The sequence below is a fragment of the Rana temporaria genome, chromosome 1, assembly GCF_905171775.1.
Source record: "Rana temporaria chromosome 1, aRanTem1.1, whole genome shotgun sequence".
Classification (NCBI taxonomy): domain Eukaryota; kingdom Metazoa; phylum Chordata; class Amphibia; order Anura; family Ranidae; genus Rana; species Rana temporaria.
Window position 1 is genome coordinate 641,409,618 of NC_053489.1, and position 72,089 is coordinate 641,481,706.

Here is a 72,089-nt window from a genome sequence, read left to right on the forward strand (position 1 = left end):
TCACGTGGTTAGTGACGATACGCGTTGGGAGGAGTGAGGTGGCGTCGCGGATAAGCTATGAGGAGTAATGGCCAGTCTTTATTTAGTTTGTGCCGGATCTTCCCATATACAAGTGTTTTTATTGTGGGTGTAATACTTAATTTTAATAAAATTCATTGGAGGTTTTACGTAATACACTATGGTAGTTTTTCTGTGATTATGAGCCCTGTCTAGAGAATACCACGGGGATATCCATGAGACTAATTGGACAAGAGAGGAGATAATGAATGCCGTTTGAGTGGTGACCATCCCTAAGAGAGTCTTTACATCTGACTACCCCGACATTGGGGAACAGGCGATTCTAGACCTATAATATAGATCTAGGGAATAGATACGGGACCCCTCTATTTTCACTAGCTGGTGGAGCCATAGAGAAGATACAGAAAGCACTTACAGCACTGGGATTTGGGTCTTAAAAACACAGTAGAGTTTTTTTTTTCTTATTAGAATATCACAGGTGAAGGCTTTGCTTTTTTCACACTTAAAAAGGAGACGCAGCGAGTGGATTATTTCACCGATTGAACACTGATAATACACGATTACCAAATAGTGTTTCTTGGACTTTTTAGGACTGGACAATTATTGTGTTTATTTAGGATCACTGGATAATATTGGATTTACCATGCTTAGGGGTATCAGTCTATTACTAACAAGTTTCACTTCTATTTACCTTTTTGATGTCTGTATAGTATTTATTCATTGTATACAATGGTATATACACTATCACAGCACTTTTCATTAATATTTGCCATTTTAGTGATTTCAGCAGCTTTTAGCTCAACACAGATTTACACTTTTTGTTTCCTCGCACTCTTTGGCAGCACACTGTTTTTTATTTTATACGATGTGTATTGATGTTGCTGCTATCAGAATACTTTTTACATTTTGGAATGGGACGCCTCAAAACTGTCCATAATTTTGGAGGTTGCCTTGAGATTGTCCATAATTTTGGAGGGTGCATTAACTTGAAAAAGGTTGAGAAACACTGCTTTAGACCTTCCAACCCAAGGATGCTGAGTGTGGGTGGCTCTATAATATATTCGTAAAAACTGTTATATATTGTTCATGTTTCTTCATGTAATGTAGAGTGCTTCTTTTACTTACCGTGCTCAGGTGCAGGTTCCAATTCTTTAACTATATTTCCCACAAACCCCTAAACCTCTGGATATGTCCTCTGTCTCACTATTTAGTGCTCAGAGAGATCGCACCTGATGAGACAAAAGTTACTGGGCGTGTGATCTGTCACCAGCTGTAGGGGCATCCATTGTTATTCCCATCATCCAGGCAGCTGGGTTGGAGAACAATAGCACACAGCTTAGAGAGAGGACCCAATCTAACTGTATCCAGAGTGCTGAGCCTGAAGTGGGGTGGTCCTGTGCCTTTCAGCCGTTCGCCTGTGTGTCCAGATTGTCTGCCACTTGCCTGTGGATCTGGTCCTGGGATCCCTCCAGCAGATCACCTAGACTGCAAGAGTCAGTCTGCCCCACTGCGAGAGACACCCTGTCATAAGGGAAGAGCAAGTATCCATTTGTGCTGTACTGCTTGTTTTATTATATTAGCCATCCCTCGCTGTATTCTGTATCTATTGGGTTTCTCATAGACTGTGATGTGCTGCCACCTAGTGACCAATTTAAGCATTGCTCCTAGTGGCTCCTGTGTTGTAACAGCTGCAATACTTGTTTCACACTGTTATGTAGATTATGCAAAGTACTTTGTAACAGAATTAGTGTGAAAAAAGAAAGTCATGCTTTGTGTTTATACATAAAGCTACATCATTTTATACAACTCTTACTGTACCTTATAATTTTTCACCCTACAAAACTCTCACCCAGATTATAAAACAAAATGACAGAACAGAAGAATACCTGAAAACCCATTTGGATGTCTGTTGGAGTGACAGACACAGACTATGGAGCCTTTTCTATACAAGATACATTGTTCATTGTAAGTAGAAGAAATAGAGGAAGGAGGTTTTTGTACGGCTCTGTATCACTGTGTGAGAGGCCAGTAGTTACCCTGCTGACAGGAATAAACTGCAATATCTTCTTCCTTTATGTCGCTGATTTTAAGAGTGAAATCTGTTTTATATCCAGATCCAGGTGAAGATCCACTGAACCTGGCTGGGACTCCAGAGTGAAGATTGCTTGTACCGTAGATAATCAGTGTTGGACGTTGTCCTGATTTCTGCTGGTACCAGTGTAACCTGTTGGTGTGGACACCAGAACTGCATTTACATGAGATGGTGACTGTCTGTCCTGGAGTTGCAGTGATCTCATTCGGAGTCTGTGTCAGTGTAATATCTGCCCAGGATCCTGAGGATGGGAAAGAAAATAATAATTCCTCTATACACAGCAAAATAATACGATTTTATCCACATTTCTATCATTTGTATTTTTATTGAAGTCTCACCCTGAATATAAAGCAGTATGAGAGGCAGCAGAACCCCCTGAGAAGCCATCTTGATGTCTCTGCACTGACACACACAGACTACTGAGATGTCACCTGTACAATGTCTCCTATATAACAGCTGCAATCATTAGGGGGGAACCCCCCGACATCACATATGGGGGACAGGAAACATGCAAATTATACAATGCAAATCATCTAGATTTCATATCTTACATCTCATGTGCCCACAGTGATGATACTGTATGTCTGTAATTCTATTCTCCGCGTCTGAATAATTTTGTTTATTTTTTTAATCGCCTTTATTACTTTTTATTAAAAAAAGAAAAAAGGTTAATTTATCTGACACAGGCTGAGCTGTAGCGAGTTGAGACCTCAGCCTTTATGCAGCATTAAAAATCAGGAGCTTTCCAAAGGATTATAATCAAGTAAATATGAATATTATATTTTGTTTAACCACTTCCAGACCGCTGTACGTCTTTATACGGCCTATCTTTAAAGATAGATATCTCTGTAACAGGAGCAGCTGCTGCCACAACCGAGGTATCTATCTTTAGTGTCAGCGGTCCGGTACACGATAACGGCGGTCTCCGCGGCGGATTCGCCGCGAGATCGCCGTTATCGGCGGCGGGAGAGGGCCCCCCCCTCCCGCCGCTCTCCCGCGCCCTCCGCCGCTTACCGGAGCCGTCGGTAGCGGCGGAGGAGATCGTGACCGTTCGGCAGCTGTGCGGGGACGAGACTGAAGGAAAAATCTCCTTCACCCGTCCCCATAGCTCTGCTGGGCGGAAGTGATGTCAAAACGTCAGTCCCGCCCAGCCTCTTAAAGAAACATTTTTTTTTTTGTCATTTGAAAAAATGACATTTTCAATTTTTTTTTTTTTTTTTTTGCATTTAAGCCTAAATATGAGATCTGAGGTCTTTTTGACCCCAGATCTCATATTTAAGAGGACCTGTCATGCTTTTTTCTATTACAAGGGATGTTTACATTCCTTGTAATAGGAAAAAAAATGATCATTTTATTTTTTATTTTTTTTCCAGTGTAAAAAATAATAAAATAAATAAAAATAAATAAGAAAAAAAATAAAAAAAATTTAAAGCGCCCCGTCCCGACGAGCTCGTGCGCAGAAGCGAACGCATACGCGAGTAGCGCCCGCATATGAAAACGGTGTTCAAACGACACAAGTGAGGTATCGCCGCGATCGTTAGAGTGAGAGCAATAATTATAGCCCTAGACCTACTCTGTAACTCAAAAAATGCAACCTATAAAAAAATTTTAAACATCGCCTTTCGAGATTTTTAAGGGTAAAAGTTTGACGCCATGCCACGAGGGGGCGCAATTTGTAAGCGTGACATGTTGGGTACCATTTTACTCGGCGTAACATTATCTTTCACAATATATAAAAAAATTGGGCCAAATTTATTGCTGTCTTATTTTTTAATTCAAAAAAGTGTTTTTTCTCCAAAAAAAAGTGCGCTTGTAGGACCGCTGCGCAAATATGGTGTGACAAAAAGTATTGCAATGATCGCCATTTTATTCTCTAGGGTATTAGAAAAAAATAAATATATAATGTTTGTGGGTTTTAAGTAATTTTCTAGCAAAAAAAACTGTTTTAGTCTTGTAAACACCGAATCTGAAAAACACCCAAAGTAGAGAAGTGGTTAAGTATATACAGTGTGAATATAACTTACTTATACATATACAAAAGAAATATACATTTTTCCCATTTACCACTTGCGGCCAGTAGGTGTCTTCCAACAAGCACAGACGCTTTTGTCTCATTGAACAGCTGCTGCTGTACAATAGACCTGAAAACTGTCTCCCAGAATGGACAAACATCCTCTCACTTTATGAAAATGAAAGTAGAATTATAGATTTTTTTTTTTAAATGTTTATCATTTAGCTTTTTTAGATACAGTGCTGAATTGTTAGAATCCCCTGCCAATTTCCTAGGTCCTTTTTCTAAAATGGTGCCCAAATCTGAGCCCATGATCTAGTAGTTGTCTTTCAAAGGAATTTGTTTAAAGGGATAAAACACAAGGAAATGTACACAAATCCCAGAGATTTATTAAAACAGAACTCCTGGAACAAAGCTTTGTTTTCAGTGTCTAGCTGTGTACAAATACATTATCTCTAAAGCCTCGTACACACCATCGGATTTCCATCAGACAAATCCGTGCGAAGGGCGTTGGCCGTGAACTTGTTCTGCATACAGACTGAAGAACTTTTTCAGTCAACATACACGAAACTACGTTGTTTTTCAGCTCTTTGCCGCCACCCTTTGGGCAACTTCTGCTAATGTTGTCTGATCGTTAGCATTGGTTCTGCGCATGCGTGTTTGTACTTTTGATTTTAGTCCGACGGACTTGTGTACACACAATGGGATAATCTGATGGAACACATTTGATGTCGGACAATTTAAGAGCATGGCCATCCAACATTTGTTGTCGGAAATTCCGACAACAATTGTCCGATGGAGCATACAGAGATGCTATTCTCATACAGTGAGGAGATCCTGTCATTTATCCTCTCTTTCCTCTCCCTTTGACCGCACAAAACCTCTTGTATTCTGTTTACTTAACATACTTAATGTTCATTATGCAAAGGAATCATCCCTTATTAAATGAGGTAAGAATTCACTTTGCAAAGAATATCTAATCATGTGCAAGGAAAATACATTAAAAAAACTGATATTTTATCCTGCACACATAACTGAAGGATTGAAATCAGCACGGCTCCACCTTATTCACTAAGCTAAGAGAAAATTCACTTTTTGCTAGGATAAGATTGGGTATTCAAAGTGGGGGAAGGGACAGACAGCGGCACTGCTCTGGTGTAGAATGTCAATGTATGGCTTTAAAACAATGTAAAAAGATCTTCTCACACAGGTAGATGTATCGGGAACCATTAAGGGCAAAGCTGTGTGCCGCTGTCAGTGCTCTGTCCCGAGCCACACAGGCAGCTGAAGAAGGTGAAAAGTTCCTTGAAGCGCATCCTGTTGTGACCGGGATCCTCTGGTGATGTCATTGGTGTGGTGGAACTTTTCGGCACTGGTGGTGGCTCAGCACCGAGGAAGAGCCGGCACACTCTCAGCGATCCGGATGCCAAGTTATGGACTGATCTCCTGTGTGGCTCGGGACAATGGTATATACACTATCACAGCACTTTTCATTCATATTTGCCATTTTATGTGAGGAACACACATCCAGTAATTGCAGCAGCTTTTAGCTCAACACAGATTTACACTTTTTGTTTCCTCGCACTCTTTGGCAGCACACTGTTTTTTATTTTATACGATGTGTATTGATGTTGCTACTACCAGAATAGATTTTACATTTTGGAATGGGACGCCTCAAGATTGTCCATAATTTGAAAGGGTGCATTAACTTGAATAAGGTTGAGAAACACTGCTTTAGACCAGCCAACCCAAGGATGCTGAGTGTGGGTTGCTCTATAATATATTCGTAAAAACTGTAATATATTGTTCATGTTTCTTCATGTAATGTAGAGTGCTTCTTTTAGTTACTGTGCTCAGGTGCAGGTTCCAATTCTTTAACTATTTTTCCCACAAACCCCTAAACCTCTGGATATTTCCTCTTTCTCACTATTTAGTGCTCAGAGAGATTGCACCTGATGAGACAAAAGTGACTGGGTGTGTGATCTGTCACCAGCTGTAGGGGCATCCATTGTAATTCCCATCATCCAGGCAGCTGGGTTGGAGAACAATAGCACACAGCTTAGAGAGAGGACCCAATCTAACTGTATCCAGAGTGCTGAGCCTGAAGTGGGGTGGTCCTGTGCCTTCAGCCGTTTGCCTGTGTGTCCAGATTGTCTGCCACTTGCCTGTGGATCTGGTCCTGGGAGCCCTCCAGCAGATCACCTAGACTGCAAGAGTCAGTCTGCCCCACTGCGAGAGAGACCCTGTCATAAGGGAAGAGCAAGTATTCATTTGTACTGTACTGCTTGTTTTATTATATTAGCCATCACTAGGTGGCAGCACATTACAGTCTATGTCGAAACCCAATAGATACAGAATACAGAATTCTGTATCTATTGGGTTTCTCATAGACTGTAATGTGCTGCCACCTAGTGACCAATTTAAGCATTGCTCCTAGTGGCTCCTGTGTTGTGACAGCTGCAATTCTTTTTCCGCACTGTTATGTAGATTATGCAAAGTACTTTGTAACAGAATGTTTCTATGTTCAATCATGCATGCTGTTACAGTGTAAAAAAAGAAAGTCATACTTAGTGTTCATACATAAAGCTACATCATTTTATACAACTCTTATGCCGCGTACACATGATCGTTTTTCGGCATGAAAAAAAACGACATTTTTCAGCATGTCAAAAAAAACGACGGTTTTCCTACTTCATCATTAAAAACGATGTTGCCCACACACCATCGATTTTGAAAAATGATGAACAAAGCGTGGTGACGGCACTCTGAAGGGGAAGTTCTATTCGCCTTTGGGCTGCTTTAGCTGATTCCGTGTTAGTAAAAGACGATTTGCGCTTTTTTGTCTGTTACAGCGTGATGAATGTGCTTTCATCCATTATGAATGGTAGTTTTACCAGAACGAGCGCTCCTGTCTCATAACTTGCTTCTGGGCATGCGCGGGTTTAAAACGTCGTTTTAGCCTACACACGATCATTTTTTACAACCTAAAAAATTACATTTTTTAAAACGACCTTAAAAAATTCAGCTCTTTTCGATTTTTTTTTTTACGTTTTCATAAGCCGAAAAACGATGTAAAGCCCACACACAATCATTTTAAATGACGTTTTTAAAAACGTCGTTTTTTTTTCATGCCGAAAAACGATCGTGTACCTTATACCCTATACCCTATAAAACTCTCACCCAAATTATAAAGCAAAATGACAGAACAGAAGAATACCTGAAAACCCATTTGGAAGTCTGTTGGAGTGACAGACACAGACTATGGAGCCTTTTCTATACAAGATACATTGTTCATTGTAAGTAGAAGAAAAAGAGGAAGGAGGTTTTTGTACGGCTCTGTATCACTGTGTGAGGAGGAATCATAACTCTGCTGACAGTAATAAACTGCAATATCTTCCTCCTTTATGTCGCTGATTTTAAGTGTATAATCTGTTCCAGATCCAGATCCACTGAACCTGGCTGGGACTCCAGACTGAAGATTGCTTGTACTATAGATAATCAGTGTTGGACGTTGTCCTGATTTCTGCTGGTACCAGTGTAAGTAGCTGGTGCTGACAACAGAACTGCATTTACATGAGATGGTGACTGTCTGTCCTGGAGTTGCAGTGATCTCATTCAGAGTCTGTGTCAGTGTAATCTGTGCCCAGGATCCTGAGAAAATAAGAACATGATTTTATATTTTATTCAGTTTTTTCCTGCAATGTTCTTCTCCCCCCCTTATCATTATATACATTACTATGAGAATCTCTCACCCTGAATATAAAGCAGTATGAGAGGCAGCAGAACCCCCTGAGAAGCCATCTTGATGTCTCTGCACTGACACACACAGACTACTGAGATGTCACCTGTACAATGTCTCCTATATAACAGCTGCAATCATTAGGGGGGAACCCCCCGACATCACATATGGGGGACAGGAAACATGCAAATTATACAATGCAAATCATCTAGATTTCCTGTCTTACACCTCATGTGCCCACAGTGATGATCACCAATGCATGAAAGAATGATGTTATGAGTGACTTTTGACTCTACTTCATGGTAGGTGTCATTGACCATTTGACATGCTTTATGCTCTGCTGAGCACCCCAAAAATAAGGAGGAAAACCTGAGAGCACAAGCAACCGAAAATGGTCAATGTTCTTCCCCAGGGTCTGGAGCCTTAGGGGTGTGTTTATAAAAAATATTGTGCATAGTAATTCATCCAATGAAAGTGCGTGTATTCTGTGGGCAAAAATAACAAATGTTATGACATGACACTATTTCTTGGGCTGGGTGGATGTTTTTCATTAACCAGTTCCTGACCACCCTATAGCAGATTTATTTCCACAGGGTGACCGTTCTGTGCAGAATCATGTGTATATATATGTGATTCTGCACTTCCACATAGGGGACATTTGCTCGCACTGTCAGCGCACCACTTTTGCTGTGATTAGTCACAGCAGAAGTAGATCAGCAAGTGCTGCCCAATGGATGCCCGCCGGCACCCGCTGATAGGCGAGGAGAGACACAGGAGAGAGCTCTGTGTATGTAAACAATGCAGAGCTCCATCCTGTCAGCGGGAATGTGGTGGATTTTGTTTGCCTGCAAAGCAGGAAATAAAATCCATCACATCTCTTAGTGAAAGCACCATACAACATACACACTGGTTAGGCACACATTTAACCCTGAATATGTAACCCCTTCCCAGCCAGTGTCATTAATGCAGTGACAGTGCATATTTTTAGCACTGATCACTGTCACTGGGTCACACAAAGTGCCAAAAGTGTCAGTTAGTGTCAGAATTCCACCGTAATATTACAATCCCACTATAAGTTGCTGATCACCACCATTACTAGTATAAAAAAAATCCAGCATATATTCCAAAGTTTGTAGACCCTTTGCTTTGCGCAAACCAATCAATAATTCACTTTACACTTATTGGGATTTTTTTTTACCAAAATATGTAGCAGAATACATTTTGACCTAAATTGATGTAAAAATTTGATTTAAAAAATATTTTTTTGTAATGTATGTTTTATAGCAGAAAGTAAAAAAATATTGTTTTTTTTTTTGTTTTATTTTGTTTTTTTTGCTAAATTGTCTGTCTTTTTTTGATTATAGCACAAATAAATAAAATATTTAGTGGTTATCAAATACCACTAAAAAAGAGCTCTATTTGTGGAAAAATATGACATAAATATAATTTATGTACAGCAATACATGACCGCGCAATTGTCAGTTAAAGTAACGCAGTTCTGTATAGCAAAAAAAGGTCTGGTCATGTAATGGGGAAAATCTTCTGGAGGTCAAGTGTTTCATTTTAAAATGGAAAATACTGCATTTGGCCACTAGATGGCCTTAAGTATCATATAAAAACGACTACAATTCTTAGTACCCTCTAGTGGCTAAATGTGGTACTTTCCATTTTAAATCAACAAAAAATGAATCTTTACACATCTGAGTTAATTTACCTCTTAATGACTCTCGGAAGTAGCTCTACAGTCTAATCAGTAGAACATTTCTGCAAAGGGCCATCTGATAATGTTTGTATTTCTCCCTACCACAATTTCACTGGCTATGTCCTGCTCTCTCTACCTTTAGGCAATAACTGAAACTCTGATGTAGGGAGGCCTACACCCCTCTGCCTAATAACTGAACTTTGACCTTCTCCATTAACTCATCCATACACAGTTATTACCTTTTCGTATCACTTCCCCCTCTCTTTTAGAGTGTAAGCTCCGACAAGCAAGGTTCCCTGATTCCTCTTGTATTACTATCATATTGTAATTGTACTGCCTGCCTTCCATTCTAATTGTACTGCCTGTCTTCCATTGTAATTGTACTGCATGCCTTCCATTGTAATTGTACTGCCTGCCTTCCATTGTAATTGTACTGCCTGCCTTCCATTGTAATTGTACTGCCTGCCTTCCATTGTAATTGTACTGCCTGCCTTCCATTGTAATTGTACTGCCTGCCTTCCATTGTAATTGTACTGCCTGCTTTCCATTGTAATTGTACTGCCTGCCTTCTATTTAGTAAAGTGCTGCACATACAGTATTGTTAATATGCATAATATTATTCATGCTCTCCTAACCCTCTTGTATTGTAACTGTACTGCCTCCCTTTATTTTGTTGGTTATATAAATAATACATAATAATGATAATAATTAACTCTTCTATCACTAACCTTGATCTTACTTCCGGCACCACAATTGTTCTGTTATTAACAGGATTTTCACTCTTACAATGTGACATAAATAAATCACCAATCAATACAATTATGTATTACACAATTAAAGATAAAGGGGGTTATTTACGAAAGGCAAATCCACTGAAAGTGCACTTGGAGGTGCAGTCACTGTAGATCTGAGGGGGTATTGCAAGAAAAATAAAACATTTAATTTTAGCTTGCACATGATTGGATAATAAAATCAGCAGAGCTTCCCCTCGGTTCAAATCTTCCCCTCAGATCTACAATGACTGCACTTCCAAGTGCACTTTCAGTGGATTTGCCTTTCGTAAATAACCCCCATTGTCCAAAACATCTTGTGTAAGCACCTTAATGTTATTGGTGTAGATTGAATAAAATCCAATAGAATTTTCCGTCGGAATTCCGATGAAGCTGACTTCCATCAGTCTTGCCTACACACTGTCAGACCAAATTCCGACCGTCCAAAACGCTGTGACGTAAAACACTACGACGAGCCGAGAAAAATGAAGTTCAATGCTGCCGAGCATGCTTCGACTTGATTCTGAGCATGCGTGGATTTTTCTCCAATGGAATTCCACACAGACGATCGGAATTTCCCATTGGATTTTTTTTACATTTAAAACATATTCCAATTTTTTTTCTCCGAAGGAAAAAAGTCAGATGGGGCCCACACACTATCAGAATTTCCGATGAAACAAGTCCATCGGATCCGATCATGTGTACGCGGCATTAGTTGGGGATCAGCAGCCGGGGAGAATATGTTGATATCAGTGAAGAACCTCGCAGCCATTGGACTGTTGGCGCATTGGTGAGTCTTCTTGCCTTTAGCTCTAATTTAGCCCAATTCCATTATCTCCATTCCCTGCGTCAATCTTCCATGAGCACAGGGCCATGTGATGTCTGAGCTCCCCCACTGCTCCATTCATCCACATAAGAGCAACAAAAGACAGATCAGTGAAAATTGCTCCAATCAGAGCTTACAAAAGGCTGAGCACTCCCTCCATGCACCCCAATTACTTATCACTAGGCAGCATTGCTGACATTTCCTCCGCTATACCTGGAGGTATCTGGAAATGTGTTTATTCCTGACCCTGACAGCTGAATGAACCTGTGGGGGGAAGCAAGGGAATACATGAGAAGGTGTTGTTACAGAGGAGGCATTACATTGAAGATGCTACTTTGCCCTGTGCAGGCAATCGTGGCTTTCACATCCACCCACTACTGTCTGCTGTCAATCAAAAGCAAGGTTGAGCTTATAAGGAACTATCTCTTGTCTGTCAGGCTCTATCCACCCAACAGGTGCTGCAGCCACGGGGACTAGTTCCCCATCAGGTCCACCTTCCCTGTGAGTTCATCATTTCCCCAAATATGGATAATGACATCACCACTATACCCGGCCCTTTGTTTTAATTCAGCATTGGCCCAGGAAATCTCCCGACTGACAACCGAACAGAGCCAGGGATAGAGTCCTGTGCGGGAAACTGTCATATTCATGGAGTCTTCCAGCACAGACACCCCCCACTCTGAGGACTGGCAAAGCTCTAAATTACCAGCAGCTTCCTAATCTACTAACTGGCAGTAATTGTTTAGGAATCTGTTCCAGCCATAGTGACAGGATCTTCAAGCGGCAGAACTACCTGCATTCGTCACACATGTCAGTAATATTACTAATTCTGGTGCAAATGTTTGTCTGAATATAAGGTGCAGTTATGTCTGAAGGGACCTTCTGCCAGAAAAGTGACATCATGCTTTATATAATCCCCAATCTGTGATCTCTATAATGAGGATGTTTGGGGATCTACAATCCAGTAATGTGACAGCTGAGGTAGATTGACCTCCTGCAGCACAGGGGGATCTCCAGAGGATCTTCATTTATGGAATTGCAAAGACAGCCAATAGCAGGACAGGGAATGAACTCTCCATCAGACGTGTGATATACTGCAGTCCCACTTCTTTTTAGATAAATGTATAAACTGTAAGGAGTGCATTAAACTGTTTGCCTTGGTTCACACTGGTGTGATTTGTCATGCGATTTGACAGTTCAAAGTCGCATGACAAGTCACACTCTTGGGTTTCAGGAGGCAGTACAGGAATCACTGCTTGTGGGCAGCAAGGTACCATGGGATATGTAGTCATAAGAAATTGAAAGTAAACAGGAGAAGAGAAGCTGCAAAGCATGCAGGGAATCCAGAATGGTCCTTGATGACGGCTTGTGGGAGAGTGAAATGCGCTGATGCAATTTCCGGTTTTGAGTCCAAACGACAATACTTCCGGTTGTCGGGGAGCACATGCTAGATACGGCGCTTCCTGTTGCATTCCCTTGCTAATCCAGTGAGGAAAACCGTGCAACATGTGCATGGAAGGTGCCGCCCCCTTGGACTTTACAGGCAGAGAATGAGAGTCATTTTGTAAAAAGCAACTATGCGCCAATTTTATTAGGTACAAAAGATTCCTTGGTAAAAGTGATAAACCGCACTAAATGCTACATACAACAAAGTATTGTATGAGACACTATAAAAACAATCGCTGGAAAAGTCCCCAGTGAAAAAGCGCTCGTGCTGTTGGAACAGTATTGAAGATCTCATACACAGTGCTGTGACTTGAAATATGGATGAAAGATTCTGTGCTCCTTAAGTGCTTACATAGGATGCCCCCCTAGTAGATGTGCACTCACCCTTGGGATTGGACCAACTATTGCTAGTTAGATCAGATGCGTGTGTGGGGCGACCCCTGTAGATATCCTCTGGACCGGTGGTTGGCTATAGTAGATAATCCTCATGTGGAAAGATATTATAGAAAAAGCCTCATTGTGCAGTACCATTTAAAAGACTTTATTCCAAAAGATTAAAAGAAAGTATGAGTGCCTGATATCCTGGAACAGCAGGTAAAAAGTCATCCGTGAAATCTGCCCAATCAGTACATGAAGCCGCTGGCGCGGTGAAGGCTTGATTTCCTGGTATTGGCGTCTGGGTGGAAGTGTGTCACGAGGTCGTGACTCAACCTCTATGCATTTTGGCCTATCAGATTGGCCGTCTTCAGGAAGTTGCATTTCCACCATTTTGGTTGAGGGCATAAATACCTTCAACCCAAATCACATGTTAAAACGTATCCAATAGCGTTGCTTTGCCTGCTATTTACTTGGGACTGCTCGCAATCTAATTACAAATGTGTTGGTTGGCAGTATAATATACGACAGGAAGATATAATTAAAAAATGGTAATAAAAAGTATAAAAATATTATAAAATGGTGAAAGAAATGATACAGGAACTCCCAGTGTAAGCAATGCATATATTTAAGCATTGTAAGAAAATGAGGAGCAATGATTGCAGCGGCACCTAGTGGTGAACATCTGAATCAATAATCCATCCATGCCAGCATGTTTAACAGCATGGAAGTCATCTGAGACATGAATAACATGCTCCCTATTTGGCAGTACATCATGTTGCCCCCTACTGGTCACACATTGTAACTATCCAAAACAGGCCGAAATGCATAGAGGTTGAGTCACGACGTCGTGACACACTTCCACCTAGACGTCCAAACCAGGAAATCGAGCCTTCACTGCGCCAGCGGCTTCATGTACTTATGCATAACACATTGTGACAGCATGCTTTTATGTTCGATCATACATCCCGTTACAGTGTGAAAATAGAAAGTCATGCTTAGTGTTCATACATAAATCTAGATCATGTTATACAACTTTTACTGTACCTTATACTTTCTCACCCTACAAAACTCTCACCCAGATTATAAAACAAAATGACAGAACAGAAGAATACCTGAAAACCCATTTGGATGTCTGTTGGAGTGACAGACACAGACTATGGAGCCTTTTCTATACAAGATACATTGTTCATTGTAAGTAGAAGAAATAGAGGAAGGAGGTTTTTGTACGGCTCTGTATCACTGTGTGAGAGGGAGGCTCTGAACCTGCTGACAGGAATAAACTGCAATATCTTCTTCCTTTATGTCACTGATTTTAAGAGTGAAATCTGTTCCAGATCCAGATCCACTGAACCTGGCTGGGACTCCAGAGTGAAGATTGCTTGTACCCCAGATAATCAGTGTTGGACTTTGTCCTGATTTCTGCTGGTACCAGTGTAAGTGGCTGGTGCTGATAGCAGCACTGCATTTACATGAGATGGTGACTGTCTGTCCTGGAGTTGCAGTGATCTCATTCGGAGTCTGTGTCAGTGTAATATCTGCCCAGGATCCTGAGAAAACAAGAACATGATTTTATATTTTATTCAGTTTTTTCCTGCAATGTTCTTCTTCCCCCTTATCATTATATACATTACTATGAGAATCTCACCCTGAATATAAAGCAGTATGAGAGGCAGCAGAACCCCCTGAGAAGCCATCTTGATGTCTCTGCACTGACACACACAGACTACTGAGATGTCACCTGTACAATGTCTCCTATATAACAGCTGCAATCATTAGGGGGGAACCCCCCGACATCACATATGGGGGACAGGAAACATGCAAATTATACAATGCAAATCATCTAGATTTCATGTCTTACATCTCATGTGCCCACAGTGATGATCACCAATGCATGAAAGAATGATGTTATGAGTGACTTTTGACTCTACTTCATGGTAGGTGTCATTGACCCAAAAGTAAGGGGGAAAAACTGAGAGCAGAAGCAACCGAAAATGGTCAATGTTCTTCCCCAGGGTCTGGAGCCTTAGGGGTGTGTTTATAAAAAATATTGTGTGTAGCGCCCCCTTACTTTCAGTATGGGCACTACGCTAAAGTTAGTGGGGAATTGGAGAGTTATTTTGCTCCCATTCGCAATTTGTTAAATTTGGGCTGCTGTCATTCCTGAACTGTCCTGTAGGTCAGTCTGCGCTCCTGGGGTGTCGATTCCACCCCTGGGCGACAGTTGGCGCTAGAGGGGTTCTGGCAGAGCCTCTTTTCCCCAGCAGCCAATTAGAGGAGTTTTCCCTCGCGGGACATGCTGGGGGAGAGTATATCTGTGGCAGACGCCATTTTCTGTGGTTCTTCTTTGCGGGTTCCAGGTGCGGCACCCACCTTTAGGGTGTGCGCATCCAACGAACCCTGGCGATATGCCTACCAGGCGGGGGTCGCACGCTACGCGGTGCTCCATGTTGCTGAAAGGGGCCCCAATGACTTTCTGGGTCCCCAGCTCTACTGAGGAGATCCCAGGCTGTATGCCGTTCAATGGGGGGTCGGCTTGAGGAGAACCCGGAGGCAGGTTGTCCAATAGGGCTTGAACAAACCATCGGTGATCTGGTGACCGGGACATTGACAGGTACAATTCAACTGTCACCCGGTGACCCTGACTTAATCTACTGGGAGGATTCGCTCAATTTGTTCAGCTTATCCAAGTATTAGACCTGTGGCAGAGGTCCCTAGAGCCAGGTCTGTGGCAGAGGCCTGTTCCTCCCAGCAACCTAAAGTGACGCTTCGGCTGCCAGGCTTGTGGCAGGAGTCTGTCCGGGGGCACTTCACCCACTCTGGCTGGAGTGGCCACAAACTGAAATTACTACTACTACTAAGAGAAGAATTGCTCGGTTCATATCCAGGCCTGATGATACTGCAGAGTTCTCTCTTCCTTCATCAACCTTATTGCTCTACCTCATGTTGATGTTGGCCATGTTGGGCCTGGAAATAAAGCATTTAAAAACCTTCATTTATTGACTGGACATTTGCGCACTACTCTACTCATCAACTGCACGATGTGCTTTGACCACGAAACGCGTCGGGAGGACTACACTGCCGCCCCATGTGTATACAAGCGCTTTTAATTCTCCAGCCAAATGTAAGTTTGATAGCTGCAAATAAATAATTTATATGTTTTAAAACGGGATCACGCAATGGGCCACTTTTCTTCTCTCATTTCTACATACCATTGACCTACTTTGAGACAACCAGCCTGGGGATCCTATTCTCAGTACAGCTCCCAGTTCCTTTCCATACACCAACCTTACAGAAGATATGATGATATGATGACCGGTTAATGTGCGATTGTGCCACGGATTGTGTATGACATCAAGTAATTTTTAAGCCTTATGTGACTTTCAGTGGCATATGTCATCTGAAGTCATCGTGCTCTGGTAAGCCTGCATTGCTTACGGTGGTGGGATTATCACGTATTGGAGAAGTCACGTATTTCATCCATTCACTTATTCACTTGTTTGACTGTTTGGGATGCATACAAACTTTTTCATTTTCAGCAGTTGATCATACTATCTTTGCCTTTTGTTATCAGCTAACAGGTGCAACAGAACACGTTGCATCGCGTGCTACCAGCACATCGCCTGTTCCTTTGGATAAGGGACTCATACATTATTTGATGCACATTTATTCACTATTGTTATGTGTTTTATGTTTTCACTTTTATTGGTATTTGATTTTTATAACTGATTGTCATTCAAGCGCTACACATTTATTTCTTTCATCAACTGCACCCCTAGACAACGGTAAGAGGTAACTTAAAATGCCGATCCCAAAACAAACCAGCGGCTCCTGAGGGGGTAGCGCTACATGTGCATAGTAATTCATCCAATTAAAGTGCATGCATTCTGTGGGCAAAAATAACAAATGTTATCACATGATACTATTTATTGGGCTGGAGGGATGTTTTTCATTAACCAGTTCCCGACCACCCTATAGCAGATTTATTTCCACAGGGTGACCGTTCTGTGCAGAATCATGTGTATATATATGTGATTCTGCACTTCCACATAGGGGACATTTGCTCGCACTGTCAGCGCACCACTTCTGCTGTGATTAGTCACAGCAGAAGTAAATCAGCAAGTGCTGCCCAATGGATGCCTGCCGGCACCCGCTGATTGGCTAGGAGAGACACAGGACAGAGCTCTGTGTATGTAAACAATGCAGAGCTCCATCCTGTCAGCGGGGATGTGGTGGATTTTGTTTCCCTGCAAAGCAGGAAATAAAATCCATCACATCTCTTAGTGAAAACACCATACTATGTACAACACTGGTTAGGCACACATTTAACCCTGAATATTTAACCCCTTCCCAGCCAGTGTTATTAATGCAGTGACAGTGCATATTTTTAGCACTGATCACTGTATTAGTGTCACTGGTTCCCACAAAGTGCCAAAAGTGTCAGTTAGTGTCAGAATCCCGCCGCAATATCACAGTCCCGCTATAAGTTTCTGATCACCACCATTACTAGTATAATAAAAATCCAGCATATATCCCATAGTTTGTAGACGCTTTGCTTTCTGCAAACCAATCAATAATTAAATTTACACTTATTGGGAGTTTTTTACCAAAATATGTAGCAGAATACATATTGACCTAAATTGATGTAAAAAGTTGATTTAAAAAATATTTTTATTGGATATGTTTTATAGCAGAAAGTAAAAAATATATACAGTACAGACCAAAAGTTTGGACACATCTTCTCATTCAAAGAGTTTTCTTTATTTTCATGACTATGAAAATTGTAGATTCACACTGAAGGCATCAAAGCTATGAATGAACACATGTGGAATTATACATAACAAAAAAGTGTGAAACAACTGAAAATATATTTCATATTCTAGGTTCTTCAAAGTAGCCACCTTTTGCTTTGATTACTGCTTGGCACACTCTTGGCATTCTCTTGATGAGCTTCAAGAGGTAGTCACCTGGCACAGCACCCCATCACTCTCCTTCTTGGTCAAATAGCCCTTACACAGCCTGGAGGTGTGTTTGGGGTCATTGTCCTGTTGAAAAATAATAAATGGTCCAACTAAACACAAACCGGATGGAATAGCATGCCACTGCAAGATGCTGTGGTAGCCATGCTGGTTCAGTATGCCTTCAATTTTGGATAAATCCCCAACAGTGTCACCAGCAAAGCACCCCCACACCATCACACCTCCTCCGCCATGCTTCACGGTGGGAACCAGGCATGTAGAGTCCATCCGTTCACCTTTTCTGCGTCGCACAAAGACACAGGGGTTGGAACCAAAGATCTCAAGTTTGGACTCATCAGACCAAAGCACAGATTTCCACTGGTCTAATGTCCATCCCTTGTGTTATTTACCCAAACAAGTCTCTTCTGCTTGTTGCCTTTCTTTAGCAGTGGTTTCCTAGCAGATATTCTACCATGAAGGCCTGATTCACACAGTCTCCTCTTACCAGTTCTAGAGATGTGTCTGCTGCAAAAGGTGGCTACTTTGAAGAACCTAGAATATGAAATATATTTTCAGTTGTTTCACACTTTTTTGTTATGTATAATTCCACATGTGTTCATTCATAGTTTTGATGCCTTCAGTGTGAATCTACAATTTTCATAGTCATGAAAATAAAGAAAACTCTTTGAATGAGAAGGTGTGTCCAAACTTTTGGTCTGTACTATATATATATATATATGTTTTATTGTTTTGTTTTGTGTTAAATTGTCTGTCTTTTTTTGATTATATAGCACAAATAAATAAAACATTTTGTGGTTATCAAATACCACCAAAAGAAAGCTCTATTTGTGGAAAAAAATTCATAAATGTAATTTATGTACAGTAATACATGACCACGCAATTGTCAGTTAAAGTAAAGCAGTGCTGTATAGCAAAAAAAGGTCTGGTCATGTAATGGGGAAAATCTTCTGGAGGTCAAGTGTTTCCTTTTAAGATGGAAAATACTGCATTTGGCCACTAGATGGCTTTAAGTACCATATCAAAATGACTACAAGTCTTAGCACCCTCTAGTGGCTAAATGTGGTACTTTCCATTTTAAATCAACAAAAAATGAATCTTTACACATCTGAGTTTATTTACCTCTTAATGACTCTCGGAAGTAGCTCTACAGTCTAATCAGTAGAACATTTCTGCAAAGGGCCATCTGATAATGTTTGTATTTCTCCCTTCCACAATCTCACTGCTATGTCCTGCTCTCTCTACCTTTAGGCAATAAATGAAACTCTGATGTAGGGAGGCCTACACCCCTCTGCCTAATAACTGAACTTTGACCTTCTCCATTAACTCATCCATACACAGTTATTACCTTTTCGTATCACTTCCCCCTCCTTTTTAGAGTGTAAGGTTCCCTGATTCCTCTTGTATTACTATCATTTTTCAATTGTACTGCCTGCCTTCTATTTAGTAAAGTGCTGACACATTTTCCACCTAGAAGACCAAACCAGGAAATCGAGCCCTCGCCGTGCCAGTGGCTTCATGTATTTATGCATAACATATTGTGACAGAATGCTTTTATGTTCGATCATACATCCTGTTACAGTGTTTAAAAATAAAGTCATGCTTAGTGTTCATAAATCTAGATCATGTTATACAACTCTTACTGTACCTTATACTTTCCAACACTACAAAACTCTCACCCAGATTATAAAGCAAAATGACAGAACAGAAGAATACCTGAAAACCCATTTGGATGTCTGTTGGAGTGACAGACACAGACTATGGAGCCTTTTCTATACAAGATACATTGTTCATTGTAAGTAGAAGAAATAGAGGAAGGAGGTTTTTGTACGGCTCTGTATCACTGTGTGAAAGGGAGGCTCTGAACCTGCTGACAGTAATAAACTGCAATATCTTCTTCCTTTATGTCGCTGATTTTAAGAGTGAAATCTGTTCCAGATCCAGATCCACTGAACCTGGTTGGGGCTCCAGACTGAAGATTGCTTGTACCATAGATAATCAGTGTTGGACGTTGTCCTGATTTCTGCTGGTACCAGTGTAACCTGCTGGTGTCAACACTAGAACTGCATTTACTTGAGATGGTGACTGTCTGTCCTGGAGTTGCAGTGATCTCATTCAGAGTCTGTGTCAGTATAATATCTGCCCAGGATCCTGAGAAAACAAAAACATGATTTTATATTTTATTCAGTTTTTTCCTGCAATGCTCTTCCCCCCTTATCATTATATACATCACTATGAGAATCTCACCCTGAATATAAAGCAGTATGAGAGGCAGCAGAACCCCCTGAGAAGCCATCTTGATGTCTCTGCACTGACACACACAGACTACTGAGATGTCACCTGTACAATGTCTCCTATATAACAGCTGCAATCATTAGGGGGGAACCCCCGACATCACATATGGGGGACAGGAAACATGCAAATTATACAATGCAAATCATCTAGATTTCATGTCTTACATCTCATGTGCCCACAGTGATGCTCACCAATGCATGAAAGAATGATGTTATGAGTGACTTTTGACTCTACCATACCTCCCAACATTTTGAGATGGGAATGAGGGACACCTACTAGCAAACGTATGTAGGCATAGAACACGCCTCCTGCCACACCCCCTTAAAGGAGAATTAGACCCCCAAAAAAAGGTTAATTAAATCCACAAGGGCTTTTTTTTACCACTACTATTCCTTTATTTGGCTTTTAAAATTTACAAATGCAGAAATTTAGAATTTGGATTAAAGATTTAGCACTGGGAAACACTTTTTGAAAGATAAAAAGTGCATTTTATATACAACTATATAGATCAGACCAAAATGAGGGACAAATGATGGGAAAGAGGGACATTGCTCCAAATCAGGGACAGTTGGGAGCTATGCTCTACATCATGGTAGGTGTCATTGATCGTTTTGAAATAAGGAGGAAAACCTGAGAGCACAAGCAACCGAAAATGGTCAATGTCCTTCCCCAGGGTCTGGAGCCTTATGGCCCGTACACACGATCCGAATATCGTACGACGGATCGTACAACTTTTTTCGCTTAATAGTCGCAAGTAAAATTAAATAGGTTATTAAAGTCACGAAAATTCTCGTACGACCGGAAAAAATAATCGGAAGTGATGTCATGTGTTGTAATGTATTTGTATTGTATTGTCGGACGACAACTTTACTGACTAAACGAAAATCGTACGATCTTACATCGTACGAGGAAAATTTTCGTGCATGTCCGATCGAAAAATATCGGATGAACAGTCGTGATCGGCTCTCGAAAGTAGTGTACACACGATCCGAAAACCGTACGATTCTTCATCGGACGATCGTTTTCGTCTGATATTCGGATCGTGTGTATGGGCCATTAGGGGTGTGTTTATAAAAAATATTGTGCATAGTAATTCATCCAATGAAAGTGCGTGTATTCTGTGGTCAAAAATAACAAATGTTATGACATGACACCATTTCTTCGGCTGGGTGGATGTTTTTCATTAACCAGTTCCCGACCACTCTATAGCAGATTTATTTCCACAGGGTGACCGTTCTGTGCAGAATCATGTGTATATATATGTGTGAATCTGCACTTCCACAAAGGGGACATTTGCTCGCACTGACAGCGCACCACTTCTGCTGTGATTAGTCACAGCAGAAGTAGATCAGCAAGTGCTGCCCAATGGATGCCCGCCGGCACCCTCTGATAGGCGAGGAGAGACACAGGACAGAGCTCTATGTATGTAAACAATGCAGAGCTCCATCCTGTCAGCGGGATGTGGTAGATTTTGTTTGCATGCAAAGCAGGAAATAAAATCCATCACATCTCTTAGTGAAAGCACCATACAACATACACACTGGTTAGGCACACATTTAACTCTGAATATTTAACCCCTTCCCAGCCAGTGTCATTAATGCAGTGACAGTGCATATTTTTAGCACTGATCACTGTATTAGTGTCACTGGTTCACACAAAGTGCCAAAGGTGTCAGTTAGTGTCAGAATCCCGCCACAGTATCACAGTCCCACTATAAGTTGCTGATCACCACCATAACTAGTAAAAAAAATCCAGCATATATCCCATAGTTTGTAGACACTTTGCTTTCCGCAAACCAATCAATAATTCAATTTACACTTATTGGGATTTTTTTTTTACCAAAATATGTAGCAGAATACATTTTGACCTAAATTGATGTAAACATTAGATTTAAAAAATATTTTTATTGGATATGTTTTATAGCAGAAAGTAAAAAATATATATTTTTTTGTTTTGTTTTGTTTTTTTGCTAAATTGTCTGTCTTTTTTTTATTTTAGCGCAAATAAATAAAAGATGTAGTGGTTATCAAATACCACCAAAAAAAAAGGTCTGGTCATGTAATAGGGAAAATCTTCTGGAGGTCAAGTGTTTCATTTTAAAATGGAAAATACTGCATTTGGCCACTAGATGGCATTAAGTATCATATAAAAACAACTACAATTCTTAGTACCCTCTAGTGGCTAAATGTGGTACTTTCCATTTTAAATCAACAAAAAATGAATATTTACACATCTGAGTTTATTTACCTCTTAATGACTCTCGAAAGTAGCTCTACAGTCTAATCATTAGAACATTTCTGCAAAGGGCCATCTGATGTTTGTTTGTATTTCTCCCTACCACAATTTCACTGGCTATGTCCGAGCAGGACAGTTAGGCAATAACTGAAACTCTGATGTATGGAGGCCTACATCCCTCTGCCTAATAACTGAACTTTGACCTTCTTGATTAATTCATCCATACACAGTTATTACCTTTTCGTATCACTTCCCCCTCCATTTTAGAGTGTAAGCTCCGACAAGCAAGGTTCCTTGATTCCTCTTGTATTACTATCATATTGTAATTGTACTGCCTGCCTTCCATTGTAATTGTACTGCCTGCCTTCCATTGTAATTGTACTGCCTCCCCTCTATTTAGTAAAGTGCTGCACATATTGTTAATATGCATAATATTATTCATGCTCTCCTAACCCTCCTGTATTGTAACTGTACTGCCTCTCTTTATATGGTTGGTTATATAAATAATACATAATGATGATAATAATTAACTCTTCTATCACTAACCTTGATCTTACTTCCGGCACCACAATTGTTCTGTTATTAACAGGATTTTCACTCTTACAATCAGACATAAATAAATCACCAATCAATACAATTATGTATTACACAATTAAAGATAAAGGGGGTTATTTACGAAAGGCAAATCCACTGAAAGTACACTTGGAAGTGCAGTCGCTGTAGATCTGAGTGGGACATGCAAGGAAAATAAAAAACATAATTTTAGCTTGCACATGATTGGATGATAAAATCAGCAGAGCTTCCCCTCATTTCAGATCTTCCCCTCAGATTTACAGCGACTGCTCTTCCAAGTGCACTCCCAGTGGATTTGCCTTTCGTAAATAACCCCCATTGTCCAAAACATCTGGTGTAAGCACCTTAATGTTATTGGTGTCTGCCTCCTGTAATCCCCTATACAAAATGACTTATGCCGCGTACGCACGATCGGAAATTCCGATTGAATAAAATCCGATGGAATTTTCCGTCGGAATTCCGATGAAGCTGACTTCCATCAGTCTTGCCTACACACTGTCAGACCAAATTCCGACCGACCAAAACGCTGTGACGTAAAACACTACGACGAGCCGAGCAAAATGAAGTTCAATGCTGCTGAGCATGCGTCGACTTGATTCTGAGCATGCGTGGATTTTGCTCCAATGGAATTCCACACAGACGATCAGAATTTCCCATTGGATTTTTTTTACATTTAAAACATATTCTATTTTTTTTACTCCGAAGGAAAAAAATAAGTCAGATGGGGCCCACACACTATCGGAATTTCCAATGAAACAAGTCCATCGGATCCGATCATGTGTACGCGGCATTAGTTGGGGATCAGCAGCCGGGGAGAATATGTTGATATCAGTAAAGAACCTCGCAGCCATTGGACTGTTGGCGCATTGGTGAGTCTTTTTGCCTATAGCTCTAATTTAGCCCAATTCCATTATCTCCATTCCCTGCATCAATCTTCCATGTTCACAGGGCCATGTGATGCCTGAGCTCCCCCACTGCTCCATTCATCCACATAAGAGCAACAAAAGACAGATCAGTGAAAATTGCTCCAATCAGAGCTTACAAAAGGCTGAGCACTCCCTCCATGCACCCCAATTACTTATCACTAGGCAGCATTGCTGACATTTCCTCCGCTATACCTGGAGGTATCTGGAATTGTGTTTATTCCTGACCCTGACAGCTGAATGAACCTGTGGGGGGAAGCAAGGGAATACATGAGAAGGTGTTGTTACAGAGGAGGCATTACATTGAAGATGCTACTTTGCCCTGTGCAGGCAATCGTGGCTTTCAGATCCACCCACTACTGTCTGCTGTCAATCAAAAGCAAGGTGGAGCTTATAAGGAACTATCTCTTGTCTGTCAGGCTCTATCCACCCAACAGGTGCTGCAGCCACGGGGACTAGTTCCCCATCAGGTCCACCTTCCCTGTGAGTTCATCATTTCCCCAAATATGGATAATGACATCACCACTATACCCAGCCCTTTGTTTTCATTCAGCATTGGCCCAGGAAATCTACCGACTGACAACCGAACAGAGCCAGGGATAGAGTCCTGTGCGGGAAACTGTCATATTCATGGAGTCTTCCAGCACAGACACCCCCCACTCTGAGGACTGGCAAAGCTCTAAATTACCAGCAGCTTCCTAATCTACTAACTGGCAGTAATTGTTTAGGAATCTGTTCCAGCCATAGTGACAGGATCTTCAAGTGGCAGAACTACCTGCATTCGTCACACATGTCAGTAATATTACTAATTCTGGTGCAAATGTTTGTCTGAATAAGGTGCAGTTATGTCTGAAGGGACCTTCTGCCAGAAAAGTGACATCATGCTTTATATAATCCCCAATCTGTGATCTCTATAATGAGGATGTTTGGGGATCTGCAATCCAGTAATGTGACAGCTGAGGTAGATTGACCACCTGCAGCACAGGGGGATCTCCAGAGGATCTTCATTTAAGGAATTGCAAAGACAGCCAATAGCAGGACAGGGAATGAACTCTCCATCAGACGTGTGATATACTGCAGTCCCACTTTTTAGACAAACGTATAAACTGTAAGGAGTGCATTAAACTGTTAGCCCTGGTTCACACTGGTGTGATTTGTCATGCGATTTGACAGTTCAAAGTCACATGACAAGTCACACTCTTGGGTTTCAGGAGGCGGAGTCAGTACAGGAATCACTGCTTGTGGGCAGCAAGGTACCATGGGATATGTAGTCATAAGAAATTTAAAGTAAACAGGAGAAGAGAAGCTGCAAAGCATGCAGAGAATCCAGGATGGTCCTTGATGACGCCTTGTGGGAGAGTGAAATGCGCTGATGCAATTTCCGGTTTTGAGTCCAAACCACAATACTTCCGGTTGTCGGGGAGCGCATTCTAGATACGGCGCTTCCTGTTGCATTTCCTTGCTAATCCGGTGAGGAAAACCGTGCAACATGTGCATGGAAGGTGCCGCCCCCTTGGACTTTACAGGCAGAGAATAAGAGTAATTTTGTAAAAAGCAACTATGCGCCAATTTTATTAGGTACAAAAGATTCCTTGGTAAAAGTGATGAACTGCGCTAAATGCTACATACAACAAAGTATTGTATGAGACACTATAAAAACAATCGCTGGAAAAGTCCCCAGTGAAAAAGCGCTCGTGCTGTTGGAACAGTATTGAAGATCTCATACACAGTGCTGTGACTTGAAATATGGATGAAAGATTCTGTGCTCCTTAAGTGCTTACATAGGGTGCCCCCCTAGTAGATGTGCACTCACCCTTGGGATTGGACCAACTATCGCTAGTTAGATCAAATGCGTGTGTGGGGCGACCCCTGTAGATATCCTCTGGACCGGTGGTTGGCTATAGTGGATGATCCTCATGTGGAAAGATATAATAGAAAAAGCCTCATTGCGCAGTACCGTTTAAAAGACTTAATTCCAAAAGATTAAAAGAAAGTATTCATGTGTATGAGTGCCTGATATCCTGGAACAGCAGGTAAAAAGTCATCTGTGAAATCTGCCCAATCAGTACATGAAGCCGCTGGCGCGGTGAAGGCTTGATTTCCTGGTATTGACGTCTAGGTGGAAGTGTGTCATGAGGTCGTGACTCAACCTCTATGCATTTCGGCCTATCAGATTGGCCGTCTTCAGGAAGTTGCATTTCCACCATTTTGGTTGAGGACATAAATACCTTCAACCTAAATCACATGTTAAAACGTATCCAATAGCGTTGCTTTGCCTGCTATTTACTTGAGACTGCCTACAATCTAATTACAAATGTGTTGGTTGGCAGTATAATATACGAAAGGAAGATATCATTAAAAAATGGTAATAAAAAGTATAAAAATATTATAAAATGGTGAAAGAAATTATTCAGGGAACTCCTGGTGTAAGCAATGCATATATTTAAACATGAAGAAAATGAGGAGCAATGATTGCAGCGGCACCTAGTGGTGAACATCTGAATCAATAATCCATCCATGCCAGCATGTTTAACAGCATGGAAGTCGTCTGAGACTTGAATAACATGCTCCCTATTTGGCAGTACATCATGTTGCCCCCTACTGGCCACACATTGTAACTATCCAAAATAGGCCGAAATGCATAGAGGTTGAGTCACGACCTCGTGACACACTTCCACCTAGACGTCCAAATCAGGAAATCAAGCCTTCACCGCGCCAGCGGCTTCATGTAATTATGCATAACACATTGTGACAGAATGCTTTTGCAGCACATGGGCAGCACAGTGGTGCAGTGAGTAGCACTTTCGCCTAGCAGCAAAAAGGTTCGCTGGTTCGAATCCCAACCACGACACCATCTGCCTGGAGTTTGCATGTTCTCCCTGTGTCTGCGTGGGTTTCCTCCGTGTACTCCGGTTTCCTCCCACACTCCAAAGACATGCTGGTAGGTAAATTGGATCTCATCCAAATTGGCCCAGTATATATATGTATATATGTGTGTATGACTGTGTGTCCCTAGTGTGTCATGATCCTACGGGGTAAAAATGACCGCACCAACCAAGCAGATACTGGCTGAAAAAAGTGCCCAGAGGCGATTCAGGTCGCATGCGTTGCGCTATACAAGTCATTCAATCATTCATTCATTCATTTTATGTTCGATCACACATCCCGTTACAGTGTGAAAATAGAAAGTCATGCTTAGTGTTCATGCATAAATCTAGATCATGTTATACAATGCTTACTGTACCTTATACTTTCTCACCCTATAAAACTCTCACCCACATTATAAAGCAAAATGACAGAACAGAAGAATACCTGAAAACCCATTTGGATGTCTGTTGGAGTGACAGACACAGACTATGGAGCCTTTTCTATACAAGATACATTGTTCATTGTAAGTAGAAGAAATAGAGGAAGGAGGTTTTTGTACGGCTCTGTATCACTGTGTGAGAGGCAAGTAGTGACTCTGCTGACAGTAATAAACTGCAATATCTTCTTCCTTTATGTCTCTGATTTTAAGAGTATAATCTGTTCCAGATCCAGATCCACTGAACCTGGCTGGGACTCCAGAGTGAAGATTACTTGTACCATAGATAATCAGTGTTGGACGTTGTCCTGATTTCTGCTGGTACCAGTGTAAGTTGCTGGTGCTGACACTAGAACTGCATTTACATGAGATGGTGACTGTCTGTCCTGGAGTTGCAGTGATCTCATTCGGAGTCTGTGTCAGTATAATATCTGCCCAGGAACCTGAGAAAATAAGAACATGATTTTATATTTTATTCAGTTTTTTTCCTGCAATGCTCCCCCCCCCCCCCCTTATCATTATATACATTACTATGAGAATCTCTCACCCTGAATATAAAGCAGTATGAGAGGCAGCAGAACCCCCTGAGAAGCCATCTTGATGTCTCTGCACTGACACACACAGACTACTGAGATGTCACCTGTACAATGTCTCCTATATAACAGCTGCAATCATTAGGGGGGAAACCCCCCGACATCACATATGGGGGACAGGAAACATGCAAATTATACAATGCAAATTCACTACATTTCCTGTTTTACATCTCATGTGCCCACAGTGATGATCACCAATGCATGAAAGAATGATGTTATGAGTGACTTTTGACTCTACTTCATGGTAGGTGTCATTGACCCAAAAATAAGGGGGAAAAACTGAGAGCACAAGCAACCGAAAATGGTCAATGTTCTTCCCCAGGGTCTGGAGCCTTAGGGGTGTGTTTATAAAAAATATTGTGTGTATCGCCCCCTTACTTTCAGTATGGGCACTACGCTAAAGTTAGTGAGGAATAGGAGAGGCTTATTTTACTCCCATTCGCAATTTGTTAAATTTGGGCTGCTGTCATTCCTGAACTGTCGGTCAGTCTGCGCTCCAGGGGTGTCGATTTCACCCCTGGGCGACAGGTGGCGCTAGAGGTGTTCTGGCAGAGCCACTTTTCCCCAGCAGCCAATTAGAGGAGTTTTCCCTTGCGGGGCATGCTGGGGGAGAGTATATCTGTGGCAGACGCCATTTTCTGTGGTTCTTCTTCGCAGGTTCCAGGTGCGGCACCCACCTTTAGGGTGTGCGCATCCAACGAACCCCGGCGATATGGCCTACCAGGCCGGGGTCACACGCTACGCGGTGCTCCATGTTGCTGAAAGGGGCCCCAGTGACTTACTGGGTCCCCAGCTCTACTGAGGAGATCCCAGGCTGGATGCCGTTCGATGGGGGGTCGGCTTGAGGAGAACCCGGAGGCAGGTTGTCCAATAGGGCTTGAACGAACCATCGGTGATCTGGTGACCGGGACATTGACAGGTACACTTCAACTGTCACCCGGTGACCCTGACTTAATCTACTGGGAGGATTCGCTCAATTTGTTCAGCTTATCCAAGTATTAGACCTGTGGCAGAGGTCCCTAGAGCCAGGTCTGTGGCAGAGGCCTGTTCCTCCCAGCAACCTAAAGTGACGCTTCGGCTGCCAGGCTTGTGGCAGGAGTCTGTCCGGGGGCACTTCACCCACTCTGGCTGGAGTGGCCACAAACTGAAATTACTACTACTAAAATCAGAATTGCTCGGTTCATATCCAGGCCTGATGATACTGCAGAGTTCTCTCTTCCTTCATCAACCTTATTGCTCTACCTCATGTTGATGTTGGCCATGTTGGGCCTGGAAATAAAGCATTTAAAAACCTTCATTTATTGACTGGACATTTGCGCACTACTCTACTCATCAACTGCACGATGTGCTTTGACCACGAAACGCGTCGGGAGGACTACACTGCCGCCCCATGTGTATACAAGCGCTTTTAATTCTCCAGCCAAATGTAAGTTTGATAGCTGCAAATAAATAATGTATATGTTTTAAAACAGGATCACGCTATGGGCTACTTTTCTTCTCTCATTTCTACATACCATTGACCTACTTTGAGACAACCAGCCTGGGGATCCTATTCTCAGTACAGCTCCCAGTTCCTTTCCATACACCAACCTTACAGAAGATATGATGATATGATGACCGGTTAATGTGCAATTGTGCCACAGATTGTGTATGACATCAAGTAATTTTTAAGCCTTATGTGACTTTGAGTGGCATATGTCATCTGAAGTCATCATGCTCTGGTAAGCCTGCATTGCTTACGGTGGTGGGATTATCACGTATTGGAGAAGTCACGTATTTCATCCATTCACTTATTCACTTGTTTGACTGTTTGGGATGCATACGAACTTTTTCATTTTCAGGAGTTGATCATACTAGCTTTGCCTTATCAGCTAACAGGTGCAACAGAACACGTTGCATCGCGTGCTACCAGCACATCACCTGTTCCTTTGGATAAGGGACTCATACATTATTTGATGCACATTTATTCACTATTGTTATGTGTTTTATGTTTTCACTTTTATTGGTATTTGATTTTCATAACTGATTGTCATTCAAGCGCTACACATTTATTTCTTTCATCAACTGCACCCCTAGACAACGGTAAGAGGTAACTTAAAATGCCGATCCCAAAACAAACCAGCGGCTCCTGAGGGGGTAGCGCTACATGTGCATAGTAATTCATCCAATGAAAGTGCGTGCATTCTGTGGGCAAAAATAACAAATGTTATGACATGACAATATATCTTCGGCTGGGTGGATGTTTTTCATTAACCAGTTCCCGACCACCCTATAGCAGATTTATTTCCACAGGGTGACCGTTCTGTGCAGAATCATGTGTATATATATATGTGATTCTGCACTTCCACATAGGGGACATTTGCTCGCACTGACAGCACACCACTTCTGCTTTGATTAGTCACAGCAGAAGTAGATCAGCAAGTGCTGCCCAATGGATGCCCGCCGGCACCCGCTGATAGGCGAGGAGAGACACAGGACAGAGCTCTGTATATGTAAACAATGCAGAGCTCCATCCTGACAGCGGGGATGTGGTGGATTTTGTTTCCCTGCAAAGCAGGAAATAAAATCCATCACATCTCTTAGTGAAAACACCATACTATGTACAACACTGGTTAGGCACACATTTAACCCTGAATATTTAACCCCTTCCCAGCCAGTGTCATTAATGCAGTGACAGTGCATATGTTTAGCACTGATCACTGTATTAGTGTCACTGGTTCCCACAAAGTGCCAAAAGTGTCAGTGTCAGAATCCCGCCGCAATATAGTACCACTATAAGTTGCTGATCACCACCATTACTAGTATAAAAAAAATCCAGCATATATCCCATAGTTTGTAGACGCTTTGCTTTCTGCAAACCAATCAATAATTCAATTTACACTTATTGGGATTATTTTACCAGAATATGTAGCAGAATACATATTGACCTAAATTGATGTAAACATTTGATTTAAAAAATATTTTATTGGATATTTTTCATAGCAGAATGTAAAAAATATATACAGTACAGACCAAAAGTTTGGACACATCTTCTCATTCAAATGCCGGGTACAGACGAGAGGATTGATCCGCGGATACGGTCCGCCGGACCGTATCTGCGGATAAATCCTCTCGAGGATTTCCGCGGATTTGGACCCGATGGAGTGTACTCACCATCGGATCGAAATCCGCGCCGAAATCCCATCGCGATGACGTGTCGCGCCGTCGCCGCGATGATGACGCGGCGACGTGCGCGACGCTGTCATATAAGGATACCCACGCATGCGTCGAATCATTACGACGTATGCGAGGGAGGGAATCGGACGGATCGATCCGGTGAGTCTGTACAGACCACCGGATCGATCCGCTGAAGCCGATTCCAGCGGATAGATTTCTTAGCATGCTAAGAATTTTTTTCTGCTGGAAATCGGTCGGCCCGAAAAAAATCCGCGGAAAAAGATCCGCTGGGATGTACACACCAGCGGATCTATCCGCTGGAACTGATCCGCAGATCAATTCCAGCGGATAGATCCTCTTGTGTGTACGGGGCCAAAGAGTTTTCTTTATTTTCATGACTATGAAAATTGTAGATTCACACTGAAGGCATCAAAACTATGAATTAACACATGTGGAATTATAAATAACAAAAAAGTGTGAAACAACTGAAAATATATTTCATATTCTAGGTTCTTCAAAGTATCCACCTTTTGCTTTGATTACTGCTTGGCACACTCTTGGCATTCTCTTGATGAGCTTCAAGAGGTAGTCACCTGGCGCAGCACCCCATCACTCTCCTTCTTGGTCAAATAGCCCTTACACAGCCTGGAGATGTGTTTGGGGTCATTGTCCTGTTGAAAAATAAATGATGGTCCAACTAAACGCAAACCGGATGGAATAGCATGCCGCTGCAAGATGCTGTGGTAGCCATGCTGGTTCAGTATGCCTTCAATTTTGATTAAATCCCCAACAGTGTCACCAGCAAAGCACCCCCACACCATCACACCTCCTCCTCCATGCTTCACGGTGGGAACCAGGCATGTAGAGTCCAGCCGTTCACCTTTTCTGCGTCGCACAAAGACACGGGGGTTGGAACCAAAGATCTCAAGTTTGGACTCATCAGACCAAAGCACAGATTTCCACTGGTCTAATGTCCATCCCTTGTGTTCTTTAGCCCAAACAAGTCTCTTCTGCTTGTTGCCTTTCTTTAGCAGTGGTTTCCTAGCAGATATTCTACCATGAAGGCCTGATTCACGCAGTCTCCTCTTACCAGTTCTAGAGATGTGTCTGCTGCAAAAGGTGGAAGAACCTAGAATATGAAATATATTTTCAGTTGTTTCACACTTTTTTGTTATGTATAATTCCACATGTGTTATTTCATAGATTTGATGCCTTCAGTGTGAATCTACAATTTTCATAGTCATGAAAATAAAGAAAACTCTATGAATTAGAAGGTGTGTCCAAACTTTTGGTCTGTACTATATATATATATATATATATATATATATATATATATATATATATATATATATATATATTTTTTATTGTTTTGTTTTTTGTTAAATTGTCTATCTTTTTTTGATTATAGCACAAATAAATAAAACATTTTGTGGTTATCAAATACCACCAAAAGAAAGCTCTATTTGTTGAAAAAAAATACTTAAATTGAATTTATGTACATCGATACATGACCACGCAATTGTCAGTTAAATTAACGCAGTGCTGTATAGCAAAAAAAGGTCTGGGGGAAATCTGGAGGTCAAGTGTTTCATTTTAAGATGGAAAATACTGCATTTGGCCACTAGATGGCCTTAAGTACCATATCAAAATGACTACAATTCTTAGCACCCTCTAGTGGCTAAATGTGGTACTTTCCATTTTAAATCAACAAAAAATGAATCTTTACACATCTGAGCTTATTTACCTCTAAATGACTCTCAGAAGTAGCTCTACAGTCTAATCAGTAGAACATTTCTGCAAAGGGCCATCTGATAATGTTTGTATTTCTCCCTACCACAATTTCACTGGCTATGTCCTCCTCTCTTCACCTTTAGGCAATGAATGAAACTCTGATGTAGGGAGGTCTACACCCCTCTGCCTAATAACTGAACTTGTACCTTCTCCATTAACTCATCCATACACAGTTATTACCTTTTTGTATCACTTCCCCCTCCCTTTTAGAGTGTAAGGTTCCCTGATTCCTCTTGTATTACTATCATATTTGAATTGTACTGCCTGCCTTCCATTGTAATTGTACTGCCTGCCTTCCATTGTAATTGCACTGCCTGTCTTCTATTTAGTAAAGTGCTGACACATTTTCCACCTAGAAGTCCAAACCAGGAAATCGAGCCCTCACCGCGCCAGTGGCTTCATGCATAACACATTGTGACAGAATGCTTTTATGTTCGATCATACATCCTGTTACAGTGTGAAAATAGAAAGTCATGCTTATTGTTCATGCATAAATCTAGATCATGTTATACAACTCTTACTGTACCTTATACAGGGCCGTCTTTAATATGGTTTGGGCCCTGGGCAAACATTTTTTTTGGGCCCCCCTCCAGCTTATTTTGGGCCTGGCTGGTTCACATGTATGTTTTGGCGGTCCTCATTTGTGTAGGTACAGCAGCCCATTGATTTGAATGGGCTGCCATGCCTTTGTTTCCTGCAGAAAAAAGGTACATTCAGCATTTTAAAAATACAGTTGCCTTGAAATCCATTCTGCTTTTGCACCATGCTACTTACCTGCAGTTCTTGCACACACAAACGCACTGTTTTTAAAAGCGTGACCTAAACGTCTAAAAATGCAGCAAGTTTGACAGTGCGGGAACTGCAGATAAGTCACAGCAGACAGCATAATGGACAGACAGTGCTGTATTTCAGTGCTTGATGGGCATAGGCGTGCCGTGTGCGCAGCCTATTACATGAGGCATGCGATTTTCTTTGCAGGAAATGCAGGCATGGCGGCCCATTCAAATGAATGGGCTGCTGTGCCTGCGCAAATGTGGGCCGCCAAAACACATACATGTGAACCAGCCAGGCCCAAAATAAGCCCATCAAGCTGTTAAATACAGACAGTAATGCCATGTGCTCTGAGGCCTTACTCAGCCTGGACTGCAGGTCTGGTCTGTGATTTAAAGAGTTCCTCTATTTTACACATGGCATGGCATGGGGTCCCATGGTGCTAAAGCAGAATGGACAGACGGTGCTGTGACTGCCATGCCATGTGTAAAATAGAGGAACTTTTTAAAACACTGACCAGACCTGCAGTGAATCATCAAATATTATAAAGACTTTGGGCACACTCTACAGAAAACTTCTATATACAGTAGGTGAACCCGATTTTGTGTCAATCTCGCTCTCTTTCTCGGCGAGATTGAGCACCTACGAGCCCCATCGCGGGAGCCAGCGCCGAGCTGGCTTGCCGCGATGGAGACAGAGCCGTCATAGAAGCGACGGGAGATCCGACTTGGATTCCCGCCAATTCTACACGTGTGCGGCGTTTGTTATGAATCCTGAGGGGGAAGTCCCCGCCGGATTTTAAATAAAAATCCGGCATGGGTCCCCCCTCAGGAGCATACCGGGCCCTTAGGTCTGTTATGGGTTGTAAGGAGAGCCCCCCTACGCCGAAAAAAACGGCGTAGGGGGTCCCCCTACAATCCATACCAGACCCGTATCCAAAGCACGCTACCCGGCCAGCCAGGAAGGGAGTGGGGACGAGCGAGCGCCCCCCCCTCCTGAGCCGTACCAGGCTGCATGCCCTCAACATGGGGGGGTTGGGTGCTCTGGGGCAGGGGGGCGCACTGCGGCCCCCCCACCTCAGAGCACCCTGTCCCCATGTTGATGAGGACAGGGCCCCTTCCCGACAACCCTGGCCGTTGGTTGTCGGGGTATGCGGGCGGGAGGCTTATCGGAATCTGGGAGCCCCCTTTAATAAGGGGGCCCCCAGATACCGGCCCCCCACCCTAAGTGAATGAGTATGGGGTACATCGTACCCCTACCCATTCACCTGCAAGAAAAGTGGTAAAAACACAAATAAACCACGCAGTGTATTAAAATATTTTATTTTTCTGCTCCGGAGGCCGCCCCCTGTCTTCTTTATTAGCTCTTTTACCAGGGGGGGCTTCTTCTTTGACGTCTTCGGGTGGGTGGGGGCCGCTGTCTGGTTCTCTTCCACCGCCGGGGGGGGGGGTGGCTTTTAAAAAAGCCCCCACCCCCCCGGCGGGTTTCCTCCGGCGTCTTCGGCGGGGCTCTTCTTCTTCCGCTATCCCGACGGGTCTTCTCAACTCTCCGGGGTTCTCCTTCTGTCTTCGCCGCTCTCCGTTGTTGACTCGTCGCACCCCGGTTCTTCGTCTCGCTGTCCGGTGTCTTCTTCCGTGCTGTACGTCTTCTTCTCCTTCCGTGCTGTCATGAGTTCTTCTTCCGCGCTGTGACGTCATGTTCTTCACGTCTCTCCTTCTCCCGATGTTGACACGCCGCTCCTTCTCGCTGAAATGACGGATGCGCGCCTTGCATCTGACCTATATAGGCCTCACAGTCCCATCATGCTCTGTACCTACCCATGTGATACCTACCCACGTGGGTAGGTATCACATGGGTAGGTACAGAGCATGATGGGATTGTGAGGCCTATATAGGTCCGATGCACCCGCGCACCCGTCATTGCAGAGAGGAAAGGCGACGTGTCAACATCGGGAGAAGGAGAGACGTGAAGAACATGACGTCACAGCGCGGAAGAAGAACTCATCACAGCACGGAAGGAGAAGAAGACGTACAGCACGGAAGAAGACACCGGACAGCGAGACGAAGAACCGGGGTGCGACGAGTCAACAACGGAGAGCGGCGAAGACAGAAGGAGAACCCCGGAGAGTTGAGAAGACCCGTCGGGATAGCGGAAGAAGAAGAGCCCCGCCGAAGACGCCGGAGGAAACCCGCCGGGGGGGTGGGGGCTTTTTTAAAAGCCACCCCCCCCCCCGGCGGTGGAAGAGAACCAGACGGCGGCCCCCACCCACCCGAAGACGTCAAAGAAGAAGCCCCCCCTGGTAAAAGAGCTAATAAAGAAGACAGGGGGCGGCCTCCGGAGCAGAAAAATAAAATATTTTAATACACTGTGTGGTTTATTTGGGTTTTTAACCCCTTTTCTTGCAGGTGAATGGGTAGGGGTACGATGTACCCCATACTCATTCACTTAGGGTGGGGGGCCGGTATCTGGGGGCCCCCTTATTAAAGGGGGCTCCCAGATTCCGATAAGCCTCCCGCCCGCATACCCCGACAACCAACGGCCAGGGTTGTCGGGAAGGGGCCCTGTCCTCATCAACATGGGGACAGGGTGCTCTGAGGTGGGGGGGCCGCAGTGCGCCCCCTGCCCCAGAGCACCCAACCCCCCCATGTTGAGGGCATGCAGCCTGGTACGGCTCAGGAGGGGGGGGGGTGCTCGCTCGTCCCCACTCCCTTCCTGGCTGGCCGGGTAGCGTGCTTTGGATACGGGTCTGGTATGGATTGTAGGGGGACCCCCTACATCGTTTTTTCGGCGTAGGGGGGGCTCTCCTTACAACCCATAACAGACCTAAGGGCCCGGTATGCTCCTGAGGGGGGACCCATGCCGGATTTTTATTTAAAATCCGGCGGGGACTTCCCCCTCAGGATCCATAACAAACGCCGCACACGTGTAGAATTGGCGGGAATCCAAGTCGGATCTCCCGTCGCTTCTATGACGCGCTTGCTGGGATGTGCTGTCACTATTCCAGTGAGTGCGAGGTGTCGGCGAGATCTCGGCACCATGTCGCCGAGTATCAGCGCGACGCTGTCGTGCTAAAAGCACAATATCACAAACACCTACTGTACAATATAGATTAGCAAACAGTGACATACCTTGAGGAGCAGGACATGAAGAAGTCAGCCTCGGGAAGAGCAAACTGGGGATGTTATAAAATCACATTCTAATTCACTTTTATATACAAGCAGCACCCAGTGGCAGGAAGGGAGAAGTGCACGTCTAAAGGGAAGCCAGGGGTGCTGTACATTTTAAAACACTGGGAAGGGAAGCAGTACTGTCACTGGCTGTGTGCCGCTGATGATTTTCAGCCTGATTTGTGGGCAGCACAGGGGCTTAACGGGCGGCAGGGATCAGGAATTATGGGGCCACTTACACAGCTTCAGGCATGGGCCCCCTGGAGCAGAGAACCTGGGGGGGTGTGCTGCCGCCTGAAATTGAGAAGCAGGGGGGGGGGGGGCTTGCCGCGAATTTAGAAGCGGGGGGCCTTTACAAATAAAGAAAGAAATAAAGAAAAATATATATAAAAAAAGGGGTGTAGCCATCCGGGGCCCTGGGGACCTCTGGGCCCTTTAATAAAAAGAAAAAAAATAAATAAAAAATATATATAAAAAATATATATATGTTTTTTTTTAAAAAAGGGGGTTGCCATCTGGGGCCCTGGGAACCTCTGGGTCCTTTAATATATATATTTTTTTATAAAAATAAATTACAAAAAAAAGGGGGTTGCCATCCGGGACCTCTGGGCCCTTTAATAAAAATAAAAAAAAAGAAACATTTATTAAAAAAAAGGGGGGTTGCCATCCAGGGCCCTGGGGACCTCTGGGCCCTTGAATAAAAAAAAAATAAAAAAAAAAAAAATAAACATTTATAAAAAATAAATAAAAAAGGGTGTTTGCCACATGGGGCCCTGGGGACCTCTGAGCCCTTTAATACAAATATATATATATATATATATATATATATATATATATATATATATATATATATATATATATGTGTATATGTATATGTGTGTGTGTGTGTGTGTATATATGTATATAAAAAGAAATAAAAAGAAAAAAAAAGAAATTAAAATAATATGAAAAAAAAAATTATAAAAAAGGGGGGTTGCCATCCAGGGCCCTGGGGACCTCTGAGTCCTTTAATAATAATAATAATAATAATAATAATAATAACAATAATAATAATAATTATTTATATATATATATATATATATATATATATATATATATATATATATATATATATATATATATATATATATATATATATATATAATAAAAGAAATAAAGAAATATATAAAAAAAGGGGGGTTGTCATCCGGGGCCCTGGGGAACTACGGGCCCCTGGGGACCCCCAGACCTCTAAAAAAAAATTGGCCCTTTAATAAAAAATAAAATAAAAATATATTAAAAAAAAAATTTTTTATTTAAAAATAAATAAAAAAAAGGGGGTTGCCATCTGGGGCCCTGGGGGCCTCCGAGCCCCTGGGGACCCCTTAAAAAATTGTCCCTTTAATAAAAAAACCTCTAAAAAAAATTGTCCCTTTAATAAAAAATAAAATAAAAATATATATTAAAAAAATATATATATATTTTTATTTAAAAATAAATTAAAAAAAGGGGTTGCCATCTGGGGCCCTGGGGGCCTCCTGGCCCCTGGGGACCTCCTCACCCCTAAAAAAAAAAAAAAAAAAAGAAGACAGACACAGACTATGGAGCCTTTTCTATACAAGATACATTGTTCATTGTAAGTAGAAGAAATAGAGGAAGGAGGTTTTTGTACGGCTCTGTATCACTGTGTGAGAGGGGAGCTCTGAACCTGCTGACAGGAATAAACTGCAATATCTTCTTCCTTTATGTCGCTGATTTTAAGAGTGAAATCTGTTGGTAATACAGATCCAGATGAAGATCCACTGAACCTGGCTGGGACTCCAGAGTGAAGATTGCTTGTACTATAGATAATCAGTGTTGGACGTTGTCCTGATTTCTGCTGGTACCAGTGTAAGTATCTGGTGCTGACACCAGAACTGCATTTACATGAGACAGTGACTGTCTGTCCTGGAGTGGCAGTGATCTCATTCGGAGTCTGTGTCAGTGTAATATCTGCCCAGGATCCTGAGAAAACAAGAACATGATTTTATATTTTATTCAGTTTTTTCCTGCAATGTTCTTCTTCCCCCCTTATCATTATATACATTACTATGAGAATCTCTCACCCTGAATATAAAGCAGTATGAGAGGCAGCAGAACCCCCTGAGAAGCCATCTTGATGTCTCTGCACTGACACACACAGACTACTGAGATGTCACCTGTACAATGTCTCCTATATAACAGCTGCAATCATTAGGGGGGAACCCCCCGACATCACATATGGGGGACAGGAAACATGCAAATTATACAATGCAAATCATCTAGATTTCCTGTTTTACATCTCATGTGCCCACAGTGATGCTCACCAATGCATGAAAAAATGATGTTATGAGTGACTTTTGACTCTACCATACCTCCCAACATTTTGAGATGGGAATGAGGGACACCTACTAGCAAATGTATGTAGGCATAGGACACGCCTCCTGCCACACCCCCTTAAAGGAGAATTAGAACCCAAAAAAAAGGTTAATTAAATCCACAAGGGCTTTTTTTACCACTACTATTCCTTTATTTGGCTTTTTAAATTTACAAATGCAGTAATTTAGAATTTGGATTAAAGATGTAGCACTGGGAAACACTTTTTGAAAGATAAAAAGTGTATTTTATATACAACTCTATAGATCAGATCAAAATGAGGGACAAATGAGGGGAAAGAGGGACAGAGGGACATTGCTCCAAATCAGGGACAGTTGGGAGCTATGCTCTACATCATGGTAGGTGTCATTGATCGTTTTGAAATAAGGAGGAAAACCTGATAGCACAAGCAACCGAAAATGGTCAATGTCCTTCCCCAGGTTATGGAGCCTTAGGGGTGTGTTTATAAAAAATATTGTGAATAGTAATTCGTCCAATGAAAGTGCGTGTATTCTGTGGTCAAAAATAACAAATATTATGACATGACAATATATCTTCGGCTGGGTGGATGTTTTTCATTAACCAGTTCCCGACCACCCTATAGCAGATTTATTTCCACAGGGTGACCGTTCTGTGCAGAATCATGTGTATATATTTGTGATTCTGCACTTCCACATAGGGGACATTTGCTCGCACTGTCAGCGCACCACTTCTGCTGTGATTAGTCACAGCAGAAGTAGATCAGCAAGTGCTGCCCAATAGATTGCCAGCCGGCACCCGCTGATAGGCGAGGAGAGACACAGGAGAGAGCTCTGTGTATGTAAACAATGCAGAGCTCCATCCTGTCAGCGGAGATGTGGTGGATTTTGTTTCCCTGCAAACAGTGAAAACACCATACAACATACACACTGGTTAGGCACACATTCAACCCTGAATATTTAACCCCTTCCCAGCCAGTGTCATTAATGCAGTGACAGTGCATATTTTTAGCACTAATCACTGTCACTGGGTCACACAAAGTGCCAAAAGTGTCAGTTAGTGTCAGAATTCCGCCGCAATATCTTCTTATCAGTTGCCAATAGGTGGTGCTAAGCTGACTGTCCCCGGTACCCTGTGGCAGGGGGAAAGGGATGGCAGTCGGCGGACGCTAAGCCTGTTGGCGTGGAGGTGGAAGCCTTCTGATCGGGACAGAGAGGCATGAGGTCGAAGCCAGGAGGCCGGGTCCCTGGCCGTTGGCCTGGATTTGGTGGTATCTGCCCCAGTCAGTTGTTCTGGAGGGAACCCTTGCTTCTCCTTTAACCGGGAAGGAGCGGGTAGTACTTCCAGAATGTGATTAGGTGGGAGAGATAGGGGTTGTGGGTAGAGTCTGCATCAGTAGGCTCTCCCCGACCTCTTCTCCCACCTTCCTGGCTGGGAAGGGTGCTGCCGGTCCGGACCGGGGGCTAGGGACCGTTGAAAAGCCCGTGGAGATTGTGCCCCTGGAGTGGCAGTCCAGGGGTGCCATACATTGCACGAGTGTTTGAGGGGCACTCATCGTGTGGCACCTTCAGGTCACTGATCTCCACACACACCTTTTTGACACCTGCCGCTAGGGCCCGGCCTTTTGGCTAGGACCAGTGGAATTTTTGTTTCCTGGCCGGAGGGCCGGCCAATGTATAGCACATTGGTCACTTTCCTCACTCTCCCATCTTCCTTCTCCCCACTTTCCTTTTTTTTTTTTCCCGTGTTTGTCTGTTTTGTCACTTTTTTGTTTGGTGCACTGCACTTTATGTGTGATGAGTAGGGTGCTGGTCCTCGGACCCGCTCTGAAAGTCTTGGGAGTTGGTGGACCCGGCCTTCTGGCTAGGTTCGCCGGCTCTCATGGGGTCTCCCTTCGGGGGAGCCTCACCGAGGAGGGCTCTGTTTCGGCAGTCCCTCTGAGGATGTTGGGTCCTTGTGGCTTCGGCTGCTTGGACCAAGATGGGTCCATATGGCTTCGGCTGTATGGACCACAGTTTACTCTTTTCCCTGCCAGGAGCCTAACGCCCCGGGGGATCAGAGCTGGGTCCTTTTCGGAGGACCACTTGACGATGCACCCGTCACAGTTTTTTGTTGCACCTCTTTATGTGTGTGCACATTTTTCCTGCACCGGGTGGAGTTTTTGGGTTGTGTTTTGCACGCCACAGGCTTTTCAACAGAAAAAATAATTCAATTTACACTTATTGGGATTGTTTTTACCAAAAATATGTAGCAGAATACATATTGACCTAAATTGATGTAAAAGTTCGATTTAACAACAAAAAAAATATTGGATATGTTTTATAGCAGAAAGTAAAAAATATATATATTTATTTATTTTTTTGTTTTTTTTGCTAAATTGTCTTTTTTTGATTATAGCACAAATAAATAAAAGATGTAGTGGTTATCAAATACCACCAAAAGAAAGCTCTATTTGTGGAAAAATTACATAAATGTAATTTATGTACAGTGATACATGTGACCGCGCAATTGTCAGTTAAAGTAACGCAGTGCTGTATAGCAAAAAAAGGTCTGGTCATGTAATGGGGAAAATCTTCTGGAGGTCAAGTGTTTCTTTTTAAAATGGAAAATACTGAATTTGGCCACTAGATGGCCTTAAGTATCATATAAAAGTGACTACAATTCGTAGCATCCTCTAGTGGCCAAATGTGGTACTTTCCATTTTAAATCAACAAAAAATGAATCTTTACACATCTGAGTTAATTTACCTCTTAATGACTCTTGGAAGTAGCTCTACAGTCTAATCAGTAGAACATTTCTGCAAAGGGCCATCTGATAATGTTTGTATTTCTCCCTACCACAATTTCACTGGCTATGTCCTGCTCTCTCCACCTTTAGGCAATAATTGAAACTCTGATGTAGGGAGGCCTACACCCCTCTGCCTAATAACTGAACTTTGACCTTCTCCATTAACTGATCCATACACAGTTATTACCTTTTTGTATCACTTCCCCCTCCCTTTTAGAGTGTAAGCTCCGACAAGCAAGGTTCCCTGATTCCTCTTGTATTACTATCATATTGTAATTGTACTGCCTGCCTTCCATTGTAATTGTACTGCCTGCCTTCCATTGTAATTGTACTGCCTGCCTTCCATTGCAATTGTACTGCCTCCCCTCTATTTAGTAAAGTGCTGCACATATTGTTAATATACATAATATTACTCATGCTCTCCTAACCCTCTTGTATTGTAACTGTACTGCCTCCCTTTATTTTGTTGGTTATATAAATAATATAAAATAATGATAATAATTAACTCTTCTATCACTAAAAACCAGTGACAACACACTGGACTAGATGTCAGAAGAAGCTCCACTCGGAACTCTTCAAAACCACGTTAAGGGAAAAAATAAAAACAATACAGCCGCATCAAACGGCCGAAGAAACACTGGATGCCATAAATGCAGCCCTATTACAGTCCGCTGACTTAATAGCGCCGAAATGTAAAACGTGCATCTGAAAAAATTCCTCCAGCTGGTTCAACAACCAACTGGCGTTACTGAAGCAAGAGCGCAGAAGGGCGGAAGCCGCCTGGAAAAGAAATACTTCAGAGGAAAACCTCTCCCTCTACAAAGCAATAACAAGAAAATACAACAAAGACATTTTCAAAGCCAAGAAAAATTCTTTTTCTAAGGCTATCAACAGCGCCCTCAACCGCCCCCGCAAACTCTTCAAGCTGGTCACTCAGACCATGAATCCGGGTTGTCTTGAAGTCCCCAATTCGGACACCCAAGAATTTTGCAATGATTTATCGGATTACTTCATTAATAAAATCGGGGAAATCCGTGAAAGCATTCAGCAAAACAATACCCCCCTCAACTCCCCCCGCAATTATTCACACTATACCCACAACAATCCACCACAATCAGGTAAGTTCATGCTGGAACCCATCTCTATCCATGCCACTAAGAACATCATCGGTGCCTTGCGTAACGGCACAGCACCGAATGATATCATCCCCACTAAACTGCTGAAGGAATGTGTCGACACCCTGGCACCTCCCATCACGCAGCTTATAAACCAATCTTTCAAGGAGGGCATAGTGCCCTCCCAGTTGAAAGAGGGCATAATCAAACCCATCTTGAAGAAACCCACACTAGACCCCAAGGACCCTCTCCACCGTCGTCCCATAACATGCCTAAATGTACTCTCAAAGATAATGGAAAAAGTAGTGGTACAACAGCTGCAACAGCATCTAGATACCCACAACCTACTTGATCCATTTCAATCAGGTTTCCGACCAGGACACGGGACGGAAACAGCATTGCTTAAAATATGGGACGACGCTCTCGAGGCCGCAGACGAAGGAGAATCTTGTCTTCTGGTTCTGTTGGACCTAAGCGCAGCTTTTGACACAGTAGACCACAAACTATTATTGTCACGGCTAACTGAAGTAGCCAGAGTTGCAGAAGGCGATTTATCTTGGTTCTCCTCTTTTTTGGAAAACCGATCTCAAACAGTGAAGTTAGGACCCTTCACTTCTGAGAAACGCACAGTATCATGCGGAGTCCCTCAAGGATCACCTCTGTCGCCGGTGTTATTCAACATCTCTTTTCGTCCTCTTTTTGAAATCATCAGCAGCCAAAAAATGCTTTATCACTCATATGCAGATGACACGCAACTGTTTTTCCGCATTTGCAATAGAAAGGATCACCACCTCAATCTAGAGACATGCCTCTCTTTGATAGAGAACTGGATGAGTAAGAGTTACCTTAAACTCAACAGAGCGAAAACAGAACTTCTCCTGTTTCACGCCAAACGGAGGAATCAACATGCAACACCATGGATACCCCTGCCCATTCTGGGCAAATTCATCTCCCCTAGCGCCAAAGTCAAAAGTCTCGAGGTCATCTTTGATTCCGACATGACAATGGACGCACAAATAGGGTCGGTAGTCAGCGGTTCTCACCATCTGCTGCGCCTACTACGCAGACTGACTCCTTTTATTCCCAATGAAGACATAGCGGTCGTTGTGGGATCAATTGTGAACTCCAGACTGGACTATGCAAATGCCCTTTACCTCGGACTCCCAAAGTACCAAATCGCTCGTCTGCAAGTCGTTCAAAATACGGCCGCCAGACTAGTGACTGGGAAAAAGCCCTGGGAATCAATCTCACCTTCACTGAGAACCCTTCACTGGTTACCAGTAAAAGACAGAATTGCTTTTAAAGCACTCTGTCTAACCCATAGATGTATTCATGGAAATGCTCCCCATTATCTATGCAAAAAAATAAAAGCCCATAATCCCAATCGCATTCTGCGATCCACCAATCAAAATCTTCTTCAGATACCGAAAGCCAACTACAAAACCAAAGGAGATAGAAGATTCGCGGTCCAAGGTCCCAGACTATGGAACGCTTTACCAACCAGCATTCGGTTGGAGGAGAACCACTTAGCCTTCAGGAAAAAGATCAAAACTCATCTCTTTTGATATCAAAAGAGTCTGGTACATCAAGCGCCCAGAGGCGATTAAGTTCGCATGTGTCGCGCTATATAAGTTTTCATTCATTCATTCACTAACCTTGATCTTACTTCCGGCACCACAATTGTTCTGTTATTACCAGGATTTTCACTCTTACAATCAGACATAAATAAATCACCAATCAATACAATTATGTATTACACAATTAAAGATAATGGGGGTTATTTTCGAAAGGCAAATCCACTTTGTCCTACAAGTGCACTTGGAAGTGCAGTCGCTGTAGATCTGAGGGGGACATGCAAAGAAAAAAAAAACATAATTTTAGCTTGCACATGATTGGATGATAAAATCAGCAGAGCTTCCCTTCATTTCAGATCTTCCCCTCAGATTTACAGTGACTGCACTTCCAAGTGCACTCTCAGTGGATTTGCCTTTCGTAAATAACCCCCATTGTCCAAAACATCTGGTGTAAGCACCTTAATGTTATTGGTGTCCGCCTCCTGTAATCCCATATACAAAATGACTTATGCCGCGTACACACGATCGGAAATTCCGATTGAATAAAATCCGATGGAATTTTCCGTCGGAATTCCGATGAAGCTGACTTCCATCAGTCTTGCCTACACACTGTCAGACCAAATTCCGACCGACAAAAAACGCTGTGACGTAAAACACTAGGACGAGCCGAGAAAAATTAAGTTCAATGCTGCCGAGCATGCGTCGACTTGATTCTGAGCATGCGTGGATTTTTCTCCAATGGAATTCCACACAGACAATCGGAATTTCCCATTGGATTTTTTTTACATTTAAAACATATTCTATTTTTTTTACTCCGAAGGAAAAAAGTCAGATGGGGCCCACACACAATCGGAATTTCCGATGAAACAAGTCCATCGGAGAATCCGATCATGTGTACGCGGCATTAGTTGGGGATCAGCAGCCGGGGAGAATATGTTGATATCAGTGAAGAACCTCGCAGTCATTGGACTGTTGAAGCATTGGTGAGTCTTCTTGCCTTTAGCTCTAATTTAGCCCAACTCCATCATCTCCATTCCCTGCGTCAATCTTCCATTAGCACAGGGCCATGTGATGCCTGAGCTCCCCCACTGCTCCATTCAGCCACATAAGAGCAACAAAAGACAGATCAGTGAAAATTGCTCCAATCAGAGATTACAAAAGGCTGAGCTCTCCCTCCATGCACCCCAATTACTTATCACTAGGCAGCATTGCTGACATTTCCTCCTCTATACGGGTATCTGGAATTGTGTTTATTCGTGACCCTGACAGCTGAATGAACCTGTGGGGGGAAGCAAGGGAACACATGAGAAGGTGTTGTTACAGAGGAGGCATTACATTGAAGATGCTACTTTGCCCTGTGCAGGCAATCTTGGCTTTCAGATCCACCCACTACTGTCTGCTGTCAATCAAAAGCAAGGCGGAGCTTATAAGGAACTATCTCTTGTCTGTCAGGCTCTATCCACCCAACAGGTGCTGCAGCCACGGGGACTAGTTCCCCATCAGGTCCACCTTCCCTGTGAGTTCATCATTTCCCCAAATATGGATAATGACATCACCACTATACCCGGCCCTTTGTTTTCATTCAGCATTGGCCCAGGAAATCTCCCGACTGACAACCGAACAGAGCCAGGGATAGAGTCCTGTGCGGGAAACTGTCATATTCATGGAGTCTTCCAGCACAGACACCCCCCACTCTGAGGACTGGCAAAGCTCTAAATTACCAGCAGATTCCTAATCTACAAACTGGCAGTAATTGTTTAGGAATCTGTTCCAGCCATAGTGACAGGATCTTCAAGTGGTAGAACTACCTGCATTCGTCACACATGTCAGTAATATTACTAATTCTGGTGCAAATGTTTGTCTGAATAAGGTGCAGTTATGTCTGAAGGGACCTTCTGCCAGAAAAGTGACATCATGCTTTATATAATTCTCAATAATTCTCACTTTCAAGGCACTCTGCCTAATGCATAAGTGTATTCAAGGCAACACCCCCCAATATCTATGCGAAAAAATAAAAGCCCATAACCCCAATCGCATTCTGCGATCCACCAATCAAAACCTCCTCCAGATACCCAAAGGTACAAGATACAAGTCCAAAGGAGATCGAAGATTTGTAGTCCAGGGACCTTGCCTGTGGAATGCACTACCAACCACCATCCAACTGGAGTCGGACCACTTGGCCTTCAGGAGAAAGATTAAAACCCATCTCTTCTGAGGTCAAGGGGTTCCTTACCCATGAAATGGATACAGCGCCCAGAGGCGATTCAGTTCACATGTGTTGCGCTTTACAAGTTTCTCACTCACACTCAATCTGTGATCTCTATAATGAGGATGTTTGGAGATCTACAATCCAGTAATGTGACAGCTGAGGTAGATTGACCTCCTGCAGCACAGGGGGATCTCCAGAGGATCTTCATTTAAAGAATGGCAAAGACAGCCAATAGCAGGACAGGGAATGAACTCTCCATCAGATTTTTAGATAAATGTATAAACTGTAAGGAGTGCATTAAACTGTTAGCCCTGGTTCACACTGGTGTGATTTGCCATGCAATTTGACAGTTCAAAGTCGCATGACAAGTCACACTCTTGGGTTTCAGGAGGCAGAGTCAGTACAGGAATCACTGCTTGTGGGCAGCAAGGTACCATGGGATATGTAGTCATAAGAAATTGAAAGTAAACAGGAGAAGAGAAGCTGCAAAGCATGCAGGGAATCCAGGATGGTCCTTGATGACGGCTTGTGGGAGAGTGAAATGCGCTGATGCAATTTCCGCTTTTGAGTCCAAACGACAATACTTCCGGTTGTCGGGGAGCGCATGCTAGATACGGCGCTTCCTGTTGCATTTCCTTGCTAATCCGGTGAGGAAAACCGTGCAACATGTGCATGGAAGGTGCCGCCCCCTTGGACTTTACTGGCAGAGAATGAGAGTCATTTTGTAAAATGCAACTATGTGCCAATTTTATTAGGTACAAAAGATTCCTTGGTAAAAGTGATAAACCGCACTAAATGCTACATACAACAAAGTATTATATGAGACACTATAAAAACAATCGCTGGAAAAGTCCCAAGTGAAAAAGCGCTCGTGCTGTTGGAACAGTATTGAAGATCTCATACACAGTGCTGTGACTTGAAATATGGATGAAAGATTCGGTGCTCCTTAAAGCGGGAGTTCACCCGAAAAATTTTTTTTAACCTTAGATTGATGCTCATTTTGTCTAGGGGAATCGGGTTGTTTTTTAAAAATCTAAGCCGTACTTAACGTTTTAGAGAGCGATCTTCTCCGCCGCTTCCGGGTATGGTCTTCGGGACTGGGCGTTCCTTCTTGATTGACAGTCTTCCGACAGGCTTCCGACGGTCTCATCCATCGCGTCACGAGTAACCAAAAGAAGCCGAACGTCGGTGCGGCTCTATATGGCGCCTGCGCACCGACGTTCGGCTACTTTCGGAAAATTGTGACGCGATAGATGCCACCGTCGGAAGCCTGTCGGAAGACTGTCAATCAAATAGGAACGCCCAGTCCCGCAGCCCATACCCGAAAGCGGCGGAGAAGATGTATCTCTAAAACGGTAAGTACAGCTTCGATTTTTAAAAGACTACCCGATTCCCCTTGACAAAATGAGCATCAATCTAATGTTAAAAATTAACATTTCCGTGTGAACCTCCACTTTAGGTGCTTACATAGGATGCCCCCCTAGTAGATGTGCACTCACCCTTGGGATTGGACCAACTATCGCTAGTTAGATCAAATGCGTGTGTGGGGCGACCCCTGTAGATATCATCTGGACCGGTGGTTGGCTATAGTGGATGATCCTCATGTGGAAAGATATAATAGAAAAAGCCTCATTGCGCAGTACCGTTTAAAAGACTTAATTCCAAAAGATTAAAATAAAGTATTCACATGTATGAGTGCCTGATATCCTGGAACAGCAGGTAAAAAGTCATCAGTGAAATCTGCCCAATCAGTACATGAAGCCGCTGGCGCGGTGAAGGCTTGATTTCCTGGTATTGACGTCAAGGTGGAAGTGTGTCATGAGGTCGTGACTCAACCTCTATGCATTTCGGCCTATCAGATTGGCCGTCTTCAGGAAGTTGGTTGAGGACATAAATACCTTCAACCTAAATCACATGATAAAACGTATCCAATAGCGTTGCTTTGCCTGCTATTTACTTGAGACTGCCTACAATCTAATTACAAATGTGTTGGTTGGCAGTATAATATACGAAAGGAAGATATCATTAAAAAATGGTAATAAAAAGTATAAAAATATTATAAAATGGTGAAAGAAATTATTCAGGAACTCCCAGTGTAAGCAATGCATATATTTAAACATGAAGAAAATGAGGAGCAATGATTGCAGCGGCACCAAGTGGTGAACATCTGAATCAATAATCCATCCATGCCAGCATGTTTAACAGAATGGAAGTCATCTGAGACATGAATAACATTCTCCCTATTTGGCAGTACATCATGTTGCCCCCTACTGGCCACACATTGTAACTATCCAAAATAGGCCGAAATGCATAGAGGTTGAGTCACGACCTCGTGACACACTTCCACCTAGACGTCCAAATCAGGAAATCAAGCCTTCACCGCGCCAGCGGCTTCATGTAATTATGCATAACACATTGTGACAGAATGCTTTTGCAGCACATGGGCAGCACAGTGGTGCAGTGAGTAGCACTTTCGCCTAGCAGCAAAAAGGTTCGCTGGTTCGAATCCCAACCACGACACCATCTGCCTGGAGTTTGCATGTTCTCCCTGTGTCTGCGTGGGTTTCCTCCGTGTACTCCGGTTTCCTCCCACACTCCAAAGACATGCTGGTAGGTAAATTGGATCTCATCCAAATTGGCCCAGTATATATATGTATATATGTGTGTATGACTGTGTGTCCCTAGTGTGTCATGATCCTACGGGGTAAAAATGACCGCACCAACCAAGCAGATACTGGCTGAAAAAAGTGCCCAGAGGCGATTCAGGTCGCATGCGTTGCGCTATACAAGTCATTCAATCATTCATTCATTAATTTTATGTTCGATCACACATCCCGTTACAGTGTGAAAATAGAAAGTCATGCTTTGTGTTCATGCATAAATCTAGATCATGTTATACAATGCTTACTGTACCTTATTGTTACGGCCCCTTTGGCATCGAATAAATAACAAGAGGAGAGCTTCTGACGGGTGCAGTAGTTTTATTCTTTCGGAACAAAGGTGCGCAGCAGGATTGAATATTGTTTTCTTTATCTCCTTGAGCACCGTAAACATGAATATCGTAAGCACCATAGCACCATAGCACCATAGCACCGTGAAAACTGTAAATGACATATAAAACACTTATTTACAGTTGTCACCAAAAAGGGGGTTACAGGGTTAATTACAGTTGTCTGCACACACATCTAATTACGTTGAACATTCAAAGAAACATGGTTACATGCAAAGTGTCTTGGATCATATAGCGTATTTAAAACCAAACAGCATGAACAGGGTTTATCTCTAGAACATATACACCTTTATAACAATGCACACTTTTCTGCATACCTCGATCCACTTGCCAAGGGGGGTACAAACTTTAAGCTTTAGGGATTTTCTGCAGACATCTTCCATGAAATCCTATGCAGACAGCTAACATGTGGCATCTGAGATACAGGAAAAGGCTTTCTTTCTAAGACAGGAAGAAGGAGTGGTCTTGTAATCCTGCTGATCAAAACATTCCCCAGGGAACCAAAGGGAGGCAGAAAGGTTCCACTCAGCAGTAAGTGCTGAACAAGATCCACAATGATAAGCGGACAGTTACACTCCCACCAAATTATGTTATGATGAACATAACCTAAAAGTCATACATAATTTACAGAACATAACCTTGGCCGCTATAAAACATGGTACATCATACACAATTTAGCTTATAGGTACCTCTGTAACTGGCTACTGTCTCGTGTGGTGGTATGCTAGTGTATCACTAAAACTGAACTTATTTGCTTTCTATGAGGACTACTGGCTTTTGAATAGGACGTTCAATAATTGAAGGTTTTGATACATAGTCCTTCTTATCTTGCAATCTTCTGTCACCTACTAACACCTTGACTCGACGAACTAGTTCATCCTTTTCTATTGTAGTTTCAATTACACGTCCTAGTTGCCACTGGCATCTGGGAGACATATCATCTTTGATTATGACAATGTCATTTACTTTGAGGTTACGTCGAGGTGTGTGCCATTTCTGTCTTGTGGAAACACTCATGAGGTATTCTCTTTTCCACGGACACCAGAATTGTTCATTGGCTTGTGATGCAAGGGTTGTAACAGGTTTGACTTCAGGGTCGCCTACAATTAGTTCTGCTGAAGAGCTTGAAGATGCGTGCACTTCAGATCTCCAAAGGAAACTAGGCCCAGATAACCAACTTGAGGTGGAGATATCCGCTACATGTAGACCCCTGGATGCATGGTCGGCTGGGTTTTGTGTCGTATCCACATAATGCCACTGGGTTGGATCTGTAATCTCTCTTATGAGTTGAACACGATTGGCTACAAACACGTGAAACCTTCTTGCTTCGTTATTGATATAGGCTAAGACTACTTGGGAGTCTGTCCAGAAGAACTCTTTGTCAACTTCTATTTCAAGTTCTGCCTTCAACATGACACTCAACCTTGCTGCAGTGACGGCAGCTGAGAGTTCAAGCCTTGGGATGCTCACAATCTTCGTTGGTGCAACTCTTGCCTTGGCCATTACGAAGCTGCAATGGACTTGATCTCTGTCATTTTTGTACCTAAGGTACGAACAGGCACCATATCCTATGTTGCTGGCATCGGAAAAGTGGTGTAGTTCCACTTTCATTCTGTTACCAAAGTCTGGGGGATGGTAACATCTGGGTATCTTGATTTCCCTTAAAGCTTGCAGACTACTCTTCCAAGCCTCCCACCGTGGACATAAGCTCTCAGGAAGTGCTTCATCCCAACTGATGCCTCTGCGGCAAAGCTCTTGGAGAATGCACTTGCCACTCAGTATGAAGGGGGCTATGAAGCCTAGAGGATCATAAAGGGAGGCTACGACTGACAGGATACCACGACGAGTTGAGGGTTGATCCTTTATGTCAGCACTGAAACTGAAGGTGTCGTTTTCAATTGACCACTGAATGCCAAGTACTTGTCCTTCTGTTGTTGAGTCTGGGCTAAGTTTGACAGGTACACTAGTTGTTGCTCTTTCTGACGGAGCAATGCAGGACAGGACGTCCCTTTTATTAGAGTTGAACTTATGCAGTCGTAGGCCGGCATTTTTACATAATCCTTGAGTTTCGAGGATTAGATTCGAAGCTTCGCTGACTGTTGGAACGCTAGTTAGGCCGTCGTCGACATAAAAGTTCTTCTCGATGAAGGCTGATGCTGAGGGATGTTCTGACTTGTGTTGTCGTGCAAGATACTTAAGGCCGAAATTGGCACATCCTGGAGAGGAGCTGGCACCGAAAAGGTGAACTGCCATTCTGTATTCTTTCGGTTCTGTTTCCAACTGACCGTTCTCCCACCAAAGGAACCTTAAGTAATTGCGCATTTCTGAGGGGATATAGAACTGATGGAACATCTTTTCAATGTCGCATATCACAGCAACTGCTTCCTTCCTGAAGCGACAGAGGACTCCCACTAGAGAGTTTATCAGGTCAGGACCTGTCAGCAAGGTATCGTTTAGGGAGATGCCTTTGAACTTTGCTGAACAATCAAAGACAACTCTTAACTTGTCTGGCTTCTTGGGGTGATAAACCCCGTGATGTGGGATGTACCACACTGTATCTTCCTCTGATAATGAAGGGGCTGGTTCTGCATCACCTTTTCTGATTGTTTCTTCCATGAATGCAGTGTAGTGTTCATGGTACTGTCTATTTCCCTTTAATCTTTTCTTTAGATGATGAAGTCGAATAAGGGCCAGCCTCTTATTGTTTGGTAGTGTCAGTTGACTGTTGTCTTTGAAGGGTAACGGCATCTCGTAGTGTCCATCTTTCCTTTTCATTATAGTTTCCGAGAGAAACTGCACGAAGCGAACATCATCTTGAGACACGTACTTATCTTCATAATTTCTTTCAATGAAGTCCATTTCTAAAGCCTTTAACACATCAGCGACCGGCGGCATTGGCATTTCTTTTACTGCGACTCTGTGTACGAAGCTCTGGCTACCCTGTCTATCAAGATGTGGATTTGCTGATCCTACAATGCTCCAGCCGAGCATAGTTTTTTGAGCGAAGGGTTCATTTTCGGAGCCGATAACAACCTCCAAGGGAGCCAGTGCTGATGGGCAGTCATAACCGATCAGTAGTCCTACTTCGCAATCTTGAAGTGGCTGTAACTTGTTTGCCAAGTGTTTGAGGTGTGACCACTGGAGTGCAGTCTCCTTAGTGGGGATGTGAGACTTATCTACTGGAATGAAATCTCTTGTATAGGCTTGACGGAGTTGGACTTGAACTTCGGAGTTGAAGCCACGCACTTGCAGACCGTGAGCAATTTGGCTTGAAATAACTGTGTCAACCGCTGTCATTGTGCTGAGCCTTAGCTGTAATGGCTTGGTGCTCACACTTAACTTCGATACCAGGTCTGCCAGAATAAAGGTTGAATCGCTCTGTGTGTCAAGTAAGGCATAAGTGAGGATTTCCCTCTGAGGCTCCGTAGTAGCTGACAACAGAACTGGAACAATGCAGGATGTGGCAGACGTATGTCTTGTCAAAGTATGGGACATAACTTTGGGAACGTTGTCGTTTGCCTTATTTCTCATGCCTACTGAATCATCGTTTGATGCCTTGACAGGCTCAGTGTCTCTCTGTATGTGCAAACAGGTTGGATGACGTCGACTGCATATGCTACACGTGTGTCTTCCTTTGCAGTCTTTTGTAGTGTGGCCCTTTCTTAAGCAACCAAAACAGAGATGGTTTTCGTGAATAAAGGCCCTCTTTTCATCGATGGTCTTTGCCGCAAAAGTCAGACATTTAGCGACACCGTGTGTTTCGTCTTTGCAGACTAGGCAAGGTGGTTTCGGTCTTGAAGCTGAGATATTTGGAACGTTGAAGGTAGAGGGCTTCATTTGAGTGCTTGTGTTGAGCGCCTTGGCTCTCTTGGGAATTCTCTCATCTGTAGTCTTGGTACTGAGGAGAAAAGGAGAGGCAATGGGGTTGCATGCAATCTTAGCTTCCCTTTGCAGGAACTCTGTGAAACGAGCAAAGGTTGGGTATTCTTGGGACTTGTCCAGCTCGTCCACGGCGATGCGACCCCATCTACGCACGATCCATTCAGGCAGTTTCTTGAGAAGCTTGTGGTTTTCTTCACAATCATTTAGAATAGCTAGGCCTTTAACATGAGGAATGGCCTCCACACAACCTTGAAGGAAATCCGCAAACTCTCTTAATGCTACAGGGTCATTTGCTGATATCTTTGGCCATTTAGCCAACCTTTCTCTGAAGGCTCTTTGCACTATGAATGGACCTCCATACCTGTCCTGTAGGATTCCCCAAGCACCTAGATAGGCATCTTCTGAATTTCGATAGAAGAACCCTTCCACTGCCTTACGAGCTTCACCACCGAGATACCTCTTCAAGTACAGCATTTTTTCGCACACAGGGAGTGGTTTCTGATCAATCAGCGCCATAAAGGATATCTTCCAATCTATGAACTTCAAAGGATCACCTGTGAATACAGTTGGTTCAGGTATAGGGAGACGGTTGGAGATAAGCAGACTTGCAAGTCCTGGGGTTAGACTAACTTCTTCATTTGGTCTTGACACCCCAAGTGGTGTATGTGAAGGTTGAAATGGCACAGCCTTTGGATTCAATGAGTTTCGTGGTTCATTATTTTGGCAGAGGTATTGCACATTGTGGTCTGTCTCCTGTTCGTAAATTTCAAGACTATCATAAGCGTTGTAGGCTTTCACTCTTGCTGCGGCTACCTTGACTTCATTTTCTGCTTGTAGCTGTTGTAGTCTTGTCTTTTCCTCATCCAACTTCAGTTTAATTTCTGCCTCTAGTTTGTTCAGCTTAGCTTGCTCCTCGCGCATCTGTTGCGTCGCCTTTGCCTGTTCTATTTTGGCTGCAAGATCTGCTTCTGCGTCAGCGCGTTTGCTAGATCTGGAAGTGGCTCTTGAGCTTGCGTTGGAGTCTGGTAATGACTCTGAGAGGACAGTTTCTGTTTCTGAGTTTCCAAAGACTGACTCATGCTCTTCTTTATTAAGCACCATCCTCACCCTTTCCTTCTCAAGTTGATCGTTAAAGATTTCATCTACATTCTCTAGCCGCTTGCTGATGAGGTTGCAGATTTCAGCCGTTAACGCGGTGCATGCATCCATTTTCTTAACAACGTACGGGGTAGTGGAATTATTTCGGCACATGGACTCATACTGTTGGTGCACTAACGCTTCTTTGGCTTTAATCTCTTTCAATCTTGTATTAAGGTCTTCAGTTGAGCAGAAACCTTTTAACTTTGTCCTACATTCCTTTGCTAGCTCCTTCCAAGAGTTGCACACCTTGTTGAATGCCTTTTCATTTTTCTTAACTGTTTCTTCGTGCATTTCTTTGCCCTTTTCTGTTAGGCTTCGCTCTCTAGAGCTGGATCGTACCTGTTGTGACTCTGTGGGTTTGTCTGTTTCTTCAGCAGGTGACAACATTTTGTTCTAGTGTGCCTTTGCCTTTTAAGTGTGAGTGTGCCTGAAACCTAACTTGAATGAGTGTTGGCTCAAACTTGCTACTAAGGGCTACGACAGATAACAGGTGTTCACACTTGTAACTAAAGATTAGCAAACAATGCATACAGTACTACAAAATGTTTTAAACGAATATACTGCTGACACTTTCTAACCGGACAATTAACCCTTTACGTAAATAACTGCAGTTTAGTGGATTAGGAACTTGGAAGATAGCGTTGCTTTAAATCTGACACTAGGCCTCTAAACACGAATATAATAACTTGATCACTGGTTTAGCAAAATATTAACTATTTGGCTCGCATAGTAGTTAAGGGCGGCTTCCGGATCACATATAAAGAGCCCGCTATATTTAAAAGTCCACGTGACACGTTTACTTTTTTAGCCAAGTCTCTGTTGCCAAGATGGCGTCTGCACGTGTCTTGCGAGGCGTTGGGAAGCCTTTACTCACAGTTCGATGAAGACAGCGACGCAGCTGGTGATGTCGAGTCTCCACCGCAGCGACGAGTTTTCACTGTTACGGCCCCTTTGGCATCGAATAAATAACAAGAGGAGAGCTTCTGACGGGTGCAGTAGTTTTATTCTTTCGGAACAAAGGTGCGCAGCAGGATTGAATATTGTTTTCTTTATCTCCTTGAGCACCGTAAACATGAATATCGTAAGCACCATAGCACCATAGCACCATAGCACCGTGAAAACTGTAAATGACATATAAAACACTTATTTACAGTTGTCACCAAAAAGGGGGTTACAGGGTTAATTACAGTTGTCTGCACACACATCTAATTACGTTGAACATTCAAAGAAACATGGTTACATGCAAAGTGTCTTGGATCATATAGCGTATTTAAAACCAAACAGCATGAACAGGGTTTATCTCTAGAACATATACACCTTTATAACAATGCACACTTTTCTGCATACCTCGATCCACTTGCCAAGGGGGGTACAAACTTTAAGCTTTAGGGATTTTCTGCAGACATCTTCCATGAAATCCTATGCAGACAGCTAACATGTGGCATCTGAGATACAGGAAAAGGCTTTCTTTCTAAGACAGGAAGAAGGAGTGGTCTTGTAATCCTGCTGATCAAAACATTCCCCAGGGAACCAAAGGGAGGCAGAAAGGTTCCACTCAGCAGTAAGTGCTGAACAAGATCCACAATGATAAGCGGACAGTTACACTTATACTTTCTCACCCTATAAAACTCTCACCCACATTATAAAGCAAAATGACAGAACAGAAGAATACCTGAAAACCCATTTGGATGTCTGTTGGAGTGACAGACACAGACTATGGAGCCTTTTCTATACAAGATACATTGTTCATTGTAAGTAGAAGAAATAGAGGAAGGAGGTTTTTGTACGGCTCTGTATCACTGTGTGAGAGGGGACTCCCAACTCTGCTGACAGGAATAAACTGCAATATCTTTCTCCTTTATGTCGCTGATTTTAAGAGTGAAATCTGTTCCAGATCCAGATCCACTGAACCTGGCTGGGACTCCAGACTGAAGATTACTTGTACCATAGATAATCAGTGTTGGACGTTGTCCTGATTTCTGCTGGTACCAGTGTAAGTAGTTGGTGCTGACACTAGAACTGCATTTACATGAGATGGTGACTGTCTGTCCTGGAGTGGCAGTGATCTCATTCGGAGTCTGTGTCAGTATAATATCTGCCCAGGATCCTGAGGAAACAAGAACATGATTTTATATTTTATTCAGTTTTTTTCCTGCAATGTTCTTCTTCCCCCCTTATCATTATATACATTACCAGGGCCGGCCTTTGCGTTGTGCGAGTTGTGCGACCGCACAGAGCGCCATGGGCAACAGGGGGCGCCATGCGGCAACACAGCTCACAGCAGAGATCCCCGCCACCAGCACAGCGCTGGTCGCGAGTGAGAAAATCAGCAAGGGGATCGGAGCTCACTGAGAGCTCCAGACAGAGAGAGAGAGATGAGCTGGGCGTGTCACAGCCAGCTCTAACATTTCTCCCCTCCCCTTGCTGCCCATACAACCAGTTAAGAGGAGAGGAGCTGCTTCTACTCCTCCCCCTCCTCTCGTCCTTCGCTCCTGTGTCTGCCCCGCCCACTCTTCCCGACAGACACTGTTCTGCTGCCTAAGGAATGTGGGCGGGAAGATTCAAGCCCAGCAAACAGAAGGGAAAGATGGAGGAGTCTGATATCCATCCAGTCCCTCCTGCCAAGTGAGTACTGTACACTGATGTAGGGGTGTCCTTCTTCATTCCCTTCTCTCTCTCTCTTCACCTTTCTCTCTCTCTCCCAATTATCTATCTATCTATCTATCTATCTATCTATCTATCTATCTATCTATCTATCTTCCTTTGTTTATATCTATCTATCTATCTATCTATCTACCTACCTACCTTTGTTTCTATCTATCTATCTATCTATATTTCTATCCATCTTTATCTATTTATTTATCTATCTATCTTCATCTATCTCTATCTATCTATCTATCTATCTATCTATCTATCTATCTATCTATCTATCTATCTATCTCTATCTATCCACCCATCTTTACCTATTTTTCTATTTATCTATATTTATCTATCCATCTATCTATCTATCTATCTATCTATCTATCTATCTATCTATCTATCTATCTATATCTTCATCTATCTATCTATCTATCTATCTATCTATCTATCTATCTATCTATCTATCTATATATTTTCATCTATCTATCTATCTATCCATCTTTACCTATTTTTCTATCTATCTATATTTATCTATCTATCTATTTATCTATCAATCCATCTCTATCTATCTATCTATCTATCTATCTATCTATCTATCTATCTATCTATCTATCTATCTATCTATCTATCAATCTATATCTTTATCTATTTATTTATCTATCTCTATCTATCTATCTATCTATCTATCTATCTATCTATCTATCTATCTATCTATCTATATATCTATCTATATCTATCCACCCATCTTTACCTATTTTTCTATTTATCTATATGTATCTATCAATCCATCTATCTATTTATCTATCAATCTATCTATCAATCCATCTATCTTTATCTATCTATCTATCTATATATCTATCTATCTATCTATCTATCTTTACCTATTTTTCTATCTATCTATATTTATCTATCTATCTATTTATCTATCAATCCATCTATCTTTATGTATCTATCCATCTATTTATCTTCCTTTGTTTCTATCAATCTATCTTTATCTATCTATCTATCTGTATCTATCTATCTATCTATCCATCTTTCTTTCTTCCTTTGTTTCTATCTATCTATCTATCTATCTATCTATCTATCTATCTATCTATCTATCTATCTATCGATCTACCTTTGTTTCTATACATCTTCCTTTGTTTCTTTCTATCTATCTATCTATCTATCTATCTATCTATCTATCTATCTATCTATCTATCTATCTATCTCCCTCTTTCTGTCTCCTCTTTCTTCCCTTGTCTCCCTTTCCTCTCTTTCTCCTCCATTGTCTTTCTTTCTTTCTTTCTTTCTTTCTTTCTTTCTTTCTTTCTTTCTTTCTTTCTTTCTCCTTCTCCCTCTTTCTTTTCTTTCTTTCTTTCTTTCTTTCTTTCTTTCTTTCTTTCTTTCTTTCTTTCTTTCTTTCTTTCTTTCTTTCTTTCTTTCTCCCTCCCCATCTCCCTCTTTCTTTCTTTCTCCCTCTTTCTCCCTCTCTCCCTCTTTCTTTCTTTCTTTCTTTCTTTCTTTCTTTCTTTCTTTCTTTCTTTCTTTCTTTCTTTCTTTCTTTCTCCCTCTCTCCCTCTTTTTTTCTTTCTCCCTCTTTCTCCCTCTCTCCCTCTTTCTTTCTTTCTCCCTCTTTCTGCCTCTCTCCCTCTTTCTTTCTTTCTCCCTCTTTCTCCCTCTTTCTTTCTTTCTCCCTCTTTCTTTCTTTCTTTCTTTCTTTCTTTCTTTCTTTCTTTCTTTCTTTCTTTCTTTCTTTCTTTCTTTCTTTCTTCCCCTCTTTTTTTCTTTCTTCCCCTCTCTTTCTTTCTTTCTTTCTTTCTTTCTTTCATTCTTTCTTTCTTTCCTTCCTTCCTTTCTCTCTACCCTGACCACGCCAGTTCTCTTTTACCCAATCCCCATCTCCTACCCACTCACCCCCTTTTTCAACCCTCCTCCTACTCCCCTACCCCGTGGTTCCTAGCCCCTCACTTTTTTCAGGGGCTAAGAAAGAACCCCAAGGCAGAGCATCTTACTATTGCTACTGCTTGTGTGGGTGGGATATGTGCTGCACCAATCCCTGCTGACCCTCATCTCCTATTCATCCCATGTGATTGGTGCAGTACACATCTCACCTACACAAGCAGCAGCAGTAATAAGATGTTCCACCTCGGGGTCCTTCCTTAAGCCTTGCGGCACTCCGCAAGAGAGCAAGAAACTCTGGAGGGGAAAGTCATTCCAGTGTGGATCTAGCCTCTCTTTTCATCAGAGGCTTCAGCATTCAGAGCGGAGGAGGGTTTACCTTCTTCCTCCTCCGCACCTAGTGGATTTGGGCTGGCCTGCTCCACCCACCTCCTCATGGCCCTCCATCTTCTAATCTCATCTTCTTCTCCAGCCCGCAGCGTGGTGTTGAGAAGGCCCGGGAAGACAGACAGTCAAGTGTTGGTGAACTTGTGTGCCAGTGAGTCAGTGCCAACTGCCGTGAAGTTAGATAGGTAGGTCACAAATGATTTGACAATTGTATTTGAATTTACACCTTTGTGACAGTGAGATTCTGGTAGAAACATCAAATGTAAAAATGAAAATGTATATTTAGGGCCGGTTCACATATATGCGATGTCCGACATTGGGACCAAAGTCACACAGGACCCTTTTTTTGGTCCGCAGCAGAATCGGATTTGCATGGGTGTTCAAACCTATGGATCCGATTCTTGTCCAAACTGACAGATCGCACTGCGATATGCAAACTGTTTTTTCCCTCTTTGTGTATGTTTAGGTGACCAGGGGGCGAGGAGTGAAGATGGGGGGGGGGGGGGCGCCACAGGATTAGCTCGCACAGGGCGCCTGAACACCTAAGGCCGGCCCTGTACATTACTATGAGAATCTCTCACCCTGAATATAAAGCAGTATGAGAGGCAGCAGAACCCCCTGAGAAGCCATCTTGATGTCTCTGCACTGACACACACAGACTACTGAGATGTCACCTGTACAATGTCTCCTATATAACAGCTGCAATCATTAAGGGAAACCCCCCGACATCACATATGGGGGACAGGAAACATGCAAATTATACAATGCAAATCATTTAGATTTCCTGTTTTACACCTCATGTGCCCACAGTGATGATCACCAATGCATGAAAGAATGATGTTATGAGTGACTTTTGACTCTACTTCATTGTAGGTGTCATTGACCCAAAAATAAGGGGGGAAAACTGAGAGCACAAGCAACCGAAAATGGTCAATGTTCTTCCCCAGGGTCTGGAGCCTTAGGGGTGTGTTTATAAAAAATATTGTGTGTAGCGCCCCCTTACTTTCAGTATGGGCACTACGCTAAAGTTAGTGGGGAATAGGGGAGACTTATTTTTCTCCCATTCGCAATTTGTTAAATTTGGGCTGCTGTCATTCCTGAACTGTCCTGTAGGTCAGTCTGCGCTCCAGAGGTGTCGATTCCACCCCTGGGCGACAGGTGGCGCTAGAGGGGTTCTGGCAGATCCACTTTTCCCCAGCAGCCAATTAGAGGAGTTTTCCCTCGCGGGGCATGCTGGGGGAGAGTATATCTGTGGCAGACGCCATTTTGTGTGGTTCTTCTTCGCAGGTTCCAGGTGCGGCACCCACCTTTAGGGTGTGTGCATCAAACGAACCCCGGCGATATGGCCTACCAGGCCGGAGTCACACGCTACGCGGTGCTCCATGTTGCTGAAAGGGGCCCCAGTGACTTACTGGGTCCCTAGCTCTACTGAGGAGATCCCAGGCTGGATGCCGTTCGATGGGGGGTCGGCTTGAGGAGAACCCGGAGGCAGGTTGTCCAATAGAACGAACGAACCATCGGGGATCTGGTGACCGGGACATTGACAGGTACACTTCAACTGTCACCCGGTGACTCTGACTTAATCTTCTGGGAGGATTCGCTCAATTTGTTCAGCTTATCCAAGTATTAGACCTGTGGCAGAGGTCCCTAGAGCCAGGTCTGTGGCAGAGGCCTGTTCCTCCCAGCAATCTAAAGTGACGCTTCGGCTGCCAGGCTTGTGGCAGAAGTCTGTCCGGGGGCACTTCACCCACTCTGGCTGGAGTGGCCACAAACTGAAATTACTACTACTAAAATCAGAATTGCTCGGTTCATATCCAGGCCTGATGATACTGCAGAGTTCTCTCTTCCTTCATCAACCTTATTGCTCTACCTCATGTTGATGTTGGCAATGTTGGGCCTGGAAATAAAGCATTTAAAAACCTTCATTTATTGACTGGACATTTGCGCACTACTCTACTCATCAACTGCACGATGTGCTTTGACCACGAAACGCGTCGGGAGGACTACACTGCCGCCCCATGTGTATACAAGCGCTTTTAATTCTCCAGCCAAATGTAAGTTTGATAGCTGCAAATAAATAATTTATATGTTTTAAAACGGGATCACGCAATGGGCCACTTTTCTTCTCTCATTTCTACATACCATTGACCTACTTTGAGACAACCAGCCTGGGGATCCTATTCTCAGTACAGCTCCCAGTTCCTTTCCATACACCAACCTTACAGAAGATATGATGATATGATGACCGGTTAATGTGCGATTGTGCCACGGATTGTGTATGACATCAAGTAATTTTTAAGCCTTATGTGACTTTCAGTGGCATATGTCATCTGAAGTCATCATGCTCTGGTAAGCCTGCATTGCTTACGGTGGTGGGATTATCACGTATTGGAGAAGTCACGTATTTCATCCATTCACTTATTCACTTGTTTGACTGTTTGGGATGTATACAAACTTTTTCATTTTCAGCAGTTGATCATACTATCTTTGCCTTTTGTTATCAGCTAACAGGTGCAACAGAACACGTTGCATCGCGTGCTACCAGCACATCGCCTGTTCCTTTGGATAAGGGACTCATACATTATTTGATGCACATTTATTCACTATTGTTATGTGTTTTATGTTTTCACTTTTATTGGTATTTGATTTTTATAACTGATTGTCATTCAAGCGCTACACATTTATTTCTTTCATCAACTGCACCCCTAGACAACGGTAAGATGCCGATCCCAAAACAAACCAGCGGCTCCTGAGGGGGTAGCGCTACATGTGCATAGTAATTCATCCAATGAAAGTGCATGCATTCTGTGGGCAAAAATAACAAATGTTATCACATGATACTATTTATTGGGCTGGAGGGATGTTTTTCATTAACCAGTTCCCGACCACCCTATAGCAGATTTATTTCCACAGGGTGACCGTTCTGTGCAGAATCATGTGTATATATATGTGATTCTGCACTTCCACATAGGGGACATTTGCTCGCACTGTCAGCGCACCACTTCTGCTGTGATTAGTCACAGCAGAAGTAAATCAGCAAGTGCTGCCCAATGGATGCCTGCCGGCACCCGCTGATTGGCTAGGAGAGACACAGGACAGAGCTCTGTGTATGTAAACAATGCAGAGCTCCATCCTGTCAGCGGGGATGTGGTGGATTTTGTTTCCCTGCAAAGCAGGAAATAAAATCCATCACATCTCTTAGTGAAAACACCATACTATGTACAACACTGGTTAGGCACACATTTAACCCTGAATATTTAACCCCTTCCCAGCCAGTGTTATTAATGCAGTGACAGTGCATATTTTTAGCACTGATCACTGTATTAGTGTCACTGGTTCCCACAAAGTGCCAAAAGTGTCAGTTAGTGTCAGAATCCCGCCGCAATATCACAGTCCCGCTATAAGTTTCTGATCACCACCATTACTAGTATAATAAAAATCCAGCATATATCCCATAGTTTGTAGACGCTTTGCTTTCTGCAAACCAATCAATAATTAAATTTACACTTATTGGGAGTTTTTTACCAAAATATGTAGCAGAATACATATTGACCTAAATTGATGTAAAAATTTGATTTAAAAAATATTTTTATTGGATATGTTTTATAGCAGAAAGTAAAAAATATATACAGTACAGACCAAAAGTTTGGACACATCTTCTCATTCAAAGAGTTTTCTTTATTTTCATGACTATGAAAATTGTAGATTCACACTGAAGGCATCAAAGCTATGAATGAACACATGCGGAATTAAACATAACAAAAAAGTGTGAAACAACTGAAAATATATTTCATATTCTAGGTTCTTCAAAGTAGCCACCTTTTGCTTTGATTACTGCTTGGCACACTCTTGGCATTCTCTTGATGAGCTTCAAGAGGTAGTCACCTGGCACAGCACCCCATCACTCTCCTTCTTGGTCAAATAGCCCTTACACAGCCTGGAGGTGTGTTTGGGGTCATTGTCCTGTTGAAAAATAATAAATGGTCCAACTAAACACAAACCGGATGGAATAGCATGCCACTGCAAGATGCTGTGGTAGCCATGCTGGTTCAGTATGCCTTCAATTTTGGATAAATCCCCAACAGTGTCACCAGCAAAGCACCCCCACACCATCACACCTCCTCCGCCATGCTTCACGGTGGGAACCAGGCATGTAGAGTCCATCCGTTCACCTTTTCTGCGTCGCACAAAGACACGGGGGTTGGAACCAAAGATCTCAAGTTTGGACTCATCAGACCAAAGCACAGATTTCCACTGGTCTAATGTCCATCCCTTGTGTTCTTTACCCAAACAAGTCTCTTCTGCTTGTTGCCTTTCTTTAGCAGTGGTTTCCTAGCAGATATTCTACCATGAAGGCCTGATTCACACAGTCTCCTCTTACCAGTTCTAGAGATGTGTCTGCTGCAAAAGGTGGCTTCTTTGAAGAACCTAGAATATGAAATATATTTTCAGTTGTTTCACACTTTTTTGTTATGTATAATTCCACATGTGTTCATTCATAGTTTTGATGCCTTCAGTGTGAATCTACAATTTTCATAGTCATGAAAATAAAGAAAACTCTTTGAATGAGAAGGTGTGTCCAAACTTTTGGTCTGTACTATATATATATATTTTTTTTTATTGTTTTGTTTTGTGTTAAATTGTCTGTCTTTTTTTGATTATATAGCACAAATAAATAAAACATTTTGTGGTTATCAAATACCACCAAAAGAAAGCTCTATTTGTGGAAAAAAATTCATAAATGTAATTTATGTACAGTAATACATGACCACGCAATTGTCAGTTAAAGTAAAGCAGTGCTGTATAGCAAAAAAAGGTCTGGTCATGTAATGGGGAAAATCTTCTGGAGGTCAAGTGTTTCCTTTTAAGATGGAAAATACTGCATTTGGCCACTAGAAGGCTTTAAGTACCATATCAAAATGACTACAAGTCTTAGCACCCTCTAGTGGCTAAATGTGGTACTTTCCATTTTAAATCAACAAAAAATGAATCTTTACACATCTGAGTTTATTTACCTCTTAATGACTCTCGGAAGTAGCTCTACAGTCTAATCAGTAGAACATTTCTGCAAAGGGCCATCTGATAATGTTTGTATTTCTCCCTACCACAATCTCACTGCTATGTCCTGCTCTCTCTACCTTTAGGCAATAAATGAAACTCTGATGTAGGGAGGCCTACACCCCTCTGCCTAATAACTGAACTTTTACCTTCTCCATTAACTCATCCATACACAGTTATTACCTTTTCGTATCACTTCCCCCTCCTTTTTAGAGTGTAAGGTTCCCTGATTCCTCTTGTATTACTATCATGTTTCAATTGTACTGCCTGCCTTCTATTTAGTAAAGTGCTGACACATTTTCCACCTAGAAGACCAAACCAGGAAATCGAGCCCTCGCCGTGCCAGTGGCTTCATGTATTTATGCATAACACATTGTGACAGAATGCTTTTATGTTCGATCATACATCCTGTTACAGTGTTAAAAAATAACGTCATGCTTAGTGTTCATAAATATAGATCATGTTATACAACTCTTACTGTACCTTATACTTTCCAACACTACAAAACTCTCACCCAGATTATAAAGCAAAATGACAGAATAGAAGAATACCTGAAAACCCATTTGGATGTCTGTTGGAGTGACAGACACAGACTATGGAGCCTTTTCTATACAAGATACATTGTTCATTGTAAGTAGAAGAAATAGAGGAAGGAGGTTTTTGTACGGCTCTGTATCACTGTGTGAAAGGGAGGCTCTGAACCTGCTGACAGTAATAAACTGCAATATCTTCTTCCTTTATGTCGCTGATTTTAAGAGTGAAATCTGTTCCAGATCCAGATCCACTGAACCTGGCTGGGACTCCAGACTGAAGATTACTTGTACCATAGATAATCAGTGTTGGACGTTGTCCTGATTTCTTCTGGTACCAGTGTAAGTAGCTGGTGCTAACACTAGAACTGCATTTACATGAGACAGTGACTGTCTGTCCTGGAGTTGCAGTGATCTCATTCGGAGTCTGTGTCAGTATAATATCTGCCCAGGATCCTGAGAAAACAAGAACATGATTTTATATTTTATTCAGTTTTTTCCTGCAATGTTCCCCCCCCCCCTTATCATTATATACATTACTATGAGAATCTCTCACCCTGAATATAAAGCAGTATGAGAGGCAGCAGAACCCCCTGAGAAGCCATCTTGATGTCTCTGCACTGACACACACAGACTACTGAGATGTCACCTGTACAATGTCTCCTATATAACAGCTGCAATCATTAGGGGGGAACCCCCCGACATCACATATGGGGGACAGGAAACATGCAAATTATACAATGCAAATCATCTAGATTTCATGTCTTACATCTCATGTGCCCACAGTGATGCTCACCAATGCATGAAAGAATGATGTTATGAGTGACTTTTGACTCTACCATACCTCCCAACATTTTGAGATGGGAATGAGGGACACCTACTAGCAAACGTATGTAGGCATAGAACACGCCTCCTGCCACACCCCCTTAAAGGAGAATTAGACCCCCAAAAAAAGGTTAATTAAATCCACAAGGGCTTTTTTTTACCACTACTATTCCTTTATTTGGCTTTTAAAATTTACAAATGCAGAAATTTAGAATTTGGATTAAAGATTTAGCACTGGGAAACACTTTTTGAAAGATAAAAAGTGCATTTTATATACAACTATATAGATCAGACCAAAATGAGGGACAAATGATGGGAAAGAGGGACATTGCTCCAAATCAGGGACAGTTGGGAGCTATGCTCTACATCATGGTAGGTGTCATTGATCGTTTTGAAATAAGGAGGAAAACCTGAGAGCACAAGCAACCGAAAATGGTCAATGTCCTTCCCCAGGGTCTGGAGCCTTAGGGGTGTGTTTATAAAAAATATTGTGCATAGTAATTCATCCAATGAAAGTGCGTGTATTCTGTGGTCAAAAATAACAAATATTATGACATGACACTATTTCTTCGGCTGGGTGGATGTTTTTCATTAACCAGTTCCCACCCACCCTATAGCAGATTTATTTCCACAGGGTGACCGTTCTGTGCAGAATCATGTGTATATATATGTGATTCTGCACTTCCACATAGGGGACATTTGCCCGCACTGTCAGCGCACCACTTCTGCTGTGATTAGTCACAGCAGAAGTAGATCAGCAAGTGCTGCCCAATGGATGCCCGCCGGCACCCTCTGATAGGCGAGGAGAGACACAGGACAGAGCTCTGTATATGTAAACAATGCAGAGCTCCATCCTGTCAGCGGGGATGTGGTGGAGTTTGTTTCCCTGCAAAGCAGGAAATAAAATCCATCACATCTCTTAGTGAAAGCACCATACTATGTACAACACTGGTTAGGCACACATTTAACTTTGAATATTTAACCTTTTCCCAGCCAGTGTTATTAATGCAGTGACAGTGCATATTTTTTAGCACTGATGACTGTATTAGTGTCACTGGTTCCCACAAAGTGCCAAAGGTGTCAGTTAGTGTCAGAATTCCGCCACAGTATCACAGTCCCACTATAAGTTGCTGATCACCACCATAGTAAAAAAAATCCAGCATATATCCCATAGTTTGTAGACACTTTGCTTTGCCCAAACCAATCAATAATTCAATTTACACTTATTGGGATTTTTTTTACCAAAATATGTAGCAGAATACATTTTGACCTAAATTAATGTAAAAATTAGATTTAAAAAATATTTTTATTGGATATGTTTTATAGCAGAAGTAAAAAATATTGTTTTTTTTTTTTTATTTTGTTTTTTTGCTAAATTGTCTGTCTTTTTTTGATTATAGCGCAAATAAATAAAAGATGTAGTGGTTATCAAATACCACCAAAAAAAAGCTCTATTTGTGGAAAAATATGACATAAATATAATTTATGTACAGCGATACATGACCACGCAATTGTCAGTTAAAGTAACGCAGTTCTGTATAGCAAAAAAAGGTCTGGTCATGTAATGGGGAAAATCTTCTGGAGGTCAAGTGTTTCATTTTAAAATGGAAAATACTGCATTTGGCCACTAGATGGCCTTAAAGAGGAGGTTCCATTAAAAAAAAAAAAAAAATTAAAAGTCAGCAGCTACTAACACTGGAGCTGCTGACTTTTAATAAGGACACTTACCTGTCCTAGCCGCCAGCGATGTCAGCCCCCGCCGAGGCCGTTCCTCAATCCTGGCAGCTCCAAGCGCCGCCATCCACAGTAAGGGAAACAGGCAGTGAAGCCGTACGGCTTCACTGCCCGTTTCCTACTGAGCATGCACGAACCCGTGCGGCGCTTTGTGAATGGGCCGGCTCCTTTCTGGGACACACACAGTTCCCAGAATGCAGCGCGCCCCATTCACAAGAAGACGCCCAGTGTAGGAGGAGGAAGAGAATCCACCGCGGACGATGAAGAGGCAGATTCGGCACTTCCGCATAGCAACAGCTATTTAGGGTGAGTAAAAAAAATTTTTTTTTTTCATTTTTCTTTTTTTTTTAGGTTTTTGGTGAAATATTTTCTTTTGGTGGAACCTCCACTTTAAGTATCATATAAAAATGACTACAATTCTTAGCACCCTCTAGTGGCTAAATGTGGTACTTTTCATTTTAAATCAACAAAAAATGAATCTTTACACATCTGAGTTTATTTACCTCTTAATGACTCTCAGAAGTAGCTCTACAGTCCTGCTCTCTCCACCTTTAGGCAATAACTGAAACTCTGATGTAGGGAGGCCTACACCCCTCTGCCTAATAACTGAACTTCGACCTTCTCCATTAACTCATCCATACACAGTTATTACCTTTTTGTATCACTTCCCCCTCTCTTTTAGAGTGTAAGCTCCGACAAGCAAGGTTCCCTGATTCCTCTTGTATTACTATCATATTGTAATTGTACTGCCTGCCTTCCATTGTAATTGTACTGCCTCCCCTCTATTTAGTAAAGTGCTGCACATATTGTTAACCACTTCCATACCGGGCCTATTTTGTCACTTCCCTTCTACATGCATAAATCATAATTTTTTTGTTAGAAATTTTCAGAACCCCCAAACACTATATATGTTTTTTTTAGCAGACACCCTAGGGAATAAAATGCCGGCCATTGCAACTTTTTATCTCGCACAGTATTTGCGCAATCATTTTTCAAACGCCTTTTTTTTGGGAAAAAAACGGTTTTGTGAATTACAAAATAACAAAACAGTAAAGTTAGCCCAATTTTTTTGTATAATGTGAAAGATAAAGTTACGCCGAGTAAATAGATACCTAACATGTCACGCTTTAAATTGCGCACACTCATGGAATCTCCATAGGTGTCGCTTATTTTTTTTTTACAAGTTACAAATTTAGAGTTACAGAGGAGGTCTAGCGCTAGAATTGATGCTGGCCCTCTAACGCATGCGGCGATACCTCACATGTGTGGTTTGAACGGCGTTTACATATGTGGGCGGGACTTACGTGTGTGTTCGCTTCTAAACGCGAGCTACCGGGGATAGGGGCGTTTAAAAAAAAAAAAATTTGTATTTTATTTTTTATTTTACTCAATTTCTTTTATTTTTACACTTTTTTTTACATTTTTTTTTTTTGATCACCTTTATTCCTATTACAAGGAATGTAAACATCCCTTGTAATAGGAATGTTCGTGACAGGTCCTCTTTATGGAGAGATGCGGGGTCAACAAGACCCCACATCTCTCCTCCAGGCTGGAAAGCATTAGATCGTGAAAAAAAATTCACCGATCTAATGCTTTCAGGCGCGATTGCGGCTGTGTTTACATTCCAGGACCCGAGTGTGACGTCATAACATCGCGCCCGGGCCTCCGACGATCATAGAGATGACTGGTGACCATCTGGTCACCAGTCTACTCTATGGTTTCCATCGGACGCCGGCGGATCGTTTCTCCGGGTCTCCGATGGCAAAGGAGAGCCCGGAGAAGCACCGGATGGCGGCGGGAGGGGGGGGCGTCCCCTCCCGCCACCTATAAGAACGATCAAGCGGTGGAACCGCCGCTATGATTGTTCTTATGGTGCAGGGATTCGTCGGCTGAAGAGATGGATATCTGAATGATGCCTGTGGCTGCAGGCATCATTCAGATATCCCCACTGAAAGTCCAGGATGTCATATGACATCTATGGGCGGGAAGTGGTTAATATGCATAATATTATTCATGCTCTCCTAACCCTCTTGTATTGTAACTGTACTGCCTCCCTTTATTTTGGTGGTTATATAAATAATACATAATAATGATAATAATTAACTCTTCTATCACTAACCTTGATCTTACTTCCGGCACCACAATTGTTCTGTTATTAACAGGATTTTCATTCTTACAATCAGACATAAATAAATCACCAATCAATACAATTATGTATTACACAATTAAAGATCATGGGGGTTATTTACTAAAGGCAAATCCACTGAAAGTGCACTTGGAAGTGGAGTCCCTGTAGATCTATTTTTTTTACTCCGATGGAAAAAGGTCAGATGGGGCCCACACACTATCAGAATTTCCAATAAAACAAGTCCATCGGAGAATCCGATCATGTGTACACGGCATTAGTTGGGGATCAGCAGCCGGGGAGAAAATGTTGATATCAGTGAAGAACCTCGCAGCCATTGGACTGTTGAAGCATTGGTGAGTCTTCTTGCCTTTAGCTCCAGTTTAGCCCAACTCCATTATCTCCATTCCCTGCATCAATCTTCCATGAGCACAGGGCCATGTGATGTCTGAGCTCCCCCACTGCTCCATTCAGCCACATAAGAGCAACAAAAGACAGATCAGTGAAAATTGCTCCAATCAGAGCTTACAAAAGGCTGAGCTCTCCCTCCATGCACCCCAATTACTTATCACTAGGCAGCATTGCTGACATTTCCTCCTCTATACCTGGAGGTATCTGGAATTGTGTTTATTCCTGACCCTGACAGCTGAATGAACCTGTGGGGGGAAGCAAGGGAACACATGAGAAGGTGTTGTTACAGAGGAGGCATTACAATGAAGATGCTAATTTGCCCTGTGCAGGCAATCGTGGCTTTCAGATCCACCCACTACTGTCTGCTGTCAATCAAAAGCAAGGTGGAGCTTATAAGGAACTATCTCTTGTCTGTCAGGCTCTATCCAACCAACAGGTGCTGCAGCCACGGGGACTAGTTCCCCATCAGGTCCACCTTCCCTGTGAGTTCATCATTTCCCCAAATATGGATAATGACATCACCACTATACCCGGCCCTTTGTTTTCATTCAGCATTGGCCCAGGAAATCTCCCGACTGACAACCGAACAGAGGCAGGGATAGAGTCCTGTGCGGGAAACTGTCATATTCATGGAGTCTTCCAGCACAGACACCCCCCACTCTGAGGACTGGCAAAGCTCTAAATTACCAGCAGCTTCCTAATCTACAAACTGGCAGTAATTGTTTAGGAATCTGTTCCAGCCATAGTGACAGGATCTTCAAGTGGCAGAACTACCTGCATTCGTCACACATGTCAGTAATATTACTAATTCTGGTGCAAATGTTTGTCTGAATAAGGTGCAGTTATGTCTGAAGGGACCTTCTGCCAGAAAAGTGACATCATGCTTTATATAATCCCCAATCTGTGATCTCTATAATGAGGATGTTTGGGGATCTGCAATCCAGTTATGTGACAGCTGAGGTAGATTGACCGCCTGCAGCACAGGGGGATCTCCAGAGGATCTTCATTTAAGGAATTGTAAAGACAGCCAATAGCAGGACAGGGAATGAACTCTCCATCAGACGTGTGATATACTGCAGTCCCACTTCTTTTTAGATAAATGTAATAAAGTTTAAGGAGTGCGTTAAACTGTTAGCCCTGGTTCACACTGGTGTGATTTGCCATGCAATTTGACAGTTCAAAGTTGCATCCTTGGGTTTCAGGAGGCGGATTCAGTACAGGAATCACTGCTTATGGGCAGCAAGGTACCATGGGATATGTAGTCATAAGAAATTGAAAGTAAACAGGAGAGGAGAAGCTGCAAAGCATGCAGGGAATCCAGGATGGTCCTTGATGACGGCTTGTGGGAGAGTGAAACACGTTGATGCAATTTCCGGTTTCGAGTCCAAACGACAATACTTCCGGTTATCGGGGAGCGCAAGCTAGATACGGCGCTTCCTGATGCATTTCCTTGCTAATCCATGCGTGATTTTATCTTTTATTCTGTAAGTACCCATTTGAATTTGCGCAATAAAGTCTTGCCAAGCTGTACTTCACTATCAGTCCCCTTCTCTCATTTCATTTTTAGTAAAACTATCTACACATGAGACCGATATGATTGAGGGAGATCTTTTCTGGATCCTGGTGTGAATTTGTCATCCCTGGCCAGCAATTCAAACCTGAACGA

At 42.6% G+C, this 72,089-nt stretch overlaps 1 protein-coding gene, 2 long non-coding RNA genes and 6 gene segments (V, D, J or C); 1 reads left to right on the forward strand and 8 right to left on the reverse strand.

Moving 5' to 3' along the window:
- Window positions 1-1,857: 1,857 nt before the first annotated feature.
- On the reverse strand, window positions 1,858-2,594 carry LOC120924494. The segment is given in 2 exon segments: window positions 1,858-2,351; window positions 2,449-2,594. Coding segments are annotated over 2 exon segments (372 nt in total).
- A 4,771-nt stretch (window positions 2,595-7,365) lies between these two features.
- Window positions 7,366-8,025, reverse strand: LOC120924486. The segment is given in 2 exon segments: window positions 7,366-7,772; window positions 7,874-8,025. Coding segments are annotated over 2 exon segments (441 nt in total).
- A 5,901-nt stretch (window positions 8,026-13,926) lies between these two features.
- LOC120924501 lies at window positions 13,927-14,818 on the reverse strand. The segment is given in 2 exon segments: window positions 13,927-14,529; window positions 14,628-14,818. Coding segments are annotated over 2 exon segments (360 nt in total).
- Window positions 14,819-19,795: 4,977 nt separating this feature from the next.
- LOC120943315 lies at window positions 19,796-20,251 on the reverse strand. The segment is given in 2 exon segments: window positions 19,796-20,106; window positions 20,203-20,251. Coding segments are annotated over 2 exon segments (360 nt in total).
- A 7,003-nt stretch (window positions 20,252-27,254) lies between these two features.
- Window positions 27,255-27,976, reverse strand: LOC120924502. The segment is given in 2 exon segments: window positions 27,255-27,728; window positions 27,833-27,976. Coding segments are annotated over 2 exon segments (360 nt in total).
- Window positions 27,977-49,766: 21,790 nt separating this feature from the next.
- Window positions 49,767-55,682, reverse strand: LOC120924482. The gene is made up of 2 exons (XM_040335470.1): window positions 50,128-55,682; window positions 49,767-49,901 (listed from the first exon to the last, which is right to left on the reverse strand). Exon 1 carries the CDS (start codon window positions 55,217-55,219, stop codon window positions 50,558-50,560), a length of 4,662 nt encoding a protein of 1,553 aa, XP_040191404.1. The 5' UTR covers window positions 55,220-55,682; the 3' UTR covers window positions 49,767-49,901; window positions 50,128-50,557.
- On the reverse strand, window positions 49,767-56,456 carry LOC120924513. The gene is made up of 2 exons (XR_005746374.1): window positions 55,707-56,456; window positions 49,767-50,251 (listed from the first exon to the last, which is right to left on the reverse strand). It is a non-coding gene; the product is annotated as an uncharacterized LOC120924513 (long non-coding RNA).
- A 653-nt stretch (window positions 56,457-57,109) lies between these two features.
- Window positions 57,110-59,925, forward strand: LOC120924514. Its single transcript, XR_005746375.1, has 2 exons — window positions 57,110-57,457; window positions 59,826-59,925. It is a non-coding gene; the product is annotated as an uncharacterized LOC120924514 (long non-coding RNA).
- A 5,420-nt stretch (window positions 59,926-65,345) lies between these two features.
- On the reverse strand, window positions 65,346-66,029 carry LOC120924500. The segment is given in 2 exon segments: window positions 65,346-65,784; window positions 65,885-66,029. Coding segments are annotated over 2 exon segments (360 nt in total).
- Between the last annotated feature and the right edge of the window lie 6,060 nt (window positions 66,030-72,089).

Coding starts and splice junctions, on each gene's coding strand:
- LOC120924482 (XM_040335470.1), bottom strand. CDS start 55,219: ATGTTGTCACCTGCTGAAGAAACAGACAAACCCACAGAGTCACAACAG.